Here is a 60,948-nt window from a genome sequence, read left to right as displayed (position 1 = left end):
AGCGTCTGCTCCCGCAGGAGCCAAACTCTCTTCTCAAAGGCCACAGCAGTGCCGTTACTCCAAGCGACGTCCAGCACCCCACCAACCTTAAGCTCTGCAATTTTGGGGGGTTATCAACGCACCTCTCTGGCTGCTGTCCCGCGCTTATTGCATCTTTGGGGGGAACGCTCTAGGTCCGGGCTAAATGCCGAGCTCGGACCCCTCTCCCCAGACAGGGGAGTACCCTGGGCTCGGGAGTAATTACCGAGCTCGAGCCCTCCCCTGGACAGCACGCCAACACGCATAATCTTTACTCAGTTTATTATAGGTAAGAGTGAACTCGTGAAGTGATGTTTTATTAACAAATTTCGGGAGGAGCTCGCACAGATAATTAACATGGCCAATTCATCATCAGTAATCACACCGCCTATCCAATCAGCACGAGAAGAGAACCCCTATAAATAATCAAGCAGTCTTACCTTCATTATCTCTCGTCTTCCAGCATCCCTCCACCACCCCGACTCCTCACCTTCAGCCCGTCTCTACCCCAGCACGGGCAGGAGCACTCGAGGGGGGGGGAACGCTCTAGGTCCGGGCTAAATGCCGAGCTCGGACCCCTCTCCCCAGACAGGGGGAGTACCCTGGGCTCGGGAGTAATTACCGAGCTCGGAGCCCTCCCCCTGGACAGCACGCCAAATACGCATAATCTTTACTCAGTTTATTATAGGTAAGAGTGAACTCGTGAAATACTTTTCTAGAGAGACAACAGGACAAAGAGGGTTCCCGGTTTGCTGGAACATGAAGCCACGTTTGCTCTTCTTATTTCTCTCAAGTGGGTCCTTGTGGTTTTTTGTTTCTTCGTTAAAGCTCATTGTGACATACTTGAGACCATTTTCATCGGTTAAAATGTTTAATGAGTCTGGCATGAGTTCTCGGTTATTCTCTTTTCCTCTACGTCCGAAATGTAACTGCGCATCAAACCAGACTTTGTTTATGAGTCCTTCAGGTGTGCTGGGATTAAGCGCGTCAGACAGTTTAATGGTGCTGAAGTCCTTAGCAGAAATCGGTGTGTGATGCTCCATTTTGTCCCGGCCCTCTCTTCTCAGTGTCTTTACGACTCCTGCGAAAACATTATTTGATGAGGTGAATTCGCTGTCTCTCATTAAACACCAGGACAAACTCATAGGTGGATCGTTGAGATGTCGGTTCAGACCTGCACGTAACGCTACATAACTGCTGATGCCATATTCTTCACCTTTGGAGCTTCTGGCTGTTCCATAGAAATCACGGAGAAGTTTGTTGAGTTCTGCCTTGGTGATTTGTTTAAAATCAATGCTGAAACCCACCAGTCATTGAAGCATTTCACTGCCCATTTGGTTTACTGCACAGTATTTTTTTCATTACGTGTTTTCTCGAACGTATCACTTTTATGTTTGACCACTGGATCATGGCGGTTAATTTTTATTGGAAAAGTATTTCCAAATTGTTCATCAAACCACTCATCTAATGTCATACCGCCTACTAAATCAAAATTTACTTGAAAAACTTTAGCCTGTTAGCTCTTATTGTTTTCTTCAAATAAGAAATAAGAATAGGCCTATATGTTTATGTTGCTAAGGGTGGTTGCTAAGGACGCTGCTCAGTGATACACAGAATGGTTGGGTGAAGCGGTCATAGCCGTGCTGTATCGTAAATAAAACACAGCTGCTGACCAATCAAAATCGAGGAATGGAACTAACCGTTTTATAAAATAACATATAACATTAGGCTATAAACAGTACTAATGGTATTAGTTAGATGCAAGATATGTTAATCTATGTATTTTTATGCCATGGTTCTCCCACAATTCTGAAAACATTAGACAACTAAACAATGTAATTTACTTGCGTTTCTGACTAAATGTTCTATTTAATGTTATAAATAAGACTAATATCTAAAATGTTATATATTAATCTAAACATATTAATTAGGCTATGTAAAAAATCATTTGAAAAAGAAATAAATAAATAAACGAAGACTTGATTCGTCCAGAGTTTTTTTGAATGAATCTCTTGAACATCTCCTAGAATCAGTTCTGATGCTTGTCACTTTTCTTGACAATGAAAACAGATTGGGTCTGCGCCACGTGGTTCAGCCTGTAGCCACGTACCTCAGTACCACACTCTACAATCTGGTGCAGTCCAAGAAAGGCCTGGGTGGCTTTGAGAATATCTGGACTGCATTCCAGCTGGAGATAGCTGTGGAGGAGTTATTTTTTTGGCCGGGCCATGTGTAGTTCTTCCAGGCAGTACACATCATTGCTTGGTGTAAGTACTACCCATCCAAACAGCCTTACGAGGATGAGGGGCTTTCTCGGGTTGGCTCCAATTGGCAGCGCAACTGTGGGTGAGTCTCCTCCTCTGCTGGAAACCTGGCTGAAAGATGATTTGCAGAAGGCTGGAGTGCAGAGCATCTTTCCTTTGACTGATAGCCTTCTTGCAGGTCCACAAGTGGTTGGGGAGGAATTGACCAAGATCCTTCTCTGTGACCTTTACCAGAGAAACGACCGCTTGGCAGTGGAGTATTTGAAAGGGCCTGATTGTCCCATTGGAATGTAGTATGTGGGACTCGTGTCACCTAAGACGTTGTGATTTTGGGTCACACGTCACTCAAGGTACGGTTATGAGTATATCAGATGACCAATTCCCACCTCGCTTAGTTTAGTGCACCAGTCAAAGACTGGTAATTTGGCAATGCGGGCGTGTTTCCCACAAACTGTTCAATAATTTGAATTGCACACATTGGAGGGAGCTGATCAGCTGATTTATTTGAAAGATTGGTGATTTAGCTAGCTAGTAGAGCCTTGGATCATCAACACAAAGAAGACACAATTGTAATAAGATAAATGAAATTTATTAACAATAGATATGCAAGAGTAAATACAACAACTAGTGATGATACCAGTAAGTGAATATGCACTGCTAATAGAGAATAATAGACAACTAAATATGAAGGAAGATACTGAATAAATTGCAGAAACAAATGAATGGAATGAACACAGAACGGCTGAATGCAATGCTGTTGAGCTGAATGTAGCAATGGAAGAGATTTCTGTGGAAATGTTGCTTATGGGAACCACTTAATGGCTCTGGTGGAATTAACGATAAATAACTGCTTATTTATCTCTGAACAAATAATATAGCTATTATTCATAATGCTGACCCCAAGTAAATGTTATCTAAACATGTTAGAGAAACATAGGCTGCAGGTATAAACTAAGCCAAGGTCTTTAGGAAAGAGGTTTGGTAAGTTTATAATTACGTTCCACAGGCGGGTGATCAGTCCGGCGGTAGAGACGTCTTCCACTGGTGATGCAGACTGCGTACAGTGGGGAGGGCACAGAGTTGCGTTCCGGTAGCCATTAATGCTGGCCTGGAGGATCTTCACGGGGTCCTTTGCAGCCTGGCTGTGTCATTGAGGAGCCGTGGGTTTCAGGCAGTGTCTGCCACTGCGGAGGTCCTTTGTGGACTGGGTTGTGCTGCTTTCGGAGCGGCAAGAGTCAGACAGGATCTGTCACTGCTGGGTCCTTTGCAACTGAAGGGCAGCCAAATGCGATAAGGAAGGTTTGCTCAGGAGCTGAGTTAAACCTTAGCTGTCTTGAAATCTCTTTCCTCGTCAGGCCAGAGACTCAGAACGTCGTATCTGCTACTGTCTCTCTGGATGTATCAGAGACTCAGAACTTTGGTGTTTCAGTTAGTGTCTCTCTAGATGAAAGGGGGAGTGTTCCTGTTGCTGCCTTCCCGGTAACAGGACTCAGACTCAGAACAAGGAGTGTCTTTTGGGAAGGTACCTTTATCTCTTTTTGATGAGGAGGAGATTGGAATCTGGCGCCTCTCCGTTCCAGGAATGTGATTGGCCACTTGTGTCCGAGGTGGCCATGATGTTGCCCGTCCTAGTGTGGAACTCATTTGCATACAGTGGAGTACAAAGTTAAACAGTGTCTTTAACATTTCACCCATGTAATATTTCTTTACCAAACCTCTTTCAAACTATTATCAGCATCATGAGGAGCAAAAAGAGTTCAAACATGATAGGAAACTGTTGAACTATCTCTTATTCATACCATAATATGTTAATAGGCCTGCTTCCGTGAACTGTTGTGTTAACAGTCAATGGCCATCAACATAAACTGTACTTCATCTGAGGATGAAGTGAATCCCTTGCAGTTTGCATCCATTTAAGGTCTCCAAACATGGGTATGAATGGATTTGGATAGATCTGTGTGGCCTTTCTTTGTTTCGGCCACTGCTGTTGCATCCAGAGTTCTAGAGGAATGTTTATGGCAGTCATTTCCTAAACCTTAGGATTGGGTGTGATGGTGAGGGTCAACCCGTAGTCCAATGAGAAGTCCTCTCTTAGGTGGTCGTGTATGCAGAATGTCTCCCTTCCTGTCCTGTTAGAGGTGTCTGGCAGTTGTCTTGGCATCTTATCTGATGGTTCTGAACATCTTTTTATGTTCCTCCACCAAGATCCAATCACAGTGGGGCACATCTCCCTCCACACCGGCAGTTACAGAGGGGCCCTGCCATAAACTGGTCCTTGGAATGCCAATTTGACTGTTGTTCACTACAGGAAGTTTGGTGGACTGTCGGACTGTGGGGGAGTTCTGCTGGGAAGTTTGCCAGAGAAAGGCCTTTGGATATCCACACACCTTTGGGAGAGCTGCAGAGATGGTAACCTCCATGAGTTACGATCCTGTCTGCTGTCTTGAGCTTGGGACGTCCAAATTCAAATACTTCCCGCACATTAAGTACTGGTATGAGATGCGCAACTGCAAGGCAAAGTGGAACTTTAAAGATTTTTTGGATCTACCGGTCTACCGTGTGCCCAAATTGAGGAGTTGGATCTGTCGTTCTCACGGAACCTCAAGAAGTACCGTGAGCATGGCATGCCCTGGTTGGAGACGTGCATTGAGCCAAAAGACAGAATGATCGATCACTGCTCTGGTCTTCCTCAGCTGCATGGGGATGATCCAAAATGGCGATTATTAGGGATGCACGATATTATCGGACTGATATCGTAATCAGCCGATAATGGCTTTAAATGTAAACATCGGCATTGTCCTGATATGAAAAATTATGCTAATATGTCTTGCCGATAAGAGGAATGGGTTAACTCACATGTGCTCAGGGTGTGCTAGTGATTAGATCACATCAGCAATGTGGCTCATTTTTGAAGCAAAGTTTTGTCTGAATGACTATTAGATTCACTGATTTAGATCGCTGCACTTAATCTGTGAAAGCATGTACAGAATGATACGTTCGGTGTATAAACAGTAATAGCACGTGCAGTGGCAGCAGCGGCAGCCTCCCCTGGGTCCTAACGCCTGTTCGGTAAAGCGTTTTAATCTGTAGGGGGTGCTGTTGGCCTACTTCTAATTAAATTAAGAGTAAAATAGCCTACACAAATAACATTTAGAATGTGTTTCTGATTAAATAAAGCAGTAATTGATGTCATAAAAAATGAGTATGTTTTGATTTAATGGTCAGAAGCTATAGCTTAAATGAAAAAAAAAAAGATAAATCACAAACATGACACTTGTAAATTAAATAATTTTATATATACTGATTTATTCATTAATGTGTAATATGTTTTATTTTTTTAAACAAATCGTGAGCTCTAAAAGATTTTCAGAATTTTTACAACTCTTGTTTTAGACCATCTACAAATGTTAAATCTTAAAATAAAATGTTAGGGTTAACACTGCATCTTTCTGGGGAAAAATGCAGCGATTGATATAGTTTATTTATAGTTATTTTCAAAGCTTCAATGTACTGTCAAAAAACCATTATTTTTTTATTTAATTCTAATAAATACGTTCTTGTTAAAAACTAACCAAAATTAAAAACATTTTGCTTATAATTTCTGCACAGGAGAGACTTATATCGGTATCGGGCAAAATTAGATGAAAAATATCGGCATATCGGATATCATCAAAAATCCAATATCGTGCATCACTAGCAATTATGTGTCTTTCCAAAAACAAGCCCGATGCCTGGTCCGTGTCTGACAATGACTGGCCCGTGCCTGATCATGTATGACGTGAAAATTGACCCGAAGCCCGGCCCTAGGGACGTAAATAAGTCGGGGACCGTCGGGCCCGGGCTGAAATGCAGGGTTCTATATCCTAGGCCCACTAAGCAGCTTTACAGATGCATTAAGTGGAGAGAAGGACCCCACATTGTCTTCTATGTTGCCCCTCAAATGGAAACTACTTTCCTTTCTGACAGTGAAGGATGGCCCACTTTCATGTGAAATGAAAGGAAAAATAAAAACTGACTTCACAGCAAGATATGAAATCAGATCTCTCGACACTGTCCTTAACACTGTGACATTCCTAGATCCAAGATTTAAGGACAGTTTTGTTGCAATGGAGGAAGAGGCGAAAGCAGTACTTCTACAAAAATCTGCTGAAGCTAACCAACAGCAAACAAGTCTGGTCCAACCAACAGAGCAACAGCAACAGGAAGATCAAGGAGCCTTGCACAGAAAGCTGTCAATCAGTGTCAGGGGCGGGACTATATTATTGGGTGTTTTTGTATTGGCAAGTGACGTCACTCACAGTGGACCACATTTTTGCGGTCTTGCAGTTACCGGGCAGGACGGAAAATATGATGGGCTGAAGACCAATTAAATTAGATATTAAATTAAATATAGTCAATTTCCCAGCTGCTGGAAGAGGCGGCTGCAGCTCTGGAATCTGCCGGGTCTCCATAATCGAGTGCTCCTTCCCCTGCGATGATGAGAGGCATAAGAAGTGATGGTCAGGGTGAGTATTTTAACATTTTCCCTGTTGCATTATAAAGAATCTCAATGATATCAAATACAGTCAGCTACTCATATAGAGAAGAATCATTACTTACAATTTTTTGTAAGTATTGTTTATGTACCATGTTTTCAGCTACTAACAGAATGAAGAACAATATTATGCATTCATGACCAATATCCATTTTATCAATTGCACATTGTGCTAATAATAATGGTAACAATAAGGATATACAAGGATCTTGTTTGTAGACTTCAGACTTTCAGACTCTCAGCCAAACTGACCCAGCTATGATACTCCCCTTGTTCAGTCCACATCTGCTCAGCAAGAATAGAGATGCCTCAATGTTCTCCAAACCACAATCAATCTGATATATGATTGTATAGCTATAACTGACTACGCATCCCTGGAACACCATACTGCATTAGCCGATTTATAGTTTCCGTCAGTGTGCCTGTCAGAAGAAATGGCAATGGTGGGTCACTTAGCTCCTCACCTTGTTTCTTTGTTTGAACCATAGACTAAAAAAAGATGGACGATTCGTCTCCACTTCCTTTCACTATAGAAAAGTGAAGCCAAAGCATCTCAGTATGGCCGCTGCCATCTTGAGTAAATGACGTCATTTGGAGCCAGAGTCTGTGCAGTAGAGATTCGTTTGGAGCCAGAGTCTGCGCAGTGGTGTCGTGAGATGGAGCCGCAGTATCAAACTCTCACAGACCCAATCAACCATGCCCCCTGATCTTCTCATTTGACTGCCCTATCTTAGTAAATACGGTAAATACGACAACTAACGACTTAAATTTAAAATGTAAAAACTCACAGTAATATACTATATATTGAAAAACAGTAGTGACGTAGGCTATTTTAAAATTATTTAAAATGAACAACTAGTCTACCACAATGTGTGGGGTAGCATCATACAGTTTATGGCGAGCACATGCATTAATTTTTTCTCATATAAAATAAATATATTTCAATGGATTGTTGGTTTAATTTTTGTTATCTTCATTTTAGGAGTAGAAATGACATCAACAAATGTCACAGCCAGCACAGAGGCCAAAAGTAACTATAAATAACATAAAAAAAAATACATGGAAATAAATCTTCTATTGTGATTTCAGCGTAAAGCTTCTAATTTAAGAATGATATAATCAAACTTAAGTTTTATTAGTTCTTGTTGTCCCAGCTACAGCTCTATTATTATTAAGGTTTCATTTATTATGTTTTAATCTGTGATTTAAAAAAAAACAAAAACGTCAAAAAGAAGTTAAAAAAAAACTACATCACTAATATCGATTAAAAACAGCTCTGTTTTATGCTAAGCTTACCTTAACAAGACCTTTGAATCCTGGGACGTTTCAGTGTTTGGTGTACATCAGAGCTGTTCCAAGTTGTCACTTCAAAATTAAGTAAAGTTGACAACGAAAACGGTGTGCTTAAAGATCAGTGGATGAAAAGTATGTATTTATTCTCTCCATGAAAGAAGCACCAAGACTGTGCGCCTCTGTGCTCAATTTGCAGCAAAGAAAACTACATTGACTATCCCAAAACTGAGATACAATCAAATAAAACACTTGTCCAGATCCTTTGCTGGAAACTAAATGAAACTTCGGGTATTCCTGACATAAAGCATACCATAGCTGCCCACGTCCGGTGGTTTGGCTGGAGAGGCATGGTTTGGAGAAACCTCCTCCCCTTCTTCCATCAGTGCCTTGGAGGAAGAGCTGTGCCAGATGTCTTCTTGAGTCACTGTGGTGGAAATGATCTCGGAAACATCAAGAGTGTGAAGCTTGTTGCGGGAATCAAGCAGGACTTGCAAGACCTCCATAGGAAGTTCCCACAAATGAAAATCCATCACCCAGTGATGCCAGTGGAGGTCTGCGCACCCCAAAAAAAATGGACAAAGCCCGGCACTTTATAAACAGTGTCATAGTTTCCTTTGTTTTGTCTATTGGTGGAGGCATTGTGCATCATCGTCAGATAAAGCATAGAGATCCTGGCCATTTTTTGCATGATCGAGTTCATTTGACCCCTTTAAATCAAGTTCAACTAACGTTACAGGAGATCGATTGCTGTAGACAGTACTCTATAATTAATTAGAGTAGGCTATCATTAGTTTTGTATTCCTAATTATTATTTTATACCCATAAAAATAATTAGTAACTGCCAGATAACGTTCGCCTGCTTTTTCCCATCATGGCTAATGTTAGGCATGTTATCTCATCTAATAACATTTATTAATTAGCTTATAAAGCCCACATTTAACGCTACCTAAAAAAAAACAATGGTCTATCGGATCCTGTAGGTCGGTTAGTACATTTTTCGGCTGAAAAACTCTTTGTTGTTCAAAATTTTGTCGGTGTGAAATAACGGTTGCCGTGATTTTGCCAAGTAAGACATGTTCCTGGATCAACATCTTTCGTTGTCATAGCCGATGTCTGGACTAACTTTTCTTTTTTCTCTCAAGATGTATATTATAAAAATTGTGAAATAGTTGCCTACTATGGTATTAACCGCTAGTCAATGTTAAAATATTTGAACTGACCAATCAAATCAAAGTAGGCGGGCTTCATATTCACAGAAGCCGAAGCTGCTGAGCGCGAATTTCAGTTAATGGTCATAAAGCGCGAGTTAACTAAATATTTAATATTCGAAAGTAATTTACAATACAGATGTTAAACATCAGGTTTGCAAACTAATAAATTCTAAATTAATACATTCTAAGAGACAGCTGGCGAGCCACGTAATTTTTGTTAAAAGAGCCATGTGAGGCTCGCGAGCCAAAGGTTCCTAAACACTGTTTTAGATGATGATGGACATCAAGTAGTCTGGCCATCATTTGAAAACATCGATGAGGAGGAAGGTGAATATGTCTCGGTGGAAGACATTTGTCGGATTGTTGACTTCCTTTGTGATTACATAGAAAAAGAGAAGCATGAACGATATGCATTTATATATTTTTTTGTTGTTATGGAGCACATTTTTCTTTATAGCCTCTTCCAAAACTCTGGGACAGTTACTGAAGTTCTGGACTGACTGGGAAGTGCCAACTAAATGCCTAGACATTGTGGTCGAGGGTGACACCGACCTGCCAAAATCATCATCATGATTTTGTTTTCTGAAGCTGCCCAAAGGATATCATGAATATGAAAGGTTTGCAGAAGACATGACCATGGTTGTAGGCATGACTGATGCAGGATTTGCCGATTTGAAGGCTGTCTCTTCGGAAACTATACAGTGTCTTGGTGCTTAACAATACAGCGGGTTTATTTCTATATCTTGGAACACTGTATTTGACAGATATGCAGCAGTTAAATGCTATTACAGTTAAACAGGGTTTCTTTAATTCTTTCAATGTCTTATGAAGGTTTACAAAACAAGCTTGTTCATTTTAATGTTCCAAATCTTATATGCATTTAAATGTCATTAAATTTCAACAGTGTTATTCAGAGTTTTTATTATGTTTTATTTATTTTTTTAAACAAAAACTGTACAGCAAATTTATTCATTAAAATGCAAGTTTTTTTTCTTTAGTTACTTTAAGTTGCAGGATTTAACTACAGTGTTTCATTAATTCATCATTTTATGTAGTAAGGTAAATTAGGTTACTGCTTGTGTGTGTATATGTCCATCACACCGTAGTTCGCTGACAAGCTACGGCTCTGTGTATTAAATGCCGCTCCATCTGAAAGCATGTGAAGGAGATTAACTACTAATCACAGAACCGGCTTTACTGACTAGATGCGCATGATCATCGCATTCAATTATGTGCACAGCCCTACTGTCCAGTCAATGCCATAGTCAGCGTCCACCTAATGGAACTAAACAATAATAATAATAATAATAATAATTATAAATCTAAATAAGTTCTGCACCCCTGCCAATATATTTGTAAATTCAGCGACCAGTAACACTGCTCTTTCTGAGTCCATCATTTGTGCTGTGCAGTGGGGTATGTGAATAATGGCAGTAAAAAAATTAACCACAATTCTTAGCGAATAATGAAAATTGCATGTAAACGAAGTGAAGAGCTTTGCTCTTGACATGTAAACATTATAATGTGATTAAGTCCTTACACTGATTATATATTATTATATATTAATTATATTATCACTGATTATATTACACTGATTATCGCAATATTCATGCGCATGTAAACGCAGTCACTGTTACGGTCTGCGCTCTGTTATAAATAGTGCTGTCAAACGATTAATCGCATCCAAAATAAAAGTTTTGGTTTACATAATGTGTGTGTGTACTGTGTATATTTATGTATATATAAATACACACACAGCATATCATTTGAAAATATTTACATGTTTATATTAATATAATTTATACCGTATATAAATATTTAATATATAAACATAACATTTTTTAAATATATTCATGCATGTGTGTGTATTTATATATACATAAATATACACAGTACTCACACATATTATGTAAACAAAAACTTTTATTTTGGATGCGATTAATCTTTTGACAGCACTAGTTACAAATGAAGACTCGGATCACAGGAACTGCTGCTGATGGAGGGTTTATTAACATGGAGCATGCAGATGCTGGATGAAGTAGAGAGAGGGTAAAATAAATGGTTACAAACATTTATCCAAATATATTATATAATCTTCTCCAACTAATTTTAGATCAGCCATGAATTAGAATTGAACGAATTGATACAACATGAATAGAAAAATCAAATGAATAAACTATACCTTTATGGAGTAGAGAGAGAGTACAACATTGAGAAATTATTTTTCCACCTGGATAGATTAAACACCAGTTAATTCATCCATCCACACACACACACACACACACACACACACACACACAAAACACTTTTCAGTACATTTATAACACTCTTAACAATAATAATTTTGCATATTAAGTACATAATAAAACTTCTGGTAACTTTTACAACCTTATTCAATATATAAGCACCGCTAACTGCTTGCTTCTCGGCGTGCTCAGTGCGCTCTGAGCTGAGGACGCAGCGCGGGATAAACAGAAATGACGTCACGACGCAAAATGAATATAAAACTCGTTTCCCAAAAATGACACAAATAAAAGTACAAAACTAAATTATAACGTTTTCGTGAACAAACTAATATAAAGTATATACACTAAAATTGAAAGGAAGGATCATTAGTGAAATACATCAATTTAGATCGTGAGTACACACTCTTAATAACATCCGTCACACATAACATACATAATTTCCCAAACATTTAAACATAATTAGACACAAAAACGGCATTAAAAGTCTGACCACACAGGTCAGAAAAATCTGTGCCTCAAGTAAGTACGCCAAAGACAACAGTGGTAAAGAAAAAATACATAAAAATGTTTAGGTAGGAGATGAGGGGGGAAATTATGTTTAATTTAAATTAAAGAAGTTCACAATATAAAAGTAACGTACTAATAGCACAGATGTAATTGCAACAACAACCGAACACATATAGCTATGTATGGTATATATAATATGCAATTACAGCAACCAAAACTAGAACAAATAATGTGCAATAAAACATGCATCTGAAAAAATGAGTGTAATTTGTTATTTTGCCTTTTATCTATGAACATTTATGAAAAACCAGAACCAGATCTGTATGCTCAAATTAGTTGAGAAAGACACTGGTGCAGGGGTTTGTGCATTATTAATTTTTAATGTTTCATATGCATGACTTTAAAAATAGAACAGATGGTCAAAATAACTTCTATAATGTACTATCATTTTAGGAAATAAAGTCATTCAAGTACACATGAAAACTAAAGTGATGAGATGTATTTTAAATTAAGCTACAAATTTAACCCACCCAACTCCCAGCATAAAATAATTTCTTGGAAAAGAAAAGAAAAAAAGCTTTCATATTACATTATTAGTTTATGGTTGCCATCGATGTGCCACAAATTGTTTGCAGCAGGTATGTAGTATCGTCTGCAATACAGAGGCGAAATTATGAAAATTGTGTCAGTGTCCAAATATATATGGACGTAACTGTATGTATGTATGATATATTGGCCAAGTTTTTTGACTGCATGCAGGGAGGTACTATAGAGCAACCCCACAATGCTCTTGTACCAGCTTCGGGGGTCATATATTCCTATATACTGTAGGTATATTACTTGAAGCTCCTTGATGGTAATGTCAAAATCGTAATTGCACAATGTGCAAAATTTCATTATAATATTTTTCATAGGTTAGTACTCAAGATCTGCACTAAATTTGTGATATTCCTGTTATACAGTATTTTAGAGTAAACAGTGGAGATGCAACAAAACAGTTAGCCCACGGTTCAATAAATGCCTTGGTGTTTTAACCAGTTTTCAGTTCAGTTCTGATGGTTTGGCACATCTGAGTTCTTTTTAGCAATTTAAAATGCTATTTAAAAAAACAACAACTCCAGTACACTTCTGTACACTGTAGAAAAACATGGATGATCACATGTCTACTTCAAATGTCTTTTAAGAGAAGTATATTTTTTTTAATAGAAAGGCCATTATTTAGTGCTATGAACACATGTAATGTCTGTTTCATTCATACTGGATTCCAGAGGGCACCCTTGTGCAGAAAATTTACATATGCGTTTTACCAAAGAAATAAACCTCAGAAATAACTTCTGTCCTGAGGTACGTCCTAACATTCGTCTGATGTTGTGGAAATGTTCTCTTTTGTTGGACAACAGGTTTAAAGAAGCTTCACATTGCAAGTCATTACAAGGGAAGATGTCCGGCATGTGTTGCTTTTTCAGATGCAAAATATAAGCAGGGAAACATTTCCTCATCTCAGAGTTTAGACTCACAGACACACACATCTTTTACTGTTGCTTGTTTAGTGCGTGTGGACATAGGCGGCACGAGGTTTGAAATAAGATTATTATTATTTTTCTTACCCCATTGGCAGATTATTTTGCTTATTTCCAGCAAAAACTCACTTAATTTTCACTTGTTTTTGCTGAAAACAAGACAATCATTTTTACTTGTCTAGAAAATCCTTCTTGATTGAAGAATTTTTAGATATTTTGGCTGGAAACAAGACCGAAAATCTAAGTATGAAAAGCATTTTTTGCAGTGTATGCCCTAAATTACATTGTGGATACAGAGATTGTTGAAGATTAAATTTGAATTTGATGAAATTTAAATAAAGCATTGTCATTAGATTTTTGTGACAATGGTAAATCATTATGATAGATAATTTGAGAATTAATACAACAATGCTTTTGAAAAGTAACTGTCAGCAATGAATAACATTATTTCTTTTTATTCAGTGAGGAACACCAGAAACATCGTTCACAGATACTGAGTGGACGAAGAAGAGGGGGATGAAGGAGCAGGACAAAATGAAGATGCCATCTAATTTTCTTAACTCTAATCTCCAACATAATCAAGCTATTAAATTTACTGAAATGTTGTTAATAGCTAAAAAATGTATTGCTTTGAAATGTAAAGCAGACATTGATGTGTCAATTGGACTGTGGTTTCTTGTCAAAAATTTGCAACTGTGTACCATTTGAGAAGATCACATATTCACTGAGGGGAGGGGTGAATAATTTGAAAAAAATCTGGAAACCATTTTTGAATTATATAAAAACAGTACCACATGATATTTCTTAATTGTTTTATATTGCATCTCTCCCCTTTTTACTTTTGTGTATTTGTATGTTTCATTTTGTGTTCTGTCTGATGTTTGTTTTTATTGTTATATTTTGAAAAGATGGTGTTTATGAGGAGCAGTGCTTGGCCGGTTTAATGGCTGTGAAAACACACATACACACACACACACACACACACACGTACTTACATATATATAAGTATACATATATAATAGCACATATTACCATATAAACAAGTCTAGCTTGAATCGTCTAAACAAAATGCAAGACAAAATAAACGCCTAGTTCTGTCGCAAAACTCTAGATGGCGCAGGCTGATGGGTTGTTAGTGTAAATGATGATATTCAGTGTTAAATGACTTGGCACAAGCTGTTTGGTTCATGTTGCATATGCAGCCAATGAGCTTGCTGCTTTACATTTAAATGGCTGGTTAGTATCCACATTTTGCAACGCGCTTTCAAAGTTCCTCTTCGCCAAATGATTTCTGTTATTTCAAAGGTCTTACAACAGCAAAATAACCATAACCCACAAGGACACTGGCCAAACAAATAAATATAGTAAACAAAAGGATAAAAACGACAGATCATGTCCACGTTTTTGCCACAAAATTACGCTTTATTATGTACGGAAAGCACATACTCTATCTCTCCGGCTCTCTCTCCCTCACAGACCACACATACATAACAGTTACAGTTTGCACACACTAGCATACATCACACTAATGTTGTTATTTTACGGATTTTATCAGTAAACAACTTAAAAACTACATGATTTCACACAAGCGAGGTAACAATGACGGCGCTGTTCATGAACAAAAGGAACTCCGCTTCGCGTCATGACCGCATCACCACCTCGGGTGTGCATTATTTTTCTAATAATTCAACGGACCAGTTGCCACACCTCAAGACTAGGGCTGCAACAAACGATTATTTTGATAATAGATTAATCGAACGATTAATCGACTAATTGTCGATTATTCCCCTGATTAATCAGTAGACTTTGATTGATTATTCAGCTTTTGCAATTACTTAAAATATTAAGTTATACATATTCTAACATAAAAGTCAATTCAGGTTTAGAAAAGCATATTATGTCATTACAATTATTATACAATTAATTGGTAACACTTTACAATAAGGTTCATTGGTTAACATTAGTTAACATGAACTAAGAATGAACAATACTTCTACAGCATTTATTCATTTTGGTTAATGTTAATTTCAACATTTACTAATGCATTTATAAAAATCACAAGTTGTGTTTTTTAACATTGGTAAATGCACTGTGAGCTAACATGAACAAACAATGAATAACTGGATTTTTATTAACCAACATTAGCAAAGATTAATACGTGAATTTAATAAATGTATTGTTCATTCATGTTAATTAATACATTACAATAAGGTATCATTTGTTATCACTACTTAAAGTATTACCAATTCATTATACAAATAGATGTATTTGGCACACAAAATGAGACACTCTCTCACTGTTTAATTAGCTACATGGAAAAGTAACACATCGTTCTGCCTAACATCTCCTTTTGTAAGTGATAAGAATCAAAATAAAGGTAAGTGATGAGATGCTTTGGATAAACTATTTTATTCAAAACATAATGTCTTAAAATAGCCTACCGTATAGGGTTATGATAATGATTTCTGTAAAACAAACTATCACTTTAATATAGTTATCACTTAAATAGTTTTTCCCCACTAATAAAAAACATTTTACCATTAGCTAGCTCCACACTGGAGAGCTGCTTTATTTCAGAAAATCAAGTTGTAATTCTAACTGAAAGTGACACTGACTCTGGGTTTTCATGTTTAATACTGTAAAGCTGCTTGAATTAAGGCTATCTATTGCATAAAGTACTATATAAATAAACATGATGTGACCGGACTTTACTTGAGTACTGAACTGCAGAGCTCATGCAAACATCCACATCGTTGTAATCAGATGCATTTTTATCTGCTGCTTTCACACTGCTGTCAGTTTTTGTTGTGTTTATTTTGTTACTGAGAGGAAAGCGCGCATATATATTTACATATTCATCAAATGCCGCTCAGGTTCGGGTGTCTTCTCTTGAATTGCATTCGGGAGGGCTGAATTACACTCTTGCGCTACAGCGCCACACTGGTCGAACCGCAGTATTGCAGGCTCTTGCATTAGGTCACGTGAGATCAGACGATTACTCGACAATTTTTTATTGTCGACGTTGTCGATAATGTCGACTAATCGTTTCAGCCCTACTCAAGACATCGATCAATGATATATTTCATGGCATTCGTCCGGTATTTCTACTTAAATTGCTATTGTGAGTAGGATTATTTCTTCCGGCCCGTCGTCAATTATTCAATTATTCCTTACTTATTGCAGCTGTCAACTGTGATTGAAAAGAAAAAAAATCATTGATATTGGGTGGGATTTTGAGTATTTTTTTTTTTTTTTGCTGCATGTATATGGCTTGAGATTCAGATTAATATCTGTTAGATCCTATACAATTGTGTCGTTAGTACAGAGGGCCATAATGACCTCCCCCAGGGCCCCCACAATTTCTACTGAGGGACCAGTGCAGTACAGGGGGCCCGGAAAACCTAGATATGTTTCCAAATTTAAAGATTCTTTGAGACAAATTGCAAAAAGGTAGCATTTCTCAGTATTGTTATTTTTGTTTCAGATTCAGGGGGTTGCTCAAATTTAATTTTCATGTTTCCAACATTTAACCTAAAATTCACAGCAGACAGACAAGTTTTAAAGCACTGCGCATTATAACCAATCCCATACGATTCTGTTGAGCTTATGAATGCAAGGACCAATCAGAAGCGTTCAGATGAGTCATCGCCGAAGCGCCGCTATTTCGTCACCGCGCGTGCTCGCTGACTGAATTCTCTCCTCAAAAATAAAGTGAAGATGTACAAATGTAAGTAAGATATTAATTTCACAGTGTAAACAGCTTTAGAGATTATTATGGGAGTTTTTGACTGAAGTGGACTGAAGTGAAAATGTTCTTTGGTAATGTAAACGTTCTTTGCTCTTTTTGTACAATGAAAGTGTTATGGGCTAATTAGTAACTTACAATGTTTTAATTAAATCCACATAAAATACAAAGTCAGTCGTATTATATGTTTATGGTATGACATCTGGTACTTAAGTAAAAAGCAAAGTTTATGCAAAGTTAATATTACACTGTTAGGCTACTTTGCCTATCGCCCATTATAGATCAACTAACATAATCTATAAAGGTGCAAAATGCATTTACTTACACATATTTGAGAAGCAAAATGCATTTACTTACACATATTTGAGAATCTAGATATTTCATTATATATTTTGGGAATATTTCTAATTAAAAAAAAAATACATAAGCCTATATCAGTTATACAGTGGTATTGTGGCTGCTGTGTGTCATATGACAAGCGTGAGAGCCCCCCCCCCCTTCACTCGTGCCCCCTCAAAAATGACGCCCCTGACATACAAAATTATTTGTCAAAATAAATGAAACATGATGAAATATTCATTTTAGTTGAACTTGTTATAGATTACTTCTAAAGATTGCAATGATACATGACATGGTGAAATAATACTTAAAGTAGGTTAGGATGAATTTTAAAATTGTGCCCCCTAAAAGCACAAGTGGCTCCTGTCTGGCCCCCCCAGTTACTGTGGTCTAGAACCACCCCTGAACATTAGCCTAAGCCATGTTAAGGGTTTTTCAACTGCACTACCTTTGCGCTCGCGCCTCGCGTTTTTTTTGCAGTGTCTCGAGCATGACACGGCGCTCAAGTCAAAAGTGTAACAGTTAAAAAGAAGAAAAAAAGAGACCCAAGTTGTTTTTTTGTTGTTTTCTTGCCTTTTTCAAAGCAAAAATACTTTGTGTGCCTTTTAAAATGTACCGTGACGGGGCCCCCACGCACCGCAGGGGCTGCGGGGGTGTCCCGTACACCATGATTTTTTATTGTTTTTATTGTTATATTTGAAAAAGCAAAATTAAATTAAATAAAGAAAAAAAAAGCCACCATGACCACCTCCTGAAATGTTTGCGCTATCGGATTTAAATGCATCTCGAAAGAGTTTCGGAGGACATTAACAACTGGGTCTTTTCACGATCGAGAAAACGTATAAAGTGACCAGGTGTCCTGTGGTGAATTGTGTGAATTTCACTGCTGTGACTTACCTCTACAGTTATAATATCTCAAGAAAAACCTTACATTGAATTATTTTGCACTTATATAACTTTTACCTTAGTTATCAATTCCTGTCCAGGCTCTACACATTTGCCATATTTCTTTTATCTGATAAACTCAGTTCAGTTCATGCAGCTCTTTTCTATAGAGCTGATGGTCTGAATTAGATGTTTTAGATAAGAAAAAAATGCTGAACTTGCAGCGCTGTGGGAGCGGAATTAAGATGAATCACTGATATAAAGGAAGTTGTGGCCTTGCATGAACTCAATGCGATAACATTTAGATCTTGTGATATGAGGGGGCTCACATATCAACACTTTAAAGATGTATGGTTATTTTCACAACACTTTATTACACACCAGGACTAACATCAACACATCTCTCATTTTATTTCTAAACCTGTTTTGAAGAGATTGTCTTTTCATATTTGACTGAAACTGTGTTCACATGGCTTGGTTCTGTTTGTGCTTGTGGTGTCTGGTTGGTGAGTTTTAAAAAAAATGTATGATTCAGTTTTTCCCCCAAAATGTATTTTATGTAACAACATTGAAGTTCAAATACTAGCAGCACTAGTTTTCATTGGAGACATTATTGTCATCTGAAGTAAAATTGTTTTCTGTTTATGATGTTCGGAGCTCAAATGAACTTCATTTCATTCTGAAATCACCAGATTTCAAATTTCAAATCTAAACTTAAAACCATTTACATTAGTAAACCATTAGTAAGTTATCAGTAGCTCTTACTCTGTTTCTGCTTGTTCTTCAGGTACATTTGGCGATACATATGGGCTGAAGGCAGTGTCAGTGATGGAGGGAGAATCTGTCACTATACACACTGATAGAGAAATGAGAAATAATGATCTGATTCTGTGGAGGTTTGGACCAGAAAAGACTTTAATAGCTGAAATCAATGTAGTGGACAGCAGCGTGACTGTAAATGATGAGTATGATGGACGATTCAAAGGTAGAATGAAGGTGGATCGTCAAACTGGATGTCTGACCATCATAAACACCAGAATTGAACATGCTGGACGTTATGAACTACAGACCAACACGATGAAGAAGTTTTTCATTCTCACTGTCAATGGTGAGCTAAATATCAGTTTCATCTGTTGGGTCATGTGTTTGTTTGGAGTATTATTCTTTACTTTAGTAAATTCAGTACTATTTGAAAGTCTTAATCTGTGACAAACACTGTTTCTGTTTGTTCTGCAGGTGCGGTTGGCGATAAGGATGAGATGAAGTCAGTTTCAGTGATGGAGGAAACTCTGTCACTCTACACACTGATACTGAAATAAGGAACAATGATCTGATTCAGTGGAGGTTTGGAAATTATTTAATAGCTGAAATCGTGGAAACGGCCAACGGCATCACTGTATATGACGATGTTCTTGAAGGGAGATTCAGAGACAGACTGCAGGTCGATGAAGAAACCGGATCTTTGACCTTCACAAATGCCAGAATTGAGCACACTGGATTTTATCAACTACAGACCAACCAAACGAAGAAGGTTTTTACTCTCAGTGTCTATAGTGAGTTGGTTATACCATTTTTTAATTATTACAGTTTTCAAGTGGGTCGAAAGAAGTAGTGTATCACTTACATGTTAAATAAGATAACATCTAAATGATGAGATACTTATTTAGATCCCTAAAATGAAAATGTCTTATTGACTCCCAAGTTTACATTTACTGGTAACTTTCTATATCAGATTGTTTTTACGCCTCCTTTCGATCAGTCTTGGTACCTCTGAATTTTTCTTCCTCATCTACAACACTATCTTCATTCATCGTCATTTAGCTATTTTCTCTATTTTCTCTCTAGCTCCTCTGCCTGTTCCTGTCATCTTCAGCTACTGTCCTCCTTCATCATCGTCATCAGCATCCAAATGTGTGCTGCTGTGCTCAGTGGTGAATGAGGGTCAGGTGACTCTCTCTTGGTACAAAGGAAACAGTTTATTGTCCAGCATCAGTGTGTCTGATCTCAGCATCAGTCTCTCTCTGCCTCTGAAGGTGGAATATCAGGATCAAAACACCTACAGATGTGTGCTGAACAATTCATTCACTGAGCAGACTCAACATCTGGACATCGGTGAAAGCTGTCACACATGTTCAGGTATGGTAGCGCTGATATTAGTTGATGTCAGCAGGGATTTCACTATGTATTTAGCACATATTTCATGTTTTTACTCCTCAGGCTCTGTCCGCGGTTGTGATACTGTTCAAGCTGTGATCCGATTGGTCGTCACTGCTCTAGTGGGCGTGGCTGCTGCGGCTGCTGTTGTTGTTCTGTATTATGACATCAGATCCAGAAGAGCTGAACAGATTCAAGCACATTCTCGAATATCAGCAACCTAAACTATGTGGTTATTTCTGATGTAACCTTTTATCATTTATAAATTATCATTTATTTTCAAAGGCTTTGTATATTTATCTGCTTGTATCGATGTTGATTTATCAGCAGCTCATTTTCACCCTAGAAGATGATTTGAGAACAAAAAGCAATGCAAGTATCAAATGCAAGTATTTGTCATAATAAAAACAGAGATTACTAAAGCTAGCACCAGGGATCATCTTTGTTGGCATTTTTCATTGAAAAGTAAGGCTATATGATTAGTTAGGCCAGACGATAATCTGATTAGTGAACCATTTCAAAATTATTTGATGTAAAATATACTTTCTCTGTTATAGTTACACTGTAAAAAAAAAAAAAAAGTTGACCTAACTCAAAAAAAATAAGGCAACCTATCGCACTCAACTTAAGTTCAACTAGCAACTGACAACTTAAAAACTGAATAAAAGTCCGTCTACATTTATCATTTAAATTATATCATGTTAAAAGTTCTGTTAGAGCAACCAAACATTTTTTTAGCATTTAGCAATGCTAAACTTTTTTGTTAACAATCCTCTTTCATATTTCTGTATATTTTCAAAGCCTTCTACATAATATGGGTAGTATTTGCTTCTTAAAACTAAAGGCAAACATTTACGCAGATAGACAAATGTATTAAACAAATTGCAATGAGATGCGCATATATACAGTATATAGTGAAAATATGAACTCTGATCCACATGACAGCTAGCGTGACAGTGACAACAGCATAAATTAAGCCAGTAAAATTTAAAACGATAATATTTTAATGATAATTAACATAAAATGTTTTCAAGTTTCAATGCAATATTGTTCAGTGTAAAATTGTCAGATGACTCAATTTGAAAAGTTGGGAGAACATTTGGATACGTTGTGAACAAATGCTTGAGTATCTAAATAAGGTAAACAAAACAACTTTTGCTAGTGACATGTTTAGAGTATTTTTGGTCAGTTCACACAAAAAAAATAAACGGACTTCTACTAAACATTCTTTGTTCAGGCTACTTTTTTACATTGGTTTGCAGGACTTTTTGAAAGTTGGATTTTTCACAGTGTATATAGTTCTCTGTTTATTGGTGCTTTGTTTTGTGTTTTTAAGGTATGGAAGATAAGTGGGAATCACTGTATAATCTCCTGTCAGTGGGATTGTACCCATCAGGGTATGATAAGTCCAAAAGGCAGAACCTTCGTAGATATGCACCCAAATTCAACCTAAAGGGTAGTTATTTTAATTTAAATTGTTTATTGTTGCCATCTTGATCTTTCTTTTCCAACAATGGCAAACGCCCTTTTAGTCTACTTCAGTCGTGTTTCACTTTAATGTAAATGGAGAACTTTTTTATTGAAGTAGAAGAGTGATCAAAACCAAAGAGGAAGCTAGGATGATCTTTGAAGAATTACATTCCTCTCCGATTGGTGGGCACACTGGGATTGGTAAAACACATGCTGCCATCTGTACCGGATTTTACTGGTATGGCATGTGTGTTGACATTGAAAATTGGGTATGCGTTATTTTATTTTATGTATCAGCACATACAGGTGCACCTCAATAAATTAGAATGTCGTGGAAAAATGTCACCATATTCTAATTTGTTGAGATAGTGAATTAAAATACTTCATAAGACCAATAAAAAAATAAAAAAATAAACATTTTTAGTGAATTGTTGGCCTTCTGGAAAGTATGTTAATTTACTGTATATGTACTCAATACTTGGTAGGGGCTCCTTTTGCTTTAATTACTGCCTCAATTCGGCGTGGCATGGAGGTGATCAGTTTGTGGCACTGCTGAGGTGGTATGGAAGCCTAGGTTTCTTTGACAGTGGCCTTCAGCTCACCTGCATTTTTTGGTCTCTTGTTCTCATTTTCTTCTTGACAATACCTCATAGATTCTCTATGGGGTTTGTTGTGGAAACAAACAATGGTCTTCTCAAATTTGTCAATAAAGCTCAAGAAGCAGAGTTCCAGATGTCAAAATAAGACTTTATTGACCACAGCAACAAAGCCGAGATGACGGCTGCCGCATCTAATCTTTGTCTGTCGGGGCATCCGTTTTATACCCGTTTTTCCACCCATATTTGGTAGTTCCAGTTTTTTATTGGTTATGCCTGTCTGGTTTGCCACGATTTATTACCAGCCCACCTGGTCCATCTTTTAAAGGTAGAATTTGGCCAGATCCGCCATTTTTTTAAAACTTTCATTTTACGGCTTCCCATTGGTTGGCGGTGTTCCCATAAGACATACATCAAAGTTGTTTACTTGTACCTGTCATATCCTGGAAATCACCCAAAGTTCATTGGGTTATTCAAGTTCATTGGTACACTACAATGGAAAATACCAACACTGTCCAATGGATGGCACCTTAAGACTTACAATCTGCACTAAGACATCCAGTATTTGAGTAATTCAGTATATTGATCAGTCTATTGATTACTTTTATAATCATACATAATATTTTAAGTAAGATAATACTATATTGAGTAAATATCATAATATAAAGTAAAATAACACAATAGGTTCAGGTCTGGTGAATTTGCTGGCCAGTCAAGCACACCAACACCATAGTCATTTAAACATAAATTATTTAATCAGAATGAGCTTTATTGCCAGGTATGTTTACACATACGAGGAATTTGTTTTCGTGACAGAAGCTTCCACAGTGCAACTGAATGACTCAGATAATAAAAGAATGAAGATACAATAAGTTAACAGGGAATAACAATATACAAATTGACAATTGTATGTACAGGTATATTACAACAGACAGTTTTTTCAATTATATTATATAACATGTATATACGTATAACAACATATAATAACATTTTATATCATACATTTAAAATAAATGTATTATTTATTATTAAAAATAAATAATAAATACATATTTTTACCATGATCTACAGACGACACAGACTAAAATGTCATTCAGTGCAACAATAGTTTATATCTTGTCATGCATATTTAAAAAGAATAATTTAATGACATATTAAAAGATTAATTACTTGTAATTGTACATTTTTAAACTTGGCCATTATCCTAAGATTTGCCCATTTATCGGCAAGAAGTTTGTAATCATTAAAACACAATACAATTTAGTATGGTCACTTATTCTTTGATATATTTTAATATTTACAGGTCAGAATAAGTACCGTATTGTCCTGAATATAAGACAATGTTTTTTTCTTGGAAATACATCTGAAAAAACGTGGTCGTCTTATATTCGGGGTCTAGACTTTGACATGTCAGTAATACACCCACAACAATAGGTGGCGCCAAAAACGCATAAAACGAGTGTGCCATGAAATATTTAATGTAATGTGAGTTGTAAAGATCACGAGTGAAAACAAAAGAAAAAGAAAAGCTTACAGCGGCACGAGTCGTCACTGTCATGTTAGCCTGATGTGATGTGACCAAACTTCCTCTGTAAGTGATTTTAAAACATAAGACAGTACCCAGATTTGAAGACTACAATAAGATTTCACTTCTATTGTTAAGGCTACTATGAGATGGATAGCCTAAATGTTATATAATTCAGATGGGCTACCTGTTATTTCAATGGTATATCAAAAAATGTATATTTTTCAATGTCATTGTTGGTACATTTTACCAGTATTTACCATATTTTCAAAACAAAAATTAAAATAGGAAAAATATGCAATTTGAAAATAATTTAAGAAAAAATGTTTTACAGAGAGAGAGCAAAAAAAAAACAAGATTTGGTTTTCAAAAAGCCTTTTTCCAAAAGGTACATCTGGAAAAAGGGGGGTCGTCTTATAATCAGGGTCGTCTTATATTCGGGACAATACGGTATGTTTCATTTTTATTTCTCCATAAATATAAAAGTTACACTGAATGACAATGGAACATTATTTCACCCACATTTTGACATTTTATTTTCCCAAAACATATTTAAAAATATGTTGACACTTTACTTTCATTTAATGTGCTTTCTATGTATATAACATCACTTTTGTAAATATCTTTTGATGCGGACACCTAAATGTCTTTGACCTAGTAACATTATGATAATATACACACACACACACATACGGAAAGTATTCAGACCCCCTTAAATTTTTCACTCTTTGTTATATTGCAGCCATTTGCTAAAATCATTTAAGTTCATTTTTTTTCCTCATTAATGTACACACAGCACCCCATATTGACAGAAAAAACGCAGATTTATTAAAAAAGAAAAACTGAAATATCATATGGTCCTAAGTATTCAGACCCTTTGCTCAGTATTTAGTAGAAGCACCCGTTTGATCTAATACAGCCATGAGTCTTTTTGGGAAAGATGCAACAAGTTTTCCACACCTGGATTTGGGGATCCTCTGTCCAGTTCAACACATGATCTCTTTACGGCAATTTACCTGGTAATTTTCCAGTAAAGTCTGTATGTGTAAAAGGGGCTAATGAGCACTTATTTCTTCTGGCCAGTGGTCAAATCAAGGACCACATGTTTGCCCTGATTTTTTTATGCCTGTCCACCTTGAGGCTTGCCGGTGTAGACATGCATATTCCAAGCATGGCTCATCCTGATGTTACATGCTGCCCAGATTTTGATTCCATATTTAGCTGGCTTACTGGGCATGTACTGCTTAAATGCACATTTACCTCTAAATGGCACCAGGCTCTCATCCACTGTTATGCCTGGGCCAGGGTTGTACATTAGTGGGAGACACTCACCTGTCCTGGAATTTCTTATTAGTCAAAGTAATAAATTAATAGTGAAGACTGAGAATGAAAAACCAAACAGAGTTTTGTCTTTGTCTTGCTTTAATTCTCTGCAGAGAATGATCTGGTTTACACACAGCTTGAGTCTGTGAGCAAAAGAGATAACAGGCAAGCTCACAGCCCAAACTTTATATCATTCAAAAGGATACATTGAAGGACAAGTAAAACTTTGCACTAATCATGTTACGCACATCACCCCCTAGTACATCCCCAGAATGCATGATACTGCCTGTTAATGCACGTTACATAAAAGCTAGGCCACAAGGGCACTGAGTTCTTCTATTATTTGAACTCAACAGATATATATTAAGAAAAGAATATATGTTATGCAATATGTAATTATTAATGAGATTAATGCAATCATGCAAAATGGAACAAGATTAAAAATTTCCATTACACACCCTATAGATTTCAGACATCACATACTGCTGCCAGTTTCAAGTCAAGCAGGTCTTGTGGTCCTGTCATCAAATCGGATGACTCTGGACAAAGTTTGGAATTTTTGTAGCAACATGACAGCCCGAAAAATTGCACGTCCAGTCTCAGCTTCCCATAAACTGGATATGGCATCATTGTTTGATCGATAAACTCCAGCAAGAATGAGCACACCAATAAAAGTTGTCAATGTCTGTCCACAGCCTTCCAGTCATCACCATACACGTGGTTTAATTCCATATTTGTAATATCAAGTAATTATGTAATTAATTAGTATTATCAAGTAAAATATTCTGTATTGTCGATGGAAAAAATAATAAAAATGGTTGTCTTAATGTCCTCTGCACAAGAACACGCATACGTTGTTGGTCCTGGGGTCAGTTTTATTACTCTCACTGGCTCTTCCTGGCCCATGAGGAGGTGGAGAAGTAGTCTTCTGGCACTGTGTGCAGGACCCCAAAGACCATCTTTTATTCCTTTATTGTGGGAAACTTTTTTATCATTTTTGTCCAAAGGTTTGGAGAAGGTTGTGTTTAACCAGCTTTCTTCATTTTTAAAGGACAGTGGCATGTATGGTAAATAGTCTTGATTTAGTCTGCATTGCTCAAAGTATTAAATGACCTACAGCTTCAATTTTGACATCGATTTTGGAAACTGTGCTATTCTAATTTTGCTGGACCTCAGTGTGGCATTTGACACCCTTGATCATGGCAACCTTTTGAATTGTTTACATTTGATGACAGGACCACAAGACCTGTGCTTTAAATTGGTTGGCTTCCTGTTGTAAGGATAGAACCGTTTTGGTGGAGATTGGCAATTATTTTTCATCTTTTGCTCCAATTTTGCATGGGGTCCTACAGGGCTCAATTCTGGGTCCAGTGTTATTTTCATTATCCATGCTCCCTTTTTATTCCATTTTTAAAAATTTGATTTACCACACTTTTTTTGCTATTTACAGCTTAAAAAATATGAAATTTGTAATTTTGGACTCCTTCTGGAAAAGCATGTGTTTTTGACTCTTGATCTTATTTCTAAATTTGCATATTTATTGAAAGCTGAATCCTTTTTGCAGGTTACTCAAGGTCATTTCTTGTGAAAACATAAAAAATTTAGAAACTTGTGCCATTGCTGGTGTACTGCCATTCATTTATACCTGTCATGTAAAACATCTGACTCAAGTACATCATAAAAATAAAATAAAAAAATTGTTTAATTGATCCCAGAAGGCTCCTCCAAACAAATTCATAATATGTGCCATGCAGGTAATAGATGGAATGAGGAAAAGGGGACTTCAGTGCTTCTCTGTATGCTTTCAGCATGTATGCTGCATTATCTGTATCAAAGACAATGACACCTTCATTAGCAATGTCATACTGAAGAGTTTTGACAACAGCCATCAAAACAGTGGAGTAATTGTAATTCTTCATGAAGACTGTATTTACTAGATTGGCGAGGATTCTTCCAGACTCGTATATTTTAGTGGAACTATCAGTATGTCTAAAACACATCTTCCCTCCACATCTTGAGTTAATCAAAGATGACAGCAAATGGCTCCCCTAAAAATGTCATTTTAAGGTGTTCCTTATCCTGTATATACTTCTAAGTATTTCTCTTGGAGCTGGTGGGACTTGGGGATGGTTCCACCATTTGTGACCTTTTTATTTTATTTATTAAAGTACATTTTGCCACTTGCAAATTGTGGACTCTCTCATGTGCCTGAAAAAGGTGCTTAAAAATTGAAATTATTTACACTCTATGAAACAATTCACTTAATTTCATTTTATTGTTCAGCTGACTGTGCTGCCTCATTTTTGAAATAGTGGATGTATCTCATAAATGTAAAATATAATGTTTGCTTGACAGTCTGTTTCTTCTGGGAATGAGCACAAGCATGCCATGAGTATGCAATAAACTTTTCTTCACATCTCAAACTCAAATGTGCATACTCATACTCAAATAAAAAATGAGTCATTTATTAATTATCACCACTAAAGACAGAGTTTTGAAACAATACAGCTCCAAACACTAGAGGAAGTAAGCATTGTAGGTTGGCATGGTGATGCTATGCTCAGTGTTGGGCAAGCTACTTGGAAAATGTAGTGAGCTAAGCTAACAGTTACTCTTCTTTAAACGAAGCTTAACTACACTAAAGCTACAGCCCTGGGAAATGTAGCAAGCTAAGCTACGGCAGCATGGCAAAAGTAGTTTACTACATCCAAGCTATTTAAAAAAAAATAAAAATAAATTCTATTGAACCAACATCATACCAAGTCAATGCTCTCTCAGTGATCAATAAAACGGTCAGGCAGATAGACAGGCATAAGAGCTCAGTTTAATTGTTTATTCAACAACTGTTCCAAACCAATTTGGCAACACAATCAGTGGGGCAAAATCAAGGGCCGGATTGACCTCAAATTGTGACATAGGCAAAATACATTTTTTCTGCCGGCCAGAAACCTTGGTATTGTGGCTTTATTGTATACTATGGAGTCAATTTAATGCCACATATATATGCAAAAGAAAATAAAGTTTTGCAAAATAAAATAAGTTTTGCAAAGAAAAATAAAGAATTGCAAAAGAAAATGAAGTATTGCAAAAAGAAAATAAGTTTTGCAAATAAAAATAAAGAATTGCAAAATAGATAAATAAAACGGAGCAAAAGCAATGATTTTGCAATACATATTTTCCATGGCCATATCTACTAATTTATTTGCAATGCAGCTTTTATTTTGCGTTTCAGTCAAGTTTGAGCTTGCGATACCGTTTTCCTTTGCGCTTCACGTTTCTGCGCGTCTCACTTTGTGGCGCTGTTTTGACATGGGGTGGAGTCAGGGACGGGGCGTGTCCAACAGGCCTGGGCATGCCTCCCTGGAAGTGACGTCATCGGCCCGAGACGCAGATCACAGCTGATCCAGGCACCTTCACTGAGCAGAGGCCTGCGGGTGGATCGTTTCCTTTATTCACTAGCTTTAAAACATGCATGCTTCGTTTTATTAACAAATGTATATGTGTATTAGCAGCGTTTGCTCAAGTTAAAGAAGTTGTTAATATGAACATCTGCTGTTTATTTCTCTCAATGTGTGCACACTTTTATAGCATTAAAATGTGTACTGTTTCATCTGGTTAACTAAATGTGCATTAATAGTGCTTGTTTAAAATCTCTTAACCTGTGCACAGCGCTCTTTGTTTACATTAGTTCAGAGTTACTGCTAGTTTTAATGTAAAAGAATGCAATTAACTTCACAAACTATACATCATTAAAAGGTCTAAGACTCAAGCTTCATATCCATCTCGACTTCGTTTTCATTTACATAACTCCTGGCATAAATTAAGAAATGACTGGCACTGGAAGTTTAAAAAAATGAAGCTTGAGTCTTTTGGTTTAAATTTCTCGTGGCCACGAGATATTAATGGGTAAACAAACCAGCGTGACCATAGCAACCTGGGATTATCAGAGATGTATTTATTAATATTTTATTTTTAATTAAGAAATTATAAAAAAAAACATTATTAAATTATTATATTAACACCACCACGGGGTAATTTTACCCATGGCTGTTTTTCAAATAGGCTACATAATATATTTTCAATTAAAAATATCCAAGTCTTACAGTCATTGACTTTTACTAAAATTGTGTTATTTACAATCCCCTGTTTATTGTTAAAAAAATTGTTTAGATAAAACCAGAACAAAAATGGGGCATTTATACCTATAAGCGCCATCAAGACAAATTTACGCATAATTCCTGTCATCAAGTTCAAATGAAGATGTTTTAGATGTTTATTCCTCTACTCATAAATGTTCAAACTTTGGATTAAATATTAATTTGTGTTTGCAATTTTTTATCGTTTATGGTTCGCTACTGTGTTGCTTATTTATTCCTGAAAAAAAAATCTGAACTATGATGTAATGAATAAAACAATTTTTATGATTACCCCAAGTTTATTGGTGTTGTTCTCTTATTCAAATGATAAATTATATAACTAAACAAATTAATTAATTAGGTGAAACTGTGCACTTGAATTTGTCATTGTACATCTTTTGCAATGTGGTGAATTAGTATTGCTTATAATAGTCTATTTAGGGTGTTTTAGTCATTTAAATAACATGGGTTATCTTGAAACATTTTATTAGCTATAATATTACAACACCCAAATATGTATTTATTTCCTCGTAATTCTCGTTGTCATTGCAGACTGGTTTATATTCATCATTAAGAAAAGTGATTAGTGTAACCTGCTTAAAAATAGCTGTGAACTTAAAACAACAGGACAAAAACATATGACTAAAAATAATAATTTTATGACTCTAGACATTGTGAAGACAGTGGCATAATACAGTGACATACTACGTTTTTAGCCATATCAAAACAGTAGTCATGGCATGGGTAAATTTGACCCGCTGGCGCTTTTAATTATACAGCGACCTCTGGTGGTTGAAGTGTTAACCATAGGCTACGTACTGGACTGTATCGCGATGTAGACAACATTCGAATTAAGTTTATTATGAATAAATGTTACATAAAGTATAATAAAATAGGCCGACAAGAAAACATTTTTATCCATCCCACAAGTCTTGTAAGTCCATGTATTTTATTAGTATTAGTAATATTTTTATATTCGTTGTTATGTGTTTGATTTATTTTCCCTTCATTTCGATCTCTTAAAGTTCAGGGCTGTATAATAATAATAATAATAATAATAATAGCCTAATATACACATATATTACATAAAAAGACATGATCAACGGACTGTGGGATGGATAAATATATTTGATCAGTCTCTGATAATCCCAGGTTGCTATGGTCACGCGGGTTTGTTTATGCATGATTAAACTCATGGCCACGACATACAGTATTATCACGTTCCCACGACTTAATATCTCGTGGCCAAGACAAAACTAAACCAAAAAGACTCGAGCTTAATTTTTTTTTTTTAAACTTCCAGTGCCAGTCATTTCTTAATTTATGCCAGGAGTTATGTAAATGAAAAACGAAGTCGAGATGGATATGAAGCTTGAGTCTTAGACCTTTTTAATGATGTATAGTTTGTGAAGTTAATTGCATTCTTTTACATTAAAACTAGCAGTAACTCTGAACTAATGTAAACAAAGAGCGCTGTGCACAGGTTAAGAGATTTTAAACAAGCACTATTAATGCACATTTAGTTAACCAGATGAAACAGTACACATTTTAATGCTATAAAAGTGTGCACACATTGAGAGAAATAAACAGCAGATGTTCATATTAACAACTTCTTTAACTTGAGCAAACGCTGCTAATACACATATACATTTGTTAATAAAACGAAAGCATGCATGTTTTAAAGCTAGTGAATAAAAGGAAACGATCCGCCTCATGCCTCTGCTCAGTGACGGTGCCTGGATCAGCTGTGATCTGCGTCTCGGGCCGATGACGTCACTTCCAGGGAGGCATGCCCAGGCCTGTTGGACACGCCCCCGTCCCCTGACTCCACCCCATGTCAAAACAGCGCCACAAAGTGAGACGCGCAGAAACGTGAAGCGCAAAGGGAAAACGGTATCGCAAGCTCAAACTTGACTGAAACGCAAAATAAAAGCTGCATTGCAAATAAATTAGTAGATATGGCCATGGAAAATATGTATTGCAAAATCATTGCTTTTGCTCCGTTTTATTTATCTATTTTGCAATTCTTTATTTTTATTTGCAAAACTTATTTTCTTTTTGCAATACTTCATTTTCTTTTGCAATTCTTTATTTTTCTTTGCAAAACTTATTTTCTTTTGCAAAACTTTATTTTCTTTTGCATATATATGCGGCATTAAATTGACTCCATAGTATACAGATACACTTATATAAATGGCAACACTTCACAATAAGGTTCAGTAGTTAACATTAGTTAACATGAACTAAGAACGAACAATACTTCTGCAGCATTTATCTTAATGTTAATTTCCACATTTACTAACGCATTATTAAAGTCAAAAGTTGTTTGTTAACATTTGTTAATGCACTGTGAACTAACATGAACTACCAATGAACGACTGTATTTTCATTAACATTAACAAAGATTAATAAATACTGTAACAAATGTATTTTAATGAAATCGTATTGTATAGTGTTACCATATAGTAATGGTATATAGCCTATCTACAGATAGGCTACGTTTATTTGCATTGTTGCATGTGTCATTAGATATTAATATAAACATTTCACCAAGATCAAGTTCAAATACAAAGCTTTTGACCAGCAAAGGTTTTTTTTTTTTTTCCTGACTTGTGTCCCATTTTCCCCAGGTTTCTGTCATTATGTGGGCGTTCAGTTTTTTTTTCTGTTATTTGGCCAAAGTATCATATTATGAAAGATTCAGCGCTGTGCACGAGCTATTTGGCTGTGACTCGACAACAAATGATAGACTAAAACTAGAAACTCTTCTCCGCTCCTCAAAAAAAAATAAAAAAAAAAAAGCATTAGCCTTTATAAGTGTTTGAGTAAAGAAACCGCTGTACTTATTAAATCAACAGTTCTTTATTTACCTTCAGACTGCAAACAAGCTGAGATGCTCCAAAATGTGCGCCGCACTTCATTGACGAGAGAGGCGGGAGGAATAATGAGGTTTGACTGACAGTTTGAGGAGCCAATGGCGTTACGAGCTTTAGTGTCTGTGCCGTCACTTACTGATCCAGGATCAGTGATCCGTAGCTGTTATATTCATGATTTGAGCTCGAGTTTCAGATAGTGATGGGAAGTTCGGATCATTTTACTGACTCGGACCTTTGAGTCTCGTTCAGCAAAATGAACGAATCTTTTTTCGAGTCATTTCGTTCATTTTAGCAAAATATAATTAAAATGTTACATGCTACTTCCCTAACACATCTACTACTTATGCAAACGTTGATCACAGTACAAACTATAATGCTATAAGAAACAGAAAAGATTAATTCATCGTTTACCTGGGTCTTGACTAGCTCACCTCACCTCTTATCTGACAAGCATTCGGGTTTGAGTCGTTCGTTCATCACGTGACAGCCTCATACACTAACCTATGCAGTCAGAGCCGGAAAGAGAATTGATTAGTTCACCTCCCGAGTCTTCGGGTTTGAGTCGCTCGTTCTTTTGTCACTTGACGTGACAGCTTTGGGCAGAGAAATTAGTTAATTTACAACCTTCCTTACAAACGGGTGCATAGTCATTATTATTATTATTATTATTATTATTTACTCGTACAGTTATGTGATGCATTTCTGGTCTCAAATTATTGCTTTTAATCTCTGTCACAATGGTTCTTTTCCATAATACTGAATGTAGTAATAAAGATAATAAAGAGTTGGTTATGCTTTAATTTTTTTTTTTTTTTTTTTTTTGGAGTCTAATCTTCATAAAATACAATACCTTGTTGTATTTATGTCTTTTGAGTTACCCTTTAGATTAGACTATAGTGTTATACTTTTGTAACATATGACACTTTAGACATTAACACTGTGTACACACTCTTGAATTGTTTTTTTATTGTTTATTTTTGTGCCAGAAAAAGCTTTAGCAAAGAGGATAACTATTCCAAAATGAATTAAAACAATTTAAATAAAAAAATACAAGAAAATTAAAATATACTAAAGCCACAGAGCCAGATCATAACCTTAATATTTTAAACTAACATTAATCATTCATATTCAAAATGTTATTTGCTTTCACTTTATGTCATTGTGTCCTTTTTGACCAATCTTCTTATACAAACATTAGACCAATATGTCAAGTCTGCCTAGGAAAACAATTATACCAGCAAAGTCAAAATTGGAGTAAAAATGAACAAACTATAAGTGCTTTGTAATTTTAGGCTTGGATTTTTTTATTATATAGTTATATTATATGTTTATTGATAGACAAAGACAGTGAAAGGACAAATCAATCAATATTTTATTTATAACAAGGTTTTATTTATTTATAAAATAACACAGATCCTCAAGAAACAGTAACAAAAACATAGTGACAGAAATGAACAGACCATTTTTATTTCTAGGAAAATGCTTATTACACATATTTTGATAAATATGATCCAACATACAAAAATACAGTTTTACTTTATAGTATTTTACTGATCCGGCAAGTGGTCACGTGACAAAAGAACGAACGACTCAAACCCGATGACTCGAAACAGGTGAACTAATCAATTCTCTTTCCGGCTCTGACTGCATAGGTTAGTGTATGAGGCTCTCACGTGATGAACGAACGACTCAAACCCGAAGACTCGAAACAGGTAAACTAATCAATTCTCTTTCCGGCTCTGACTGCATTGGTTTAGCTTATGGGGCTGTCACGTGATGAACGAACAACTCAAACCCGATGACTCGAAACAGGTGAACTAATTCCAGTACAGAACCTATATGATGTTGCGCATGCGCGACTGAACGAATCACTCCCTGAGACGACTCGTTCTTCCCGAGTCACATTAAAGATTCGTTCAAAATGAACGATTCATTCAAGAACGACCCATCACTAGTTTCAGAATGCTTTCTTTGGAAAATGTAACGTTAGCTTTTGTTGACGCTACCGCGCTACTTGATCAAAAAAAGAGCTTAACTACAGAAAAGCTATTTGATTCAGAAAGCAGTGACGCTACCGACACGCTACTGAGAAATGTAGTTAAACTACTAGTGTCACTACTTGTAGCGACGCTACTGCCCATCACTGGCTATGCTACTACTTGTGTCTTAAAAAGGGGTAAAAATGTGTTGTCATAAGGAGGCCCCAGAGTGAGTGATGGAAGAAATGAAGCCTGATGTGATATTGGATTGCAATCGATGCAAAGGCAGAGTTGGCAAGGTATTTACAAATATTATATTAGGTAATATGCAACCAATCATGTTTTGGTTTGTGCTGCTTCGTGTTTAGGGGTGTAGAAATGTCACCACAATAACAGACCGGTGTAAAACTCTTGGATGTATTTTAAAGAGTGCCGTGAACTTTAGATCATTCACATACTTTTTTTTTAAGATTTATTTTTGGTGTTTTACTGCCTTTATTATGATAGGAAAGGTTAAAGGTGAAAGGAAGCGAAGTGGGAGAGAGAAGGGGGCAGGATCAGGAAAGGTCCTCAAGCCGGGATTCGAATTCGTGATGCCCATAGCACATTGGTGCTGTATGTTATCACGCTGCCCACAAGGCTATCGGTGCTGACTATTTCACATACTTTTGAAAATCCAGCATCTAGTTAATCCCAATAAGTGCTCATACCAAAGGCTGCATTTAAAATGCAAGTCTTAATGACCATATCTGATTTTTTGGCCCACCTGTTTACATTCACTTTAGACAAGACTAGTATCTGATAACTGTTTACATAAATTCCTGCCCAAAACGATTGTAAGTGATCGCTTTCTATGTGTAAAGCCGCCTTTCCACTGCACACGACATTCGGACACGACTGTCGGAATTCGCCCCTAGTGGCAGTCGCACGGAATTTTCATTTTGGTCGTACGCGTCAACATGGGAGAGAAGCTCATTGCGGTCTCGGAAAATCCCATTCTTTATGATACATCACTAGAATCATACAGAGATGTTAACAGAAAAAATGAAGCATGGAAGCGATTGGCAGAGATTGTCGGTCTGTCAGGTGTGTTTTGTTTGCAAAATGTGCTATATGTATGCAAACCCATAATTAGCATCTAGCCTATATTTCCATGCAGTTGTATTATTGCGTATTTTACAGTAATTGAGTTACAGTATTAAGACAGTGGTTAAAATAAAACAATGCTGTAACATTTTTAAATTGTTGGTACACCTTAATTTTTAAAAGATTATCACATGCTAATTTAATATGTTAACAAGCAGTATGAAATACCATCGATTACCCTTACGAAAATTAACCATGGTAAAAGAAGGCTCTTTAGGAAGACTCGTCAGTGATGATCATGTACCCCAACAGCAAAATGAAAACAATCAGAGTGGACAGAAAGCCCCATCTGTGCTTATTTGCAATAAAGGACATAAGTCGTGAGGAAGAGATAACGTATAACTATGGGGGTTCTGACTGGCCATGGAGAAGCAAGGTATTTACTGATGGAACAAATGGAAAAAATTTCTGAGCAATGTTAAGCATGTTGTAGAAAGTGTATCGTACCTCAACAGTTGTATCCTTTTAATACTAATTTGAACGGTTAAAACAGTTTTTCAACCATGTGGAGAAGTGTACTTTATTTTGAATCCACACTGGTGTGTTCTGAGACAGAACAACAGGTGAATGCTTTGGTCGGCTGTGCTGCAGGAGATGGAACAGAGAAGGTTAGTGTCTGTGAAGTTTGTGTTTGTAATGCTCAACGGGTAGTTAAATCTCCATTCACTTTGATAAGATAATGCAGAATCAGTACCTGAACATTACACACACACACACAGTGTGTAATTCAAAATGGCAGACCATGCCAAGAAAGCGTCATAGGTAAAGATTCACTCCCAAAAGCTATTACCCTGTTTTATTTTTTAATCATACATTAAAAAAAATTGAGTCCATGAGTTCGCCTACCAATGGTATGAGAGGAGCACAGCTTTCACTCTCAACCAAACTAACATTACTAGCCAATCAAAATTTTGCAACAACTGCATTGTTTTACTTTTTGTAATTAAAAGACAAATATTTTGTCATTGAAAATTTTCTAAAAATAGTATTAAAATATTGTCTCATTCTAGTGAACCAAGTATCTGTATTTTGTCTCCTCTCGTGAGATAAGTGTATTGTCACACCTCTAGTGTCGATAAGCAGTGATATAGCTCATAATTTTCCAAGTGTATGATATAGCTTTCATTCGCTTTCATGAACCATATATTCATGAAGAAAAAGAAAAAAAATCAGTTTGAATAAGGAAAACAATAACTTTGCCGTAGTATCCTTTCAAATTTTAAAGTTCCCTGTCCAATACCAGTGACAAGACAAAAACACAGATAATAAAAGAAGAATAAAATAAATAGGGAATAACAATATACAAATTGACAATCGTATGTACAGGTATATTACAATAAACAGTTTTGTATGTACAGGTATATTATGTGCAAATTTGAAATGTAGACTAAGTATGTGTGTTGGATAAATAAGTACACAAGTGTATACATAGTGTTGTGTGTTCCACAATTATTGTCCAGTGTTCATGAGATGGATTGCCTGAGGGAAGAAACTGTTCCTGTGCTGGTCGTTCTGGTGCTCAGAGCTCTGTAGCGTCGACCAGACGGCAGCAGTTCAAAGAGGGAGTGTGCTGGATGTGAGGGGTCCAGAGTGATTTTGCCAGCCCTTGTTCTCACTCTGGATGATCCACGGCTGAAGCGGCACGTAGAAGCTGCCATCAGCATCAGTGTGGATGCCATCAAAGCAAGGTTTGGTGAAGAATGATGGCATCCAGACCACACTGGATACTTTCAGAGTGCTCATCTCTGACACGTGGCCAGAGGAACAAGCTAACCTACTTATCTACGGAGATGACAGCATAGCAGACCTGGTGAAGCATTTTGAAAAGCCTCTAACAGATCGTCTTTGGCGCGGTAATGCGAGTTCATGATCCGATTCGTCGTGAACAGATGATTCTTTTGAGTCAATCTTTTAAATGAATCATTTCTTTTGTTTAACGAAACCAGTGTGAATGGTTTACAGTAAACTGGATCTGGGGTGTGTTTCACAAAAGCATCGTTAGCGAACTGTGGTTGTTAAATTACATTGAACTATAACGACATTTCTTACGACCGTAGTTGCTTTGGCCCTGTCAATTTTGACTCGGTGATTCTTTTGTGCCATAGAGAGGATTATCAGTGAAGTAATCACTTAAAGTTTGGTCCATTCATTAAAAAAAAATTATTGTATAACTTGGAGAACTGTGCCGGTTGTTTTGGCTACTTTTATGATATGTTTGCATTCGTTTTGAAGCTTGAATGAATGAATGAGGCATTTATATAGCGATTTCATGTGTATTGCAATACACCCAAAGCGCTTTACAATCATGTGGGGGGTCTCTCCTCAACCACCACCAGTGTGCAGCATCCACTTGGATGATGCGACGGCAGCCACAGGACAACGGCACCAGTGCGCTCACCACACACCAGCTACAGGTGGAGAGGAGAGAGAGATAGAGCCAATCAAGTGGATGGGGATTATTAGGAGGCCATGATAGACAAGGGCCAGTGGAGGGAATTTGGCCAGAACACCGGGGTTATACCCCTACTCTTTACGATGAGTGTCATGGGATTTTTAATGACCACAGAGAGTCAGGACCTCGGTTTAACGTCTCATCCGAAAGACGGTGCTTTTTTACAGTATAGTGTCCCCGTCACTATACTGGGGCGTTAGGACCCACACAGACTGCAGGGTGAGCACCCCCTGCTGGCCTCACTAACACCTCTTCCAGCAGCAACCTAGTTTTCCCAGGAGGTCTCCCATCCAGGTACTGACCAGGCTCAGCCCTGCTTAGCTTCCATGGGCAACCGGTCTTGGGCTGCAGGGTGATATGGCTGTGGCTTGAAATGCAGCATTAAACAGCATGGAATCCCATTCATTGTGTGTATATACACATTCTTTAAAAAAAAAAAAAAAAAAAATCTTTCTTCCATGCATAAAGATACTAAGGATAGTTTTAATTGTCATGACATTTAATTGTCATATTGTTCCAAACCTTTATGACTTTATATTGTGAAACACAATAGGAGAACAGAGTGAATCTTATGAATTGACAGTCTCAAATATCATTCACTTTCATTGTATGACATTGAATGCAGTGTTGGTGAAAAAATCTTTCTCCAACAACCTGATGGCTGGACTGTCATCTTTGAGGGATTTATTTTTTAGGTGCTGCATCTATATTGCAGTGTAGTTCATTTAGATGCCTTTACATAAACCAATGTCAAATACTTTTGACTCTAACAACCTATATTATTAACAATATTTTGTTATCCTAATATATTATGCTAATGTGTTAATGTGATGTTAAAAGAAACAAATACTTTCATGATTTATGCATATTGGAATTCTTTATCTAAACACAGGTTATGTCTAATAAACTGCTGATATATATTTAATATAAAATTTTTATATAATTTTTTCAGAGAAAGCACCCAAAGACCATGCAGATTACAGCAAGGAAAAGGATGTCAACAGATGACGAAGGTGTGAAACCAGTGCCACCGTGAACACCCTATGTGGTCTTTCAGGAAAACAAGCAAAACTTGATGTAGCAGCCCTCACCACTTCAAGGAAAGTGAATGCCCTGATATTTGACTTCATAATTGCAGAAGGAAGCATTCTCCACTAATGAGAAGGGTTGCACATTTTCAATCTTATACAGGGAATTAGTGGAGGAAAAACATCTATGTGCAGAAAAACTTTGATGCAGTGGATTAAGGAATCATTTCAAAGTGTGAAGACATCTCTGGTTGAAAAGCTTCAAAACATCGAAAAGGCTGCATCACAAGGTGTCTCGAGAAAATTGTACAGAAGTGCCTTGTCAAAATGTGCTGCCATTTGGAACAAGGCCCATCGCTCCTCATTAGCAGCTGAGGTGTTAGAGGACATTGCCAGCATGAGGTGCATTGTCCCACCCGTGAGGGACAAAACCTACTCTGGCTTATGGGAGATGCTGCTGACAAAGGACCCCTACAAGCAAGACTACAAAGTAAGGCAGAGCAATCCAAAATTGTCCAGACACAACTTTTTTTTTTTTTTTTTTTTTAATTTAATTAAAAATGTTGTCATCTCCCATAGAACATACTAGAGTTGGTGCAGATCATGCTGGTGCTCCCTATTTCTGCTGCCCAGTGTGAAAGAGGTTTTTCTGCCCAAAACTGCATCAAGAATTCAACAAGAAGCTGCCTTGGAGTGTCCACATCTGAAGACTTGATGCGGATCAGTTTAGAGCAATTTGATCCCAGTCCTGCTGTGGACCGCTGGCTAAGCTCAAAGCGGGCAAGACGTCCTGCTTACAAAAGCTGCTGGGTGTCACGAATCTGGTCTGCACTCCCGTTCATTCACCACTAGAGGTCACCCGCTCACCACATGGACTTTCACACCACACATCACATGGACTCCATTTCCCATCATTCATTGCACTAACGACACACACAGCTCCCTGCACTGATCACACACAGCTGATTCCCATTTGCACACAGTATTTAAGCCACGGACTTTCTCTCCCTCGTTGCCGAGTATTGTACGCATTATAGCTGCCCTACAGAGCCCTGTTAGTTTGCCTTGCCTTGCCTTGCCTTGCCTTGCCTTGCCTTGCCTTGCCTTGCCTTGCCTTGCCTTGCCTTGCCTTGCCTTGCCTTGCCTTGCCTTGCCTAGCCTAGCCTAGCCTAGCCTAGCCTTTGTTTAATCGTGTTTTCCCCTGCCTAGACTATCGCTAACGTTTTGGATTACCTCTCCTGTCTCGCCCCTTTGGATTCTGTATGCTGATCGTCGACCCACGCTTGTCTCTGGTTACTCTTTGTCTCATCCATATTATACCTGTTTGCCATTGTTTGACCCTGCCTGTACGACCACGTCTCTGCCTAATAAAGTCTGCATATGGATCCGTACGTCTCACGTCTCGTCAGCCCCGTAACACTGGGCCAGTGATATCTTTTCTGTCTAAATGGACCAAGTAGACTTTAAGAATTTAGAACCAAGAACTACTTTATTACAGATGTTCATACAGTTAAAATTTAAAATAATCATTAAATACTGTTAAAGAGACAGCTGTTGAAATAATTAAAAGAAAACCTAGTGTACTTACTGTTTTCAAATAAATTAAATCACTTTGCTTTTAAAGGTCTCCTCGTATCCCTTTATTAGGTAAAAACACATTATTTAATACATTTTCATTGCGCCCCTAAAATTCTTTAATGTGCTCCTAATGAAAAAAGTAAGCATCAAGCCCTGCATGGATGCATTTTTTGAGGCTCATAGTTGCTACAATGCTACAAAGTTCCAGGATATTATTTGGCTGAAGAAAGGAAGTTATGTACACCTAGGATGCCATGAGGATGAAATAAATTATGGATTAAATTTCATTTTTGAAACAAACAAAATCTCGGATGTTTTGCGATGTCCTGTTTTGTAGGACTGGCTCACACTCTCTTAAAGATGCCAGATGACCTTTGGCAATGTGAGATTTAAAGTGCTTCATTACCGCTCTGACCTCTGCATTCGACCACGACTAAAAACAAACAAGACAATACAAATGTTTGTTAAAATCACTAACTACAATTTTATGTATTGTGCCTTGTAGGACACCTTGGGATAGAGAGTATCCCAAATTGAATAACAAAGTGTCATGTTTCTTTTCAAAAAGCCCATTAAAGTCCAACTTGTCCATACCATTGTGTCCAGGAATACGTCTGTCAACTGTACTGCATGTAGGGTGTTCAGCTATGTCCAAGTTATTGCCTGAAAAATATGTAAAAACAGGACAGCATAACAGATGCAATTTATTGATATATAGTCTTTGACGTAAGCCTGTTTCACGGTGTACGGAGAAATAGGAAGCTGGTGTAACTTTTTTTTGTAATTTTTGTAATACTCTATGAGCAAAAATAAATCAATCTACATACCATTTTGTCCACACATATTTGTTTCAGCCTCCTTCCGTCTGTCAGATGTGTCCGTGTTCGTCTGAAAGTTATGTAACAAGGAAAAGTGTAGTTGATGCACTTTATTAAATTCAATGTACCCCTCTGATGGCATCTGTCCAAGCACCCCAGCACAAGAAATGTTAGCAATAACTTTAAAACAACACTATACACTAGGTAAAAAACTGTAGCTGTAGCCAGTGCAAATTTATTATAAGGTAAAAAGTCAAGACTAGACCAAGAACATAGGAAACAAGGGGCCTATATACACAGACTAAAAGGGTTATATAAGGACTAGTCTCGCGTAGCCAGACCGTAACTTTGGCCGCTTTCTTTGGTCAAGGACCGCCCAAGAGGCCATGTGACTGACAGGTAAAGCAACCAATCACACGTTTCGTTTCGTGCTGCGTCATGTTTAGAGGCGTGGAAATGTCCCCACAGTAACAGACCGGTGTACATTCACGAGTTTATGCCGTGAACCTCGCATGCTTTTAAGAATTTAGCGTTTAGTCAATCGTGATGCAACCAATGTAAACACAGCAGCTTACTATTTCGACCAGATGGTTTCGTGTTGTTTCCAGGCGGACCGTTAAAGAATACGATTCGCACGTCTCCCTGAAATCCTGTAGAATTCAACCAATCAGATGACGACTTCGAACCAGTGGCCCTTAGATTTCTGATGGCTTAAAAAATAACTTAAGCCTTTATCACATTTCCGCGTTCGAAAAGTGCAAGATTCAAATAGTAGCACGGGGCCGTTCACGTGCTGTGCCTAAAAACACGTGGAAAACGATAGGTGCGTCACTTTCTCCTTCTTTCAAAGCGCTCTTTAGCTTGCGCGCTATGCTTGCCGTTGCTAAGCAACCTAGACCTAGAAAATGGCTATCCCTGTACAGCTATGATCAGCTGTTCCTCCATCTCGGCTGAGCTTTCAATGTTGTTACGGGAAAGGATGAAGCTGATTGGTTCATTCTTGTCACATGACCCGCAGTGCGCTTGCGGCATTCTGAAAAGTTAAGTTTTTATGTCGATGCGGTGCGGACGCGCCTGGAAAAAATGAGTGCGCCTGCCGCGCGTGTACATTTGAAATAACGGACTTGAGCGCGCAAAAAAACGTGATATGTGAACGGCCCCTTAAAGAACTTACGCTGCAGCCTCTATCAAATGCGCGAGCCATACTGAATGTGTATAGGCAATTCTTCACTGTCTGATCACCTTATTTCATTACAGAACAGCAAGAAAACTATACAAACAACATATCACATTAAAAAGCATTAGAATTAGCCAAAGCTTAAAACATTATTTATGACTGAAGGCTGTAAAAGGATTAAATTAAAGGGCAAACTTGCTGTATTAAATTAAAAACATTTTTTATGTGCTGACTTTATGATTTAAATAAATAAATATTTCCAGCCCATAGATGGTAATTAAAAATAAGTTTGATCATCTTGATCAAGTTATATTCTCCGTGATTGCGTGCAACTGTGAACAAGAAATAAACAAAACAATATTAAAAATTAAATTAAATCAGTCCGAGTATTCCTCTGGCAGTAATTTGAGCCGCGTGCTCGTGCAGGCACGAGTATAAACCAGGCTGCTATTCAGCTTCCACAAGCCGCACAAACACTTGAAAATGCGCACATTTAATATTGACATTATAGCTTACATGTAATATAGAGCGGCCCCCCTAAAATTCTGGCTACGCCACTGCTTCGAACTCACTGAAGTGTTTCCAAGGAAGTGTGCCTTATGCATCAGAGGTTCAGCCTACAGTCCGTGGGCGTGACTATATACGGACTAATAGTGTTCTTAAAAAAACAGGTAAAAAGAGGAAAATCTGAGGATGGTTTTTATAACTTTGTTGTCTGTGCCACAAAAAATTAAGGCAGTTTTGAAAGCAACGTTGTCCACAAGAATAATGGAGTTACCTGGGAGTGCATATCACAGCCTACTTATTTACTCTTTATAGGATTTAACCCAAACTTACAAAGAGCAATATAAAAAGAATCACGGTGACACATTGCTGACTGTCTTATTCATGTAATACTGTTTCATCTTCAGTGATCATTCAGTAGCATCCATGCTGCTGAAAATAAACCCAAGATCTAGCAACTGTAACAATGTTTTTGGGGAGAAATTATTACCTATAGTTTATAGATGGTTGAGACCTGGGAATGATGGAGTTCATTTGACTGAGGAAATTAACATGCACTTACTCCTCCTGGCTTAGTTGATACAGTTACATAAATTGAGGTACAGTTTATACGAGGGGTTTGCAATTAAAGTTCCAAGAGGTCCAGTTTCTATATTTCCTCACCAGCAGAGGTCCGGACAATAATTTTGTTTTAAAGTAAATTAACAATATTTACGTTTCATCAATTGAGCCATATTGGATTTGCATAATGTTTTAACAGGCCAATTATTTTTACATTCAGATACCTACTGTATATAAGGGAACATAGAAGGCCTTGTATCTGAGAAAAAAATAGAGGGTTGTCCTCTTAAGACATTCCTGATTGGTCCATTTTTTAATTTTAAAATAAGAATCTAACAGCAGGAAGGACCATAACCTGTCACAGACCTGATGTAGTTGAATATTTAGCGGTATAGAGCAAGGTTATTATAGTTTAGAATTTTTAAATTCGTTTTATTTTAATATCGTTTTCAAATTTGCTATAAAATTACGTTTAGTTTTTATTAGTTTCATGAATGTTGTTGTTGGTTTTAGTTTAGTTTTTATTTTGTGAACACATTTTTATTTAGTTTTTATATAGACTCTGCCTCTCTAAGACTAAGACCCTTTTTATAGCTAATCATGTTACAGACCTGATGTCAATTAACTTAATTAGTTGCTAGATGTTCTCCCAGCTGAATCTTTTAGGGGGACTACCTATAATAACAAACAAATACAACTCATTATATACACTATAAACACTTTAAAAGAGACAGACATGTAGATGTTTGTGAAAGATGTTTTCTCTGTTTTGGAGGGATGATCATTTTTAAATCATACCCTATTTATTGCATCAAAATTTGTTAGTAATATAGTTAGGGGTGGATAATTTTATCAGTTGTTTATTATTCATGCAACAATATATTACTGTTATAGTTTTTATTAATAACCATTGCTATATAGCTGTTAACTTTGTTTAGTGATCTTATGAATGTTTATAACATGATTTGTGAAAATGTAACTACTATACTGAATGACATAGCATAGACTTTTTCATGGCTAGAGTTTGCGTATTTCATTTCATTTCATTTCATTATGTAACCTACTTGTTCTACAGATCTGTGTACTAGTGTTAAATACTGTTTTTGACAGCGTTGATAACATTTCTGACAGATAATATTATATTTTTGCTTTTCGAATGTTGTATCCGAATGTCGTATCCTGTCAGTTTGAGTGCCAGATATTGCTATTAAAAATGAAAAATAAATAAAAATAAACCGAAATTATTTCAAACCTTTTGCAAATAAGATTAGATAAAGATATCGCTGACCCTAAACTACAAACTTCTTACTTTATTAACTTTCTAAAGTGTCAAATTAAGTGGAAAAGACAAGTCTCGTTTACTTCGTCAGCATCTCGCAACGATCATTTTCATACCACGGACGCTAAAATTCTTGCAAACTTTATAAACTGAATTATACATGTCATACAGACTTTCATATGAGGAGTTTAACAGCAAATTAGTCATTCAGAGAATAAATTTAATTTTGAACATGAAACATTTACCGAGTTCTGGACCTCGGTGGCCTCATAGCTGGCTAAGGGCCTGTGGGTAACCAAACAGTTTCTGGTCCTCAATGACTCTGATAGTATTGTTTCTCTACTATGGAAGTTACTGAGGACCTAGTCTCGCATAGCCAGACTGACGGCTGAAGGTCTGGAATCTATGGAAGCTTTCATTGTCCAAGGCCCGCCCATGATGCCGTTTGACCGACATGTCAAACAACCAATCACAGTTCGTTTCGTTCAGCATCACGTTTCAGGGCATGGAAATGTCGCTGCAATAACAGACTGGTGTGTAAAACTCTCGGACGTATTTTAAAGATTCTATGACGCGAACTTTTAATATTTCACATACTTTTGAAAATCCAGCGTTTAGTTGATCCTGATAAGCGCTCGTCGTCACAGTTGTAAACACGATGGCTTTCTTCTTTCGTGAGGCTAAATCTCCATCACCTGTTTTCAAATAGAGCACCATTTAATACAGAGCCGTAGTTCACTGACTTCGATAATGAACGCGATATTGCATTGCTTGTCTGAGGCTGAGACTACTGAGGACCAGCAGCTGTTTACCACATTCTTCAAAGTATCTTCTTTTGTATTCAACAGAAGAAAGAACTTTATGCAGGTTTAGAACAACCCGGGTAAATTATAACAGAATTTTCATTTTTGGGTGAACCATACCTTTAAAGTGACAGACATATCCTTGCTACTAAAGGTATAGGCCTATTGTTTTATTAAAATTTGGATAGTCTGTTAATATAATATTCCACACATTATCAGAGCTTACATAATTATTTTATTTTTAGACATTATTAGACCAATGAATAGATTATAATTAATGTTAGACCCAATTTATTAATTTATCATTTATATTAATCATAAATGTATACATAATAAATAATATATGTCATATACAATTTGGCATTTTTTAAAAAGCTAATTTATTTGGATAAAAAATGAGACAACTAATTACATAATAACGTAGTCCTAATGTAAAAAAAATGAATCCCATCCAGGCAACAGCTGCAGAGCTGTGAAAAAAAAAACTAATAATAATTAAAAATAACAATATTAATGTGTTCTGCTGCAAGTTTACATACTTGAGCATGTTTTCTCATGGTTTATTGTTGGGTTGGGGGTGAATGGGTGTCCCTTATTTTGCCTTGCTGAAGGTGGCAACCCTAGAAACACTCCTCACACTACAACAGACATGCTAATGCTATCAGACAAACATGCAGCAATAGCTCCAATAAAGGAGAGGAGTGCAGCTGGAGAGAGAGATGAGGAGCCACCAGACTGGTGAGAAACATGCTAATGCTATAACAAGCACGCTAATAGACAAAGAAAACGCACTACAGAAGAGAGGGTTGCAGCTGGAGAGATATGAGGAGACGAACAGATTGTGGGAAACACAACCTTCTCACACAACAACAGACATGCTAATGCTAACAAACAAAGAGTAACAGTTACTATAGAGGAGAGGAGTGAAGCTGGAGAGAGAGAATAGGAGCTGCCAAACAGGTAAGAGAAACACTAACCTCCTCACACGACAACAGACATGTTAATGTTAATGCTAACAAACAAGCTAACAGAAAAAATGTAACAGCTACTATAGAGGAGAGAGAGGAGCTGCCAGAGAAACACACTAATCTCCTAACACAACAACAGGCAAATGCTAATGCTAACATACAGCAACAGCTATTATAGAGGAAGGGAATGTTCTTTCACAAGAGATTCCCTGTGAAACATTTCCTTGGATCAGTCTTGTAGTTTGCATCCTTTTATCAATAATGTATCTTAATTCATTTGCCAAATTAAGCTAATGTCACTGGACACTTAAATAATTTGCATCATGACTCAATAATTCTGCAAAATCAGTTTTATCAAGAGCAATAGAGATAATTCAGCTCTGAAAAATAGTAAATACTATAGTGTTTTTGGACCATACTGTAGTAAAGTACTGGAATGAATTTGTTGTGGTAATTCCAGAGTTGCTGTGGTAATTTAACAACTATAGTAATATAAATAAATTATTTAACCCAATACTTTACGCCTTATACGACTATAGGGTATATTAAACTACAATACCCTACAGTTTACTGTATAGTTCAATTTTTACTAAAGTATTTATTACACTTTATCAGTTCACTATAGTTAATATCTACAGTATGCAGTAGCATTTATTAACAAAGAGTTGTAAATACTATAATACAGTTGTGCTCATAAGTTTACATACCACTTGCAGAATGTGCAAAATGTTAATAACTGAAACAAAATAAGAGGGATCATGAAAATTGCATGTTATTTTTTATTTAGTACTGTCCTGAATAAGCTATTTCACATAACAGATGTTTACATATACTCCACAAGTCCCTCAGTTGTCCTCGGTGTGAAAATATGGATCTCAAAATCATAGTCACTTTTGGAAAAGGTTCAAATATGCAGAAGATGCTGGAAAACCAAATAATGAGGATTTTTAATAGAAAAATTAGCATAGCTGCTGTTTCAATCAACCAAAAATGATGTGTTCAACCCAAGCAAAAGAATGATAATGTGCAATTGATCAGATATAACTCAAGTACAAGGTCATCAAATCTATTATGGAAATGCTTGGCTAAAGAGATGTGTCTTTAATCTGGATTTAAACAGAGAGTGTGTCTAAACCCCGAACGTTATCAGGGAGCCTATTCCAGAGTTTGGGAACTAAAAGCTCTACCTCCTTTAGTGGAATTTGCTATCCTAGGTACTATCAAGAGTCCAGAGTTTTGCGACCTTAGGGAGCGTGATGTTTTATAGCGTGATAGAGGACTAGTTAGGTACGCAGGAGCTAAACCAATAAGGGCCTTAAATTGGTCTACATAATATTAATAATATATTTGCCCTACAGTTACAGCATGAAATATTATTTAACCATTTTACATTTGCCTATTTTGTCTTACAATTATTTTTTGAGACTTTTTTTCTCGCAAATGCAACTTTATATCTCGACTTTATAACTCAATTTAACTCAACAATAGCGAGTTTGTTCATTCTGAGGGAAAAAAAGCCAGAAGTGTGGGATATAAACTCAAAAGAGAGAATGACGAGTTATTTTTTCTTAGCAGAATTGTGATATTTAATCTCAGAATTGCGAGAATAAAGTCAGAATTTTGAAATATAAACTCAAATTTAACTTTTTTATTCTTTTATTCCATGGTTTCCATAGCCCGCCACCAGATAGGCTCTGCCCACAAAAACATCATCACTGTTTGCAAACACCAAATTGGTCTATACAGTATACTACAATTTACTATAGTTTACATATGGGAATAAATATATAATGAGAAAAATTACTCTGTATAAATTTGTAATATCGTTTAAATTTCTAAATTTTTCATGGGTCCGAACTGCGGTTCATTTGCGTCATCAAACCAGCAGCTGTTTACCCCGTTGCTTAGTAACGACGGTGCAGGAGAAGGTGGCAAAAAACATAGCACTGCTCTCCACACTTTTATATTGGTTCAGAAGACAGTGTTCACATCATCTAAATATACCAGACTCTGACGTCAAATCAAACCCGGGTGCGAACCAAAAGCGCTAGTGTTAAAGCACTCGTACATACTGCACCTTTAATCATTCAGTTTAATTTCACAATTGTTGGAATTTCTTCCAAAAATCATGCATAAGTAATGTAACTATAAAAGCTTTTAGAAAATTCACATAAGAGTTGTGTTGTCATTTTTTAGAAAACCTATCTAAATGACAGGTTTATGCAATGTATATGTTTATAGTCTTTATTGACATCTCTCTTCTTATTTTTTTTCAGATTTGAAACATGCTGCTGATCAAAGTTAGATATCAGGACTCCAGGAAATTTATCAGACTTCAGGATGGATTCACTTTTGCAGACTTTGTTAATGAAGGTGTTTTTTTTGTTTTGTTTTTTTACACTTCATTTGTTTGTTTGTTGTTTCTTTTTCATACATAAAACGCTGTCTATGTTTAGTCCACAATAGGTTTTGCCTACCACCTGAGACAAATCTACACATTTATGATGACACTGAAACTGAGATAGACGAGGACATTTTACAAGATGTGCTCAATGCAAGACCTGATACGTCGCTCACTATTGTTAGAAGAGAGAATATAGGTACAGTATGACATTGCATTGCTGTTGTGTAACAAATAAGTTGTTATTTATGTTATAATAGGTTCTTGTGTTTCAGAAATGTTATCAGATGCATCAAGCAGCTCTTGGACTGACATTTTGTCACTTAGTCATTCATCATATGAACTTGACCAAATGCCAGAACGCCCTTACAAGAAATCTAAGACAGATGATGCAGCAGCTGATGCAAAAGAGGTTACTTGTTCAGTTAAATTTAGTATGTTTTTATTTTTAAAATACATTGTTAGTAAAATTTTGATGTATTGTGTTTTTTTTTTTTGAAGATGGTTCGTAGTGCCCTAAAGCAGACAAGTGGAGGAGATGCTGTCCTTGCTGAATACAGTTCCAAAAATACACTTTCAAGTGAAATGAGACGAGTCCTAGTCAACATTTTGGTTGGACATATGGTGGAAATGCATGGGTAAAGCTGCTCTTAAATACTCAAAGGCATGACAGCGTAACACAAAAGCTACAAAGTGAAGCCAGCATAACAATAGAGTTAGGGTGTATTCACACCAGGAAAGTCCGATAGTTCACTTGCTTTGGTCCGGACCAAATAGAATGTTTTTTTTGTTTGTTTGGTGCGGTTCGCTTTCACACTGCCCTTTTTGTAAGTGAACCAGAAATTGTAAACACAACCACACGTGTGCTAAGGTCATCCGTTCATTGGACAGAAATTCTCAAGCAGGGAAAAACAGGAAGTGCAAAAACAGGCTAATCATGGAGGTCTTTCGTAGTGCAATTTTTATTATTTTACTGATTTGCTGTCATGAGATAAAAACGCAATATGAAGAAACTTATGAGCATCATATATGAGACATGTCATACAATGTTGTAATTACAACTTGCCAAAAATAAAATCTATAGACATGAAATACTCAAAGCATATCAAAATGTTAATTTAAACATTTACATAGATACATGTGCGCTAGGCATATATCATATTGTTTGTGCGGAGAGTGGAAGCTGAAGCGCGCTTCAGAACATCATACAAATACGCCGTAATTGTTGCTCATAAAGGTAATAATGATACATCGTTCGGAACTGTAAAGGGTATATTTTTATTATCCAATGAGGAGATGCGAGTCAGGATTTTTAACTTCATCTTTGTGACACTGACTCAGAAAACACTAGTTTATTAATAAATAATTTAAATATCTCCTTACTATTTTCCCAAGACACATTCATTGTAACTTTTGCCGGGGCTTTGCGGCAAACTTTAGCCTATTTAGTGCGCTCATGTCACGTTGCTGTGGGCGCTATGGTCACGAAAACTCATAATTTGCATGTGTTTTTAATAGTGGTGGGCATAGATTAATTTTTTAATCTAGATTAATCTCACTGTAATCTTGGAATTAATCTAGATTAATCCAGATTAAAATGGCTCATTTGAATTCTGCCAAGTAAACAACTAGCAGTCATCAAGAATTTAATATTGATAATAACATTGAAGACATTGTATGATTATTCCTTAAAGATAAGGTTTTAATAGTTTTAGTAGTAGTAGCCTATTACATTCTGCCCAACGTCTTCAAGTGAAACCGAACTTTTATTTTGACAGGTTGCCGTGAGGATAGTTTTTCTCAAATGAAACGCTCGAATGCTCATGAAGTGACTCTCAGAGCAGTTCTGGAGATGTTGTTCATGTATTTATGTCCTCATTTAGTGAGACGACAGGCGTTAATATCGCCGCAAGCGCCACGCGGTCTTCTGTATGAGTAGTGAACAAACCCGCGGCGTCTGTGCCATACATTAACACAGAGACACACAGAAGTCATATTTAAATAGACGTTTTGCGGCTTAATATTTACAAATAGGAGTGGGAGTGTGCTCACTTGTGTGTGCGCTACGCTTGTGTGTGTGCCGCACCGCCAAACCTGATATTGCCAAGTGCAACGTGTTCCTGGGTCAACATCTTTGTTGACCCTGGAACAACATTGTGATTAACCAATCAGATTTCAAGAACCAGTTTATAATTTTTGTGAAGTTTAGGATTATAATCAGTGTTTGGTGCTTGTACATCAGTGTAATTCATCAATCAGTTCCTCAGATTTTAGGGATTACTCATGGGTAAGGTTAGGTTTAGGTGTAGGAATATGGTTAAGATTATATTTTTGGATTAAAATGTTGTTCCAGGGTCAACAAAATATGTTGACCCAGGAACACGCTGCACTTGGCAATATCAGGTTGTGCGTGCGCACCGGGCGGAACTCCGCTGTGCGCGATACAGAGAGCGCGACCATCTAACGTAGAGATAGAAATGACTTGCCGATTTCCATTGGGAAGCTTCTTAAAATAAATTTTCCTGAAGCAAACCCGCGGCTTCATAGCTGCATCCATGTTAGCACGCATACACACAGGTTCAAGACTCATTCTCGCCCCTACAGTGCAATTCGCTAGGTATACATCCGGCTAAAATATCAAGGTGAAAGTCATCATAGCTTGCGTAGTATAGACCCAGCTCCCAACCCAACTTTGAGAATAGATTAACGGCGATATTTTTTTTTATCGCCCGATAAGAGTCTCACGTTAACGCAGCACGTTAACGCCGATAACGGCCCACCACTAGTTTTTAAGCATTGCGGTTTGAAAACGAGTGATTTAAGCGATTGAAATGCAAACAACAGCACTATATGCGCAAGCTGTGTGTTTTCTGAGCGTGCTTTCTGCAATTGGATCGGATCAAGGCCAGTTCATATTCACACCTTAAACGAACCGTACCAGAGTTCGTTTGGAAGCGGACCGAGACCACCTCTTCAGCTGGGTCTCGGTACGCTTGTTTGGTCCGCTTTTGGTGCGCACCCGCTGCATTCTCACCTGCCCAAATGAACCGCACCAAGAGGGAAAACGAACTCTAGTACGATTCAACCGAACTAAATGAGGCAGGTGTGAAAGCACCCTTAGCTTCTGATAGAATGAAGCAAGCCGCTCCCAGGCACAAAGGAAATATGGCAAAGGGAAGAGGAGTTACAGTCGTACCCCAAGACGTGTTGTGAGGTACAGTATGACAAGACTTTGTGGAACTAAATACCCACTACGCCATAATGACAAAATATCTGTCCTAATGTGAAGCTGCTTGGGCACAACTCGGGATACCAGGGATACTTAGGAACTGATCCCCCTCTGGGACCAGACCCACAGCTTCCACCTCTCTGGCCGTGGGTGAAATATTGTGCCCCCAGCCTGGGTGAGAAGGTCACTCCTGATTGGGATCTTCCATGGGAGTGCTATAAGTTCCGAAAATCACACTCAGGCCTGCCAGAATGGGGTTAAAAGTCAACAAGTCAACTTATCCCTGTCCAAGGCATCTTCCACACAGAGGTTGCGTTAACCGAAAATTCTCCGTATTCTGACGGAATTTTTTTAGCAGTGACGGAAAAATCTGAAGGCCGTCCGTCAGTTTGGCAGATTACACACACTGAGGGTGATCTATTGTAATTTATAACTGTAATTCCCAGCCCTGTCCAGTTGGTGGCGAGTGCGCTCCAGTGAGGCAGCAGAGCGCATGATCATCTCCAGAACAAAAATAAAGGTCTTTTGCTGTCTTTGATTCCGCACAGGCGAGTATTAGTTAAGACGAATCGCTTTATCTGAGGTGTCTACAGCAATCTATCACGCCACATTAAAGGGCGCCAAAACGGTATTTATTGCTTGAATTTCCTAATAAAATGGACATAATTTGAAACCTGAGACTGCATTTCATATCAAAAGTAACAATGCACAAAGTTTAGCCGATTGTCTAACGTTACTGTGCATTCATCAAATGAAAACAGCATCGATTGGGAGTTAAGAAACGATATTGGTTCATAAAAATAAGAATCTATTATTTTTAAAAAAATTTATCCAGCACTAGCATATTTTGTTGTTTTAAGTGTCCTCCGCTGTCACTGACGCAGTCTCTGTTCATCTGTTCTCTTCATAAATAAATAAATGCATAAGCCAATATGCTCGTCCTTTAGGTTCATTATTAAAAATGAAAACGTGAACAAAAATAAAAGCAATTAAATGGTTTATTATAATTAAAATACAAAAATTAAAATGAAGGTTAATAATAGACTATGACGGAATTTTTACGACCCTGTCCGTCAAAATGACAGATAATATTAAAGTCTAACGCAACCTCTGCTTCCACACGACTAAGGAATGTGCATGAACTTGATTGTGTGAGATGGGTTACCCTTGGGATAAACCCCTGAGCCAGCACTGCAGAGGTTTCATGTACAGCAGGACGAAAATGCATCACATTGGACAGTGCTGCCATGAGCCCTAACAGTCTCTGAAACGGTTTCACAGTGATGAACTGGCCTAGCTTGATTCTGGTCACTTCTGCCAGAATCGATTCGATACATGCGAGAGACAACTGTGCGGGCATCCAGAGCGGCATCCATGCATTTCGTGATAGTGCAAGGAGTTAACGCTAGGCCGAACTGGTATTGGTATGCTTTGCCCCCGACAGCGGACATCTGGAACTTCCTGTGCTGCAGAAAAATGGAGATACGGAAGTAACCAATCTTTTGATCTATCGTGAGAAACCAGTCCTCTGGCTTGATTTGACTCTGAATTGTTTTCACAATCCATTGAGACACATTGTGTAGTGCTTGCCAAGCTTCAAGGAAATCTACTGGAGGAATCAGCCTATTGACGCTGACCTCAGGAACATTTTGAGTAACAGATTCTGTATCCTGTATCCAATATTTCTACCCCTCATGACTGCAATGTTATTAGGCGGAAATTGTGGTTTAGCAGCCTAATATTCCTGCTTCTGTTTGTATACCTGCTGTCATGTTTGTACACGTGATTGTTGTGTTTTTGCTTATGTATACTCTATGTCTTTTATTTTTAAGGAGAATTCCTACAAGGAACCAGAAGGAGCAGTATGCTCTAGGTGTTGTGACTCTTTTCCCATCTCTTAAGGATCCGTTTTCAAAAAAAGGCTATGTGAGTATCCTTAACTTGTGTATTGTAGCTGTCTAGATTGTCCCTGTGAATAATGAACCTTATAATGTTCTACGAAATGCCATAGGAACATTTTTATGACGCAGACGGTGGGACTGGATACATTGCATGGCGACTGAAGACTGTTCAGAGGAACGCCAAGAAGCGAAATAAGCCTAGCATCTCCAAAAGAAGTGAAATTGGTTTGAGTGGACCTTCTTGGAACAGATGCTCCAGCTCTGAGCAGCAGGATGAGGATACTTTAAGAGAGGCAATTGCCTTTCTTACTCATTCCACAGATGAATCGCAGATCTTACTCAAAATGAGGGAGACTTTTCACTATAGGCATAGGCTTGTTCATGACCCAAACAAGACGACAGACATTCTGAAGACCTTTCCTACATTTCTGAACACTAAGGGACTTGTAAGTTTGGAGATTCAAACAGCTTATTTAAAAAGTAATGGGCAATATTCTGAATTCTTATATGTTTTTTTTAATTATTATTAAAGGTGAATCAAGACTTCTCACTACTCTTCAGTCCTGAAACATCGTCCAAGTTGCTTGAAATGTGGGATACCACATTTAAGGCAAAAATAATTGAAGAAGCCATAGGCTTGACTTCAACTGCTGTTGTGCGCTCACTTCTTCTGTCAGCAAATAACCAGAGAGATAGTGAACATTGTTCTGGTAAGATGATATTTTCTCAACTTCATTTATTTGCGTATTCCTTTAAATTGGTAAACCTCAAAGCATAAGTGATGCCTTCACAAAAACATTATCTAGATAAAGTCCTTGTCAATTATATCTGAATTTTAGACTGGGACAGTGACATGGCAACATTGCTTTTGCTGCTCCATCTACTTCCACCATCACCTGGAAAGAAGGTCTCAAAAATCAGTGCATCAGATGCCATAAACAGGCTTGTGGTGTACCAGAAGGTAATGAGACTAGGAATGTGACTGCTTAAATCTTCCTGAATTTACTGTTCCTAAGATTTTCTTTTTCATTATTATGAGACTGCATCTTGTAGAATGTTTTTCATCTGTCTCTTTGTAGTCTCGTACCAGTTTTGAACAACATCTTCAGCAACGAGAAGGAAGACAGCCGTACATCCTTGCTGTTGGCAGGAACCGCGACCACATTGAGCACTTCTACATAGCTCTGGATAAGAATCTCATCCCCTGTCAGTCGGATACTTCCCTCAGTGCATTCGATGAGCTATTTAAAGCCCACTTTGTTTTTAATTTAGCGTATGATGAGGCACTCCTTCATTTTTACACTTTCATTCAGACAACAATCTACATGGTTGATGTAGGGAAAACCAAGGAGTCACCAAGAGTTAAGGAGCTGAGAGCAAAATTACTGAATTAGCTATATATGTTTTAAATGCAAATCATCTTTTGTGACTCAGTAGCAACAGTTTGGGTCTGAATTATATTCAAACTCTCTGTCTGGTGATGTGGTGCCACAAGACAATAGAAACTGGAATTTGTTGCGAATAATCAACGTTGTCTTTTCTCCAGGGATTTCTGATGGCATGACTGTATCTCTTAGACATCTAATCAAAGAGGACCACCAGCTTTTTAAAATTTTGTACACCAATCAACATGCAATACCTTAACACCATTTCAGGGTCCAAAACAAAACTTTTCAAAAATTCAAGAATTTTACCAAGTTTCTTGCCAGGAAACATCCAATGTCCGCTGGAGTGACAGTTTGACTCATTAACATTTTACCACCAAGAGTGTGGGCCAATGTGTTTAATACTGAATACCAAGATGGTGGTAAAGAATTGTTGTGATCACTTAAAATTCCTGTGTATACAAATATGTGTTCCACTAATTAGGTTAGAATTGTTTCCATTGAATACAAAGTTGGGCTAATTGTTTGTAATGAGTAAAATAACTAAATTCCTGTATTGTCCAAAATTGATTGATGAGTGTATATTATTTGTAGTCGTTCAGCTTGTGACTGATTTCAGTGAACACCACCATGCCTTTATAGTATGCAATGGTGAGGACCATTGAAAAATATGCAATGGTGAGGACCAATGAAAATGATCCTTTGATTTACTCACCTTAAAGCCATCTTCTTTTAGATTAACACAATTGGAGTTATTCAAAACATATATCCTGGCTCTTCCGAGCTTTATAATGGCAATGAATGGCTGCCATGAGTTTGAAGCCCAAAAAAGTGCTCCCATCCATCATGAAATAAATCCACGCAGATCCAGGGGGGTTAATAAAGGCCTTCTGAAGCAAATCACTTTGTTTTAATAACTCTGATTGTGTTCATCTGAAAGAAAGTCATTGTTTAATTTGTTGTTTTGTCTGGATTTTTCAGACTTTTATTGTGTTTTGAAAAGTTTTTATTTGGACTGTTTTTCAATATCCTGACAAGACAACAGTGATGTGCAGCTTTTGCAATTTATTCAACCAGTGTTATTGTTTATAAGTAATACATTTTTCGTGGATCCTATATGGACATATATAGATGTCATATATGGGTTGTTGACATGGCATTGCATTTTTACTGTCACACAAGATAAAGATAATTATAATTAGTATCGTCATCATTTAAAATGCAGTTAATGGTTAAATTTCTTTGTCTTACATGGACTTGTTATATTAAAAAAAAAAACTGCTTTGTTATTAGATTTATTAAATCTTCCAAATCTCAAAATTGTCTTATGGTGTGTGGTCTCAAGCATTGTTTAATTAATTACAACTTTTTTAAATAAAAAAGAAAACCATAAAGAATGTTAAATACCTCTGGCATAATTTTGCAAGCGTTTATTTTAGTAAATAATTAATATAAAAATTAATATTAATTTAGTAAATATTAATATAAAACATTTTTTTCATCCATATATTTCTAAAAGCATACGAACTTGATTAATCTTGAAACCCATGTCCTCTGATGCAACTCCATATCTTGATTTTGAATCAGGCAATACATTTTTTTTTTTTTTTAAATGTATATAAATGCTAAGTTTAATTTCTACCTTTTTAGCGTCTCTATACAGACACTATAGCGCACTGACGCGACTATCATAACTGCTTTATGAAAACCTTTAGCTTCAATATTTTTATGACCTTAAAGAGGTCATCAGATTTTTTTAGGGTCTTAATTAAAAGTCTATATCATACTTTGGTTTTATCAATGGTAGTTGAACTGTAGGGAACGCAGCAGGCAGTCGGTTAGGACTGAAGGAGACCACTCTTAATTGAAGAGGCACCAAGCAATGTCTAGGTTCCCTTTAGTTTACTGAAGAACTTGGGAGTATACATACATGTGGTTTTCTGCAAGAACTGAACAAGAAAAATAAACTTACTGATATATACATACAGGTGTTACACAAACATAAACATCCACTTAAATAATTAAACCGTAATCAAATTAACATAATAATGACATTAATAAAGTATTCTGAACAGGTCTGGGTGTTGATTCTTTGAAAGTCCACAAGAGGGTGCTATTAGCATGTGACAAACGGCTGATCGTTGCGTGATAATTGGAGTAGCCCCAGAGTGCACCCTGGACGATGGGGCGGGGCGACACATTAAGGTGGGGCGACACGTGTCGCTCCGCCCACCTTCAATTTCATTGGTTTATAGTACAGCAGAGCTTATTGGTGTAGACGTTTGCGCATCAGCATTCTTTTATATACGTTTTTATGAATGATCTACACTGTTTACAGACATTAAGTGCTAACAACAGCGATTTTAGTTAGAATGTGTTTTTTTTTTTTTTTATTTAAGATTAAGATTAAGTTCCTATCAAACGCTTGGTGGCGGGATCTCCAAGTACTTCGGGCAGAACAGAGCTGTGTAATATGAGCGGCTCACGAATTAAGTCTGGGGAACAAATTCTAAATTTGTGCCCATGATATAGTCCTATCTATGCTATAAATAGCCTCACCTATGAGAAATATTAATTATGTTTCTGTGTGATGAACGTAAATAGTGGTCCTCAATCTCAACAGGTGGGTTGCACGTTAAATGAAGTCATATTATTGCACTTTTCACTGTACACGAAGCAGACATACTTAAACATTGAGCAGTTTTAGCTGGGCGATGTTGATAAAAATGATCCACTGTTTGAGATTTAGCTGTTTTGTATAATGTATAATTTATATGTAGCCTATATTCTTTATTTAAGGATCAGTGGATAAAAACTTAGGATATGATGATAATTCACTGTAGTTCAGTAAGACACAGGACAAACCCGCAAATGGTTTTATTTTAAAGACTGCGGTGACAAATACAATAATACCAAATAGTCCATCAGCGTCAACTGGGGTTTTATGCGTGGATAATGGGAATAAAAACCTTGCTGAAACTATATATAGCCTATATATATATATATATATATATATATATATATATATATATATATATATTGCATATAGGCCTATTTTAAATGTTTTTGTTTACTAAAACAGCTGTTATTAAATCTGACATACAGCAAATATTATTATTAATGTGCATAGTTAAGCAATAAATGTTAATTTTCTCTGCAACATTTTTATTTATACTTTTATATATAGGCTATATGCACAAATTAAATGACTGGTTTTATGGCTCAATCCTCAATCAAAAGAACCAGGAATCACTGTACTATATTAGACCTACTGATTTTAGATTTTTAGTAGTTATTATAGTCTTTAATAAATAAAAAAATATTAATCTCAGAGAAGGTCTCTTTTACTCATTAAAAGTGCTCACGTACCTATTGCGCAAATTTACAGCTCTGAGTGATTTATATTTGATAGTTATGCAGGTCTATATGGGTACAATGATCGAGTGTTAATAACTGAATATAAATTCATCCCGTACACAGATTATAACACACACACACACAATGAGGGTGTGAATACATAAATAATTGGATTTTTAATATCTGCTGATGTCAAGGACACTTATTTACTGTAAGATAGGAACCTTTAAAAACTAAGAGAATCAATATAGGCTCAGATATTTTATTAAGATATAAACAAGGAAACATTGAGCTTGCCATGAAAACATTTTATTAGCACTTTATAATCTACAAGTTTGTGACGCATTGAGCAACGTAGGTTATAACTCATCTCTTTAAACAACAACAAAAAACAGTTAAAAAATGTTCGTGTTTATCCATCTCTAAGTCAGTTCAGTGTTGATTCATTTCAATTCAATATCTGTGTAAAGTACATCATTTATGCAACAAAGGCAATTCAGCTGTGAAGCTCCTCTATATATCATCATACAGCTTAGTTCAGATTAAGTTTTGTTCTCATTACAGCATAAAGCAATAGCTAACTTGGCTGTACTGCACTACCTTGGGCAAGCTGATGATGGTATATGTAGGACTGGGCATTGACAATTTTCATGTTTTGATTTAATATCGATAAACTAGCAATACGATTCAATTATGATTTTGATTCTACTCTACATTGATTAATTATCATATAATATTAGATGTATATGAACTAATGGTATAAACTATACAGGTAACTACACATTACTGTAATACTAAATAGGCTACTTACATTTTAAATGCTTGATTGAGGTCTTTGAACAGCTGAAAAACTGAATGAGTGATACATGAGTCGTGATACGGATTTCAGTAAGTTGTTATAGTATCTTTCAACCCACCTTCTTGTGTTAATTTACGTTTATTTCTTCTGTAACTAGCAGTCAATAGAGACAGCTGATCAGTTCATCGATCTGTAGTGCCCCAATAAAGAGCGCCAAAGCGGTATTTATTGTTTTAATTTCATAATACATAATACAATTTGAAAGCTGAGATTTTGTTTCAAATAACAAAGCTTTTTTCTTCACCAAATCAAAACAGTACAGACTAAAAGATTGATTGTTGGGATTTACGAACATAACGTTACTTATCCTTCTTCGTGCTTGTTGTCGTGCCTTGTGAGAAGCTGCACCGACTCCTTGCAGACCTAATCAAGCCAAACGGTTGAAAGTCAGGTAAGTTTGTAAAATTAGAAACGGAGATCGGACATATACTCTGTATGAACAACAGAATGACCCAGTATCGATTATCTGTGAGGCAGACTTACAGTGACATCACTGATGAAGACCTAAAGAAAACATTTGATTTGAAGGACTTCATTGCCAGTTCTCCTAATACAGGACAAAAGATGGTCATGGGACATCTTAAAACCAGAGTGATAAGGTATGTTTCAAACTATAAATATGAGTATATGTTATAACTTGTTTGTGAAATTTTACACAATACATTCAACCATGTAGAGAAATTATTAATATTCCTTATCTTTATGTGTACTGCTATTGCCAATAGGTTGCTTTATTGGCCAGCCAGGACATACAGCAACATGCAAAAGTTTGGGTATTGGGGGCATTGATGGCTTTAGCCACAAAATAATGTACCTGAAAGCCAGAAATAATAACAGGGCCTCAACTGTACTGCACAGCTTCTTGGAAACTGTGCGTGTTT

The 60,948-nt window shown here is 36.8% G+C and overlaps 2 protein-coding genes across 2 annotated transcripts; both read left to right on the top strand.

The window, feature by feature from the left end:
- Window positions 1-15,192: 15,192 nt before the first annotated feature.
- LOC131534548 (uncharacterized) lies at window positions 15,193-22,262 on the top strand. Its single transcript, XM_058767501.1, has 5 exons — window positions 15,193-15,256; window positions 19,350-19,670; window positions 19,822-20,115; window positions 20,408-20,698; window positions 20,780-22,262. Exons 1-5 carry the CDS (start codon window positions 15,193-15,195, stop codon window positions 20,938-20,940), a joined length of 1,131 nt encoding a protein of 376 aa, XP_058623484.1. The 3' UTR covers window positions 20,941-22,262.
- Window positions 22,263-46,573: 24,311 nt separating this feature from the next.
- LOC131537187 (uncharacterized) lies at window positions 46,574-57,213 on the top strand. Its single transcript, XM_058770483.1, has 10 exons — window positions 46,574-46,927; window positions 49,212-49,308; window positions 49,392-49,535; window positions 49,612-49,748; window positions 49,838-49,974; window positions 54,398-54,491; window positions 54,577-54,912; window positions 54,999-55,176; window positions 55,306-55,427; window positions 55,546-57,213. The coding sequence occupies exons 2-10, from the start codon at window positions 49,221-49,223 to the stop codon at window positions 55,858-55,860; spliced, it is 1,551 nt and encodes a 516-aa protein (XP_058626466.1). The 5' UTR covers window positions 46,574-46,927; window positions 49,212-49,220; the 3' UTR covers window positions 55,861-57,213.
- The last annotated feature ends 3,735 nt before the right edge of the window (window positions 57,214-60,948 follow it).

This window comes from Onychostoma macrolepis, chromosome 03 (assembly GCF_012432095.1).
Source record: "Onychostoma macrolepis isolate SWU-2019 chromosome 03, ASM1243209v1, whole genome shotgun sequence".
Lineage (NCBI taxonomy): Eukaryota > Metazoa > Chordata > Actinopteri > Cypriniformes > Cyprinidae > Onychostoma > Onychostoma macrolepis.
This window is presented reverse-complemented; position numbering and strand designations above follow the sequence as displayed.

Bases quoted from the DNA above. Each gene is read 5' to 3' on its own strand.
- LOC131534548 (XM_058767501.1), top strand. From the start codon at position 15,193: ATGACGGCGCTGTTCATGAACAAAAGGAACTCCGCTTCGCGTCATGAC. The intron at 15,257-19,349 runs GTGTGCATTATT...CTTGTTCTTCAG, and splicing joins TGACCGCATCACCACCTCGG to GTACATTTGGCGATACATAT. The intron at 19,671-19,821 runs GTGAGCTAAATA...GATAAGGATGAG, and splicing joins TTTCATTCTCACTGTCAATG to ATGAAGTCAGTTTCAGTGAT.
- LOC131537187 (XM_058770483.1), top strand. From the start codon at position 49,221: ATGCTGCTGATCAAAGTTAGATATCAGGACTCCAGGAAATTTATCAGA. The intron at 49,309-49,391 runs GTGTTTTTTTTG...GTCTATGTTTAG, and splicing joins TGCAGACTTTGTTAATGAAG to TCCACAATAGGTTTTGCCTA. The intron at 49,749-49,837 runs GTTACTTGTTCA...TTTTTTTTGAAG, and splicing joins CAGCAGCTGATGCAAAAGAG to ATGGTTCGTAGTGCCCTAAA.